Source organism: Metopolophium dirhodum, chromosome 1, assembly GCF_019925205.1.
Source record: "Metopolophium dirhodum isolate CAU chromosome 1, ASM1992520v1, whole genome shotgun sequence".
In the NCBI taxonomy this organism is placed as follows: domain Eukaryota; kingdom Metazoa; phylum Arthropoda; class Insecta; order Hemiptera; family Aphididae; genus Metopolophium; species Metopolophium dirhodum.
The window spans coordinates 47,439,148-47,511,236 of NC_083560.1; the positions used below are offsets into that span (position 1 = coordinate 47,439,148).

The 72,089-nt window shown below is 28.9% G+C and overlaps 2 protein-coding genes across 3 annotated transcripts; one reads left to right on the plus strand and one right to left on the minus strand.

The window, feature by feature from the left end:
* Nucleotides 1-770: 770 nt before the first annotated feature.
* LOC132935770 (uncharacterized) lies at nucleotides 771-23,799 on the plus strand. Of its 2 annotated transcripts, none has more exons than XM_061002384.1 (5): nucleotides 771-841; nucleotides 19,269-19,433; nucleotides 21,690-21,803; nucleotides 22,969-23,053; nucleotides 23,128-23,799. In XM_061002384.1, the coding sequence occupies exons 2-5, from the start codon at nucleotides 19,292-19,294 to the stop codon at nucleotides 23,207-23,209; spliced, it is 423 nt and encodes a 140-aa protein (XP_060858367.1). In that variant the 5' UTR covers nucleotides 771-841; nucleotides 19,269-19,291; the 3' UTR covers nucleotides 23,210-23,799. The 2 variants fall into 2 exon arrangements, with proteins under 2 accessions (XP_060858367.1, XP_060858366.1); XM_061002383.1 differs by lacking the exon at nucleotides 771-841 and adding an exon at nucleotides 1,688-1,897.
* A 6,396-nt stretch (nucleotides 23,800-30,195) lies between these two features.
* LOC132934912 (uncharacterized) lies at nucleotides 30,196-38,422 on the minus strand. Its single transcript, XM_061001331.1, has 2 exons — nucleotides 37,845-38,422; nucleotides 30,196-31,601 (listed from the first exon to the last, which is right to left on the minus strand). Exons 1-2 carry the CDS (start codon nucleotides 38,263-38,265, stop codon nucleotides 31,102-31,104), a joined length of 921 nt encoding a protein of 306 aa, XP_060857314.1. The 5' UTR covers nucleotides 38,266-38,422; the 3' UTR covers nucleotides 30,196-31,101.
* Nucleotides 38,423-72,089: the final 33,667 nt, after the last annotated feature.

Below are 72,089 nucleotides of genomic sequence, written 5' to 3' on the forward strand. Positions count from 1 at the left end.
AAAATTACTGTGATCAATTATTGATAATTTAACACAAAATATTTAAAAAAAAAACATGTTTATGCATTCATGTAGAATTTAAACAAAACACATTTGTCACATAACCTTTCTAAAAAAAAAAATAAAAAGTATTTGCTTTTGAATTCCAAAATCAAATCTAAATAATACATTATTATAATATAATATATTATTTGATAGTATTTTAGTCGTATTAAATTGACAACTTCAAACTTTTATTTTAGCAATCATAAACCCTAAATAAATAAAAATAAGCATGTGATTAAACATAATTTTAGCAATAATATCATTACAAAAATTATTTTCTAACAAACTAAGTCATCTATAGATTAAAATACCTACCGCAATAATCCAATAAACATGAATACCTATAATAGAAATTAAAATAGCTGTACATACGATGACTAGAAAGCAGAACTTGGGTTGTTTATTCACCATGTACAGAACACGATAGTCGATCATATATACACGCAATATATGGTATTTTATTTTCACCGTAATTGGTATTCGATTTATCGTTTTGGAAAGTAGAAATATAAAGAACAAAAATTAACTATAACACTATAATATTTTCCCAATGGATACCTGTGGAATAAAATTAAAAAAAACGCATATAGCCGTATAGGTACAATGTACAAGCAAAATAATCATAAGGTCTTATGAGGGGTGAGATGGGTGTGTCAGTGGGTGTGAGGGAGAGACCACGATTTTACAAAGTCGCGTCCATGGCGCAGGGGCCAGTGGTGCATATAAAACGCTTCACATAGTGCCGCTAGTGTCCTATTCTGTATTTGGCCATCACTACAAACCGTCCCTTCTGAATGTAAGTACACTGCATACGTATGTTAGTATTTTATTATTTTTATTATATTTATAAAGTATATTTTTATTTTGTTCTATGTTATATATTTTCTCTTTGTTAATATTATGTACACTTTGATATTAATATTTAATGTGGAAAAATAACAGAAATTATTATTGCGCGCATAATATACCATACATTTTTTACCTAATAGAAATAGAGATTTAAATATTTTTAATCTATGTATTTTAAACTTATAATGAATAAGTATTGGTGAGAAAACTTTATATATATAATATATATTATTATTATATTATTATAATATATATAATATAATATAATATGACTACAGTTTGCGTTAAAATAGTGGCATGCTGTGATGAGTTAATTGTGTGGGTAGACTGTAGAATATCCAATATTTTTATCCATAAAAAACTGTACGAGGTAAATAATACTATAAATTAGCATTTCAACAAATTTATTATGATGATATAGTTTAGCCATAAGTTATATTATAATGGTAAGAATAATCTAAATGCAATCTTTAAAATTGTCATGTTAAAATATTTTTTTTAAGAATAGTTCTAAACATTATTAAAAATTAGTTTAAAAAAAATATTTAGTACTTACTAGTACTTATTAGTCGTATAAGTAATTAATTATATTTTTATCTCTTGGCTGCTTAAAAATCGTTATATAGATAATGTTTTTGTAAAATTTGCATTGTAAATACGAAGTAGAAGAAGGGGGATTATCCGGTATTTGGTTCTAAAATAGGAATTTTATGATTTTGCTCATCGACGAGAAAGTAACTAGTAAGTTAGTGCTGAGTAGTTTATCAGAGTGATAATTAATATGGAGTATGAAAATTCGACTGAAAGTAAACGAAAAGGAAACAAGCATCTATCGTATTATTACAATATTATGTTGTAATTAATATTATCGACTGTTAACCATTTTTATTATAAGTTCGAGGATATTAGATGGATTAATATTGCTTACAAATCACACCTATTTTTGTTTTTTCTTTTCAAAAATTAAAATTGTTTTTTATTTCATCACTGCTTATAATATTAGGTAAGTACAAGCTAAGACAAACAATTAATATTTTTTTGTTTTAACAACTCATTTGATAAAATTAATTTAATATAATTTTCATCTTTATATCATAATGTTTGACTTATTCTGAAATATTAGAAAAAGTCAACTATAAATATTCAATTCTGCAACTTGGAAATGAAATATGGTGAGATTAAAATACGTTTAAACAGTTACAAACTGTGTTAGGTATTAGTTGGTTATTGTTTGTATGAAAAAAGTAGACTTTGTATAATAAATCTTACATTGAAATAACAAATTTGAAAAATGTACATTTTAATTTAATTTAGATTAGAATTAAAAATAATAAGTTTATGTTTTATAGTATTAATGTATTTTATTTAAAATTATAAAAATATTCATTATATATTACTCGTTAGAATGCTTCAATGGTTATTAGAATGCTTCAATAAACTGTATAATATATTATTCATTTATATACAATAAAATAAGCTTATTTAATTAACAATTTAATAATATTGCCATTGTTTAAATTACCTAACAGTTATAATACAATTGTTGTCAATTTATGCGAATTTGGTTGATTGAGAAGAAAATAATTAAACAACAATAATAATAATAAAAACAAATGTCAGTTCCCTCATATAGTCATAGTAGATTGTTAATAATTTAGATACAATGTGGTAAATATGAATTTCCATTTTGTCAATAAATATAGATTAACATCGATAGCACAGGGATTGGTTAGGGATTGTTGAAGTGTTAGACTGTAAAACAGATTACAGATATGGACACGTACGTAGGGTTGTTATGATAGAGCTTATTAGAAGGCCTGTAAAGCCATTTTAATCGCTATAATTTTATTAGTATTGTAATAACTATATTCAATAAATGATAATGATAAAGCTATCTACAACACTGTACACTGTATAATATAAAGCATAAATGTTGTATTTTTATAAAAACATTATTGCATAATCCTACAACAATGTGGAATATTATGAAAAACAATTTTTTACATTCAAGTAGAAAAAAAAATCAAAGAAATTATGAATTTATTGTTAGTACTAATAATTATTTAATCACTGTAACAGATTATAATCATTGTTTTTAATGAGAGTAAATTTATTTGAACAATATACCTACCTACATTCTACAGTATTTTTTTTTATTATTTGGTAACATCAATTTTGTCTGATGTTAAATTTATTCAAACTCTTCATTAGTCGTATACAAAGACAACAATTGTTTTGAAATAATCGATAACATAGGTACCTTGTAAATATAAAATGTGAATGATTCGCGTATCTCAGCTTTAAATGATGAATTTTCGCTCAATCATATAGGTGTTTAGGTGATTATAAAGAATACATTTCTTAAAAGACGTGTCACATATATAAATTATTGTTTAGGTAATATATTATGATAAAAAGTGTAGCTATAATGTTAGTATTTAGTAAATTTTTCAACGAGCTAATAATATTAATTGACATAAAATAATATTCAACGCGGTAATATTAATTATTAACACCTATAGGTATATAGGTATTGTTTCTAAAACACAAAGTCCATGTATTAAAGAACATAAAGAAAGATTAAATTTAAACCCTTTACTTATTAGGATAGTCTAAAAGAAAATGTAACCGGAAACTTGTTTACCTTATTAATAACATGATAGCTTGCGATTTGAATCATTTATTATCAAATGCCGAGCTTCGAAGATATGTTATTAGCGAGAATAGAAATTATTTACAAGGGTCTATGCATCTTTTGAGTGGGGCCAAAATTATGCTATAGCTAGTAAGCTAGTTGTATTCATATTAAATACTTACTTTCATACACCTTACTCATCTTTCGTAAGAGTCATATTAATTTACTCAAACGCTCTCTGAGAGAATTAATAATCGTATTCAAATGCCTACATCTTTTTATTATCGAATGCAGACAATAGTTAACACTTAACTGAAAGTATTTGGTACCTATAGGCCGGTAGGTAGGTATATCATAATTTATTTTACAAAGTCAATTATTAAGGACGATTTCTACGGGACTGATTTTTTCAAGTTATTTTAGATCAATTATATAATAATTGTCTTCACGTAGATACCTAATCTAAAAAAAAAAAATTTTTTAACATCGAATGACAAATAACAAATTAACATAAAGTTTCTAAACACATAAATAATTAAACTCGCAATATAAACTAACAAAAAAAACAGTCAAAACTTTAAAAAAAAATCTAATAACGCTATACAAGTGACAATACCCAGTCATAAAAATACATGTCGTCGGCCTAAGTCGCAAAGGGCGTAACTCCATTTTTTTTTTCGGATTTCGGGATTATTGGTGATTAAAATTAAGAAAAAAAACAGCATCGTATGATAAAGTCGTAACTGAAATTGATAATTATAGAATACATCGTTTAATGATTTTAATATCTTAGAAAAAGTCGTATCTCCATATTATCATTGTAATAAATTATGGACGTACGACCTTTGCGAATTATTGAATTAGGCCGACAAAATGTTTAAAACGTTTTTTTTTCTCCTGAAAAATTTGTAATTTTGGACATACACCCGACAATGTGTTTCATTAGAATAAAAAAAGTATAGTGGTTTTTACTATATTTTACCTCAATAAAATAAAACGCGGAGTTATCCAATTAATAAGATTATTATATAACCTCACTTTTAAAAATAGGTAACTACCTACTTAACATAATTATACATACAAATGTAGTTGAATTATTGTAGATATTAATTTTCCAGGAGGTAAAATTTGTTTTTAGAATCTGCTTTTATACCTGACAAAATATGAAAAACGAAAATTAATACGAGTAATAAATTGGTGATCAATTTACGAAAAACTACAAATGTGTACCTATAGGCTATAACTGTCACCGTAAAAAATATAATAGAATCTAATTTGGAAGTAGGTACTTAATTTTCAAAAATTCATAAAGATTAATATAGGAACCAAAATTAAAATTTTAAATTCATAAAATAATTCCGTCTGCCTGTCTAATAATATAAATTTATAATATAATATACATTTAAAAATTAGCAGTATTACCTAGTACACTAGTACCTACCTACCATGTAAGCCCATTGATTACCTATAGTCTTCATAGGTTATACATTGTAAGGGTCCTTATTACTACCAATTAAGCACATAATTAGTATACTAAAATAGATACCAACAATATTATAATACATAATTACATTTTAAAAATCTACAAATTCTATACTGTAAGACGTTTAGGTTAAAATATAATTATCTTAACATTATGTAAATAAGATAATTAGGAAGGTATATATTATTATATAGTTGCATGTAATACAAATATCAATTTAATAAAAATAAAAAATAATACCTTAAATGTCATAAAATAGTATTTTAATAAAATAATTCTTTTAGTTTGAAGAACTTCAAATTTACAATTGAATAAAAAATGTATCGTTTTATATTTCAATTACCTCCCTTCTTTTAACTCGGACAAATTATTCTAGAATCTAGAGTATATTTATTAGGAAAATATTTAAAGATTTTTGAATAAAAAGTATATTGTGCATTGGAATTCAATTATACGCATTACTTATGTATGGAATTTGTTTTTTTTTTATTTATAAACTATAACTCTCAAACTAAGGTATATACCTAATACCTATAATTAAATGATACCAAGAGAAACTTTTATCATATTCAAATTTACTATAACTATCCAGGCGTAATTATATGATCGTATTAGTAGAAATGTTTATTAAAAAAAAATTAGTTTTCAATTTTTGTATGGTTGTTATATTTGAGGTTTTAATATCAATATTACACAATTTAATTTTGTTTGGTTACGGTTTTTATATTTCATAATTTCATTAATAAATTAAAACAAAATTGAGCGTAAATCCACAGTTATTGTTCATGAGAGCCTGATGTTTAAATTTAAAATTTTGATTAAATTCAATATTCACGCATTAAATACAAATTTGTATCAAACAATTTTAGTTTTTTTATTGTAATATTTAAAAAATGTTAATTTAAACATTATCTAAACATAATTTTATTTTTAATATTAAATAATAAGTACATAATCCTTTATTTATTATTTAACTCTACATTTATTGAGTTTTGTAAAAAAATATTCGTGTCATTTAGCATACGGTTTTTGTATTGTTATTTAACTTGGCAACACCTGACTTAGTATTTTTTGTTGATTTTATTTTATTATTTGTTTTTTAAAGGTCAATCATACCATGAAAACCAAATTTAACTTTGAACAAATGTCGGTGCAAACATTTAGTGATATATTACTTAAACAATATTTATTTAATTTATTTTGTCTGCAATAATTATTGTCTATAGGCTAAATTTTAATTCAACATTATCAACGTTACAAATTAAAATAATTTTGACATTGAATGAATCCAGCAACAGCTGGTATAATAACACGTTAATTTTCCAAAATATACTTTTAATTTGCATCACGATTAGAATTTTTGAAGAAAACATTGTCTAATAAATCATGTTATTTTTGAACGTACGATGATCTTTTTCTCTTTCATAATATTTTCGTATTCAGTAATAATCCTTACAAAAATATATATTTGGAATGAAAAATACAGTAAATCCAATTTACCGTAGGTAATTCAGTTTTCTACAATGACACAAGTAATAAAAAAAAAACTTTTTTTCGTGTTGCACATTAGTTTAAACTTTAGTGGTTTAGCGGAAACACGGATTGACAATATCCGATGATTAAAGTGAAATTCCTCATAACTAATTATTGGGTTTTATTAATGCAAGAACTAATCTACAGGTGAGAAGGAAAAATATTAGTTCAAAAATCCTACACGCCATTATACTCCGGCTCACGGGAGTCCGTCCGTCCGATATATATAGTATTACGCGCGTCGTCTGTTTTCTCCCACCATGATGGCATTTCCACTGTTCGGCAGCGTGCCGTTGCGCAACGACGGACGCGTTTTTAGTTTTCACGGTCCGACTCTCGGGGGCCGGAGTATAGTACCAGTTTGTCGTTTGTACATACAGGAATTTGTACACGTCAAAAATGTTTCTATTTTTATCAATGATTGTCATGTATATTTTAAACGAAAATGTTGGTTTACAGAAATAATAATTAATTTTCTATTATTATGGAATACATATTTTTAGGCCTGTGAGAAATGACGGTATTCAATAAAATAAGAATAACTATTGTGGCTATTGGCGCGGCGCCTCGGCTGCTACCAGGTACTTTTGGGGGATTTCCACTTAACCGCCCGCTGGACGGGAAAATGTCGCTTTCCAACGGTTGAACCGTCATCGAAAACCAAACTTACGGTGCGGGCGTGACGAAAAAAAAATAAATATTTTTACCTTAAGAATGTACCTGTATGATAGATGTATTTTACTATTTCTTTATTTTTTAGGATTTATAAGGATTTCTACTGTTATCATAATAACATCTGGGGGGGGGGGGGGGGCATGATACCTTTGCCCATATGCGCTAAAATGTTGCCCCTCAAAGTTATACAACTTTTCTGTCGTTCAAGTTCGATTACAATTCATTACAGTTTAATATTATTGTTAACAGCAATAATTTTCAGTTAGAAAAGTACCTATAAGTTCAAATAGAACTGTTAAAAATACCCCTGTTGAGGGTGTTGGTACTTGCAGGTTTCATAGAGTATTTGTTCGTTTATTAAATTATTTTTAGTGGCTTGGCTTGGCGCGTTGGCTGCTTTCAGTTGCGCGACGCGACTGAGAGTAGGTAACGCCCGCTGTTCCTTTGCATACTATAGTTCCCGGATGGGTGACCACCCGGGTTCATAGTGGTAAGAACCTTACCGCGCATACACGTGATTGCTTACCTACCTTACCAACCACAGCATAGTCGCCGGGCTTAAGTTAAATAAAAATAAAAAAAATTTAAACTATTCTAATTCATGAAACAAAATATTACGAGTTTCCAGATTTCGTCATTGTCTTAGTACAATTCGTTTAAATTTAGGAAATGTTACTAGGAAAAACCGATTCCGCTACACAGCAGTTTTAATACACATTATAACATGTGATGATTCCTCCAGTTTAAAGCTTTAAATTTAAGTAACTCGAGGTGGAGCTACTGTTTTGATTTTGCATACCTACCAAAACAATTTTCAAATAAACGAACTACCTAGGAAAGTTCGGGGAAAATAAAACCTCCCAAACAAAAATTATATATTGTAATTTCATCAATCATTATTAAACTGACATATTAATATACCTTATTGATAATATAATATGAGTACAGTTTTATTATTTTATGGCTATTTTTTTTTTTTAATCGACGCAAAAGAAACTGAGCGATTATTCACTGAAAATTATAAATCAGAGAATATTCACATTGTAAATTAATATACTATTCCCTTCCAATTTTCACATTAGAAGAAATAATATTTTTAATTCTTAAAACTAAACACTATTCATAATTTAAAATAAATAGTTTATTTTAATTTGACTGGTATATTATTATCAGTATTTTGATTTTGGTTATAGTATGGTTTATAAAAACTTTTCGAATCAATCCATTCATCGCTCCACTCAGAATCTAGAATTGAACATGTAGGTTGTAGGTACATCTACTTAGCTATATTAATATTTTATAATATTATTATTCAATTTTGATTTTAGTAATTAGATAATCGGTACTCGACTTTTAGATTTTGAGCGGAGCGATGAATGAACTGATTTTACAATAATGTGTAATTTTTTTTATATAGGTACATCAATTAGTGTATGTGTGTGTGTGTTTTTTTTTTGTTTGTTTACATAGTAAAATACTTTGATTTTCAACTTCAATATCATTTATGGTCGATTTTGGGAGGTAAAAATTAAAAATTCATAGAACTTTTCATGGTTTAATATTCAAATTATTTTGACTCTTTTTGAGCTTTTTATGGACATTTTGTGTAAGTTTTTTTTCAACAGTTGTCGATAAAATAATTTAATATGAGGATAACTATAAGTAATTAGTAATATAAAAAAAAATTGAGTGTAAATCCACAATAATTTTTGTTAGTGTTTGAGGTTGAATATTGAAGAATTTTGTTAAAACCATGACAACGTGCAAATTATTGTTTACTTAATTAAAAATTCATACCCAAGGTTTGAAAATTAAATAGAAGGCTCCTCATCAGTTATTATTACAGAAATTAAAAATAAACATTTTTTATTTTGTATTAAAATAAATTATTTACTCATATAAATTATACATTCATTGAATCAGTCATCTTGCGAAGCCATTTCTGATTTGTACATAAATAATATATATTTTATTTTTTATTAAAACCGATGTGAAATTTATATTATTTTTCAATTGTTGAGATGAAATTATATTTTGGCCTCTAAACCGTTACATTGTTGTCATTTGAGAGTTTGTTGTAGCATAAACATGACATCCTTGTAATTATGACGACACCTTACACCTAATTACGGTAGGCCTTTTGTAAACAGTATATTTTAATAGAAAACAGGTCACAACCTAATAGATATAAGAAATCGAATTAGGTATTTGGTTCATTGTAACAGTTTCACGATATAATTTGTTGATGCATTCGTATCTTTAACGAGATCGCTAATAATTATAACTTATAATAAATCTATTATATTTGAGAACTAACATTTTTTTTCAAGTTCTAGGATCTGATCAACCACGTAAACTATGGCATTGCAGTTACTATACGTTTTTTAGTTTTACATAATCTGACCAATTACCCCCAATACATTTTGTTTCAGGTGTAGCAAGAATGCAAGATATAATTTTATCCACCCCTCCCCCTAAAATCTACATTTAATAACCTTTTGTTAGTCAATTTTGTTGCATTTTTTTTTTTATTTTTTTTTTTTATTTGAGATAAACAATCCGTACCTTAGGGGCACAATAAGCTTATATGGTAAGAGCTAATTATAACAGGGTACACTTGAGGTGAGAAGTCATCCACTAATGACACTCACTATTTTGTTGCATTAATACAAAAATTGAATCAAATAAATAAAATACGTCGATTGTATAAAATAAATTCAATCATGTATAAGTTAGGCATCTCTAAAATATATAATCAGTACCGGAGCAAGCGTCGGGGCGAGCGGGGCACGTGCCCCGGGCCCCGCGATTTTGGGGTCTCGTTATTTAGTGCTCCCACCTGAACGAAACCAAAAATCAAGTTCAGATTTGATCATGAGTCTTTGTACCTATTACTCGACAAAAACTAACAACATATTACCCAAAATACCCAAGTACAGTAAATTTAAGTTGATTGCTACCAGATTAAATTCGTTGGATGCGTTGAAAATATTATGTTTGTTAAAACTAAAGTGCTCATTTATCGGCTATTTAAAGTCATTATCGGCTTATCGCATTTGGTGTAGCCATTAGTACCTATGTATAATATGTAGGTATATATTAGTACTTATAATAGTCACCAACTGTCTATGAAAGATATAAATAAATTGAAAAAACGTAAAATATTCGATAAACAGTGATACGGCTAGGTTTCCTTTTATTTTAATTTCCAAATATCTAACTTTTAAGGCTATTGAAAGATATTTGAAAATTTGAAGTTTTTTTCAAAAATGTATAGAAATACTATTTATTTAATAATATTTATGTAGTATATTTAAGTATTTTAGCATATTTTTAATAAAATAAATGCATATTTTTCATCATTTTTTATTTCATATAAATCATAGCCCTAATCATAATACAGAACAACTAAAATATGAAGATATAATAAATGATTTTGCATCCAAAAAAGCTAGAAAAATTAAAGAATTATAACTGACAATATTTTACTTTAACAATGTATTATGTATTTAAAATATTATAAATTGTTGTACACACTCATTTTAGATTCTGAGCGGAGCGAGGAAACTATATTGGTTTTACAATGGTGTTTATTTATTTTTTATATCCTGTATACAAAATATCTACCAGAAGGAGTACTTCGATTTCAACATATTATAGTACCTTATCTTCTAGCAAATTGAATCAAGATGGTACTCTAAAAAGGTCATTTTTCGATTTTCTCAATAGCTATTTAATGCCACATGAAAAATCACCGACAAATTACGAAAAACCGTAAAAAATTGGGTTTTAATTTCAAACGCTTTGTTCATCACCATGGAAATGAATACAAAATAATAATACCTATTATAATATAAGTTCAACTTACAGGATATAATAAATAATAACAATATCTAGACTGGTAAACCGTCTCCGCTCAGAATCGTTTTTCTTATACAATGATATTATGTCATTGAATTCAAGTTTAATACAATCCTTTATACATTGACCCACTTGTAACCTACTGTACAGCAGAACGACATTGACTTACCCACTTTTTTTTAAATTTCCTTTATAAATTAATATTATTACTCACCTATTATGCAATTATACATTTAATTATAGTATTTATAGTATTTAATTATAGTATTATTTTTTTAAGTACCTAGCTAATTATTAATAATATTTGTATTCTGATATTTTATAATGGTGATAAAGATGATAAGTTTATTTTCTATGAAAATAATAAGATAATACATTTATCATTGATAGTTTTGATTTTATTTACATACCTACTTAATGTACAAAAATCGTTTGATTTAAAATCGATGGACAAAATTTCTTTTTGAATTAAATCTATAATTAATTTAGAATGGGGATGTAATGTATAAGATAGGAATGAGGGCCCCATATTTTTTACTTGCCCTGGGCCCCGCAAAACCTTGCACCGGCACTGTATATAATATACTATAATACAATGTTTTATTAGTTGAATTGAATTGTTAGTATTTAAATTAATAAATTCCTACCTGGCCACCTATATATTAATATTACTTACGTTAATTTTGTTAGTGAAACGTGTATTTATTGATAATAATTTGGTGAACCTTGTATATTTTTTATAAAATAAATTTCCATTAGAAAACTTACTTGAGTCTTTGAAAATCAGAAAACAACCCATCGTCCTCGTTTGCTATAAAAATACCGGAAAATCATACTACGATTTAAGTATAAAATATAAATAGACATGAGTTATATATCATATAACGCAGTTGAATCTGCAGACTTTAACATAATCAAATGGTCGAAACATTAACATATGATCTTAACCAGCTATAACATCATAATATGATCATCAAATGCGACATGCATAAATGTGATAGGTATAATATAAATTATATTGATTACACGCTATAGTAAAAATGTGAGATTTCGATTTCTCAAAGTAGAGTATGGTTTTTAGACACGTGTCGCATCGTGTGTAAAATATTGGCTTTGAAACCTACAAGGTGGGTTGTATACTTGTAAATGTAAATCCAATTATTCAAACGCAAAGATGATTACATAACCCTAATTTATGCTGATCACGAATTATTTTTCAGCTATATAATCAAAGTAGTTGGTATAAATATATACATATATATATCATTGTATCCTTTTGAACAAAGTCGAAACCTGAATTATAACAGGTACATAATAAATAATAATGTAATATGCACATAATGGTTTAATATAAATATTATATGCAAAATATGTTATATTATGTATATAGATACTTAGCATTCGAACTGGCACCGTAGTCTTTGAATATAGAACTTATCACACATTTCGAAACTGATCAATCGTAGGCCGTACCGTATGCTGGGTCGTCTTTAGAGTGGTCCTAGGGTGCCAGGGTGGGTTGCCTAACCATACCCCATCCGTACATTTTTATCAATATATTATGACCGGAAATTTTGTCATTTTTACGATTCATAATTTTATTTTTTAACTTGGCATCTAGGACAACATCTATATGATAATAACTATTGTAAATAAAATAAAAACTATGCTACCTTTAGGCTTTAGTTAACAATATTTGTTTTCTTTCTCAGACCCACGCGCAACATAGACAAAACGCTTTCACCTAAAATCGTTTTTTTTTTTTTTATAATCTTAGAGTATGTAACAAAAATTATAGAAGAAAATATTTTTGAAGGTTTGACTTATCGGTTTTATATTTTATTATTATTTGACTTTGAATTCGAGTTTCAAAATAAAAAAAAAAAATTGTAAGTTTGAATTATGTTTAAATTGTTTTGAGACAATTTTTAGACAAATCTATATATTATATCATCAAAAATAATATTACTATCGATTATTTAAGTAATGGGTGATTTTTACTCTAAGACAACTCAAAAACATAAAAAAAAATGATTCTGCGTAAATGCGTTTTGTCTATGTTGCGCACGAGAAAGAGACAACCAACAGTGAGCTGCATTCTCTAGTGAAAAAAAATATTCAGAGCTTTTATTTACTGCAAATAGTTATCATTCTTTACTATTGAAAAATAGCCATAATAGTTTATAGCCATATAGTTTTCAAAATTACATTTCAATTATGTGTTGTTTAATATTCTTTATAGCGTATTTCGATTTCGCAATAATATATTTTTAATATTTATAAAATAAAAATTTACAAATTATTTTTAAAAAAATATGAACAATTTTTTGATTAGGCATTTAACAAAGAAATATTCATTACCTTTTACACCATGAAATTTTTTTAAACTGATGAGTAAAGATAAAAAATCAGCAGTTTTATCTATTTAAAAAAAATTATTGGGCCATTTCTCCTTCAACTCCTTAGTTACCCCACCATTTTTATCTTCGAGATTGCCCTCAGCGTATAATATTTTGTTAAAACTACCGGCTTAATAAGCTAGTATACCTAATAATTAAAATAAATGATGTTTTATTAGGTCTTGCAGCATCCTCTGTTCTTAGCCAAAGTTATGCCTCATTAAAAAATTTTTTTAAGCTTATTAGGTACCTATACAATATTATTTATACAACTATTTGGAAGGCCAAACCCTCTACCCTAATTCTACAGCTAGTTTTACCAATAGGAATAATATTATTAATTAATTGATAGTCATCAAGTACCTATATGAAGTGATTTTACGTATACCGTATACCAACGAATACCATATTCATGAAATCCCCTCAAATTAAAATCAATATTTAATGCAATTATTCGACGGTGACAACTATACCTATCTTTACAGTATGTTAAATTATAATAGATTGGTTCTGTGATAAAATTAAATATCGTAAATATTTAAATACCTATAAGAACGTATTCTTAAAACTAAAAGCATTTAAATATTTAACCAATACTTGAAAATACTATTAATACATATTCACGAAACTTACGCAGGCAAATTAAAACACAATCAGAATTTCATATAAATAATAAACGAAATGTTATTATTTCTAATATTTCTATATAGTACCTAGGCAATAAATAAGTTGTATTACAAAATCCATATAGAAACTATACATACTTGTCACAGTGATTTTAATAAGTGTTGCCACTTTGACAGCTATCTAGTGCTTGCCTAATCATATAAAAATACACAATAGTAAATACTGCAAAAGTAAATACGATTTGCCATAACAATTTTAAGCTTTTAAAAATAAATAAAAAAAAACTGTGACAACTATTGGACATTCACACCACTATAATTTTTATTTGATAATATCTTCTGATTACCTGTCAAGATAATTGACAGGAGCACGGGGTCGTCATTATTAACTCATCAGTATTTATCGATATCATTATTACCTATGTGGATATTCTGTACAAACCACTGTCGAATCGACATTAACTTATTTACTGATCAAAATATACCACCCATAGCTATAATTGCCATCGGTTTACTATAAACTTTTCTAGAACTTACTGCATTTACAAAATATATAATATTTATGATGATTTCAATTTTATAATAAGACACGTACTTACATTGTAAAATACACCTACCTATAATGAGTTTTTCTTTTTAAAAATAAATAATTATATTTATTACAAACCAATTTATTTAATGAAAACTAATTAAACTTCAAACATCAAAGTGATTACTTAAGTTATAAACAAGAAAGACTATAATATATGTATAATGTGTAGGTATATAGTTGCGTACTAATTTAAGTTTTTAAAGATATTAAAGCACGTTTAATAACAAAATAATACTTTTATTACATTTTCTAAAACTGATGACTAATACTGTATAGTGTATACTATTATAAGGTACCTTGTTTACCTTTTAGGTCATTACTTATTTTAGAATAATATAATTTTACTATACTATACTATACTATACTATACTATACTATACTTTATCCCTAAGTAGTAAGTACCCCTTACCGTGTCCTTACATGTGGCTATTAGCTATACAGTGGTCGAAATGGCTCAAGATAAGTGGAGAGATGCCTTACACTTCAGATTTCCTGATATCATTATAACATTCTTTGCACCTTGTATAATATTTTTTTTTGAATTTTTTTTTACATAGTTCACATTTTGTTTATGCGTTTATACGATATATTTTTATCATAAATAATCTTCAAAATTAAACAAATAACCAAAAATATGATATGTAATTTAACAAAATCTATTAATATTCAAGTAAAACATTTTGTCTACTTAATTTAGCAAACACTTTTTCTTAATTAAGTAATATAAGTATATATAAAAAAAAAACTTAAGGAGTAACTTTTTATCATAAGCGTTCATTGAAAATAAACAAATATATATATTTATACAACGCATTATTAAATGTAAAACAATGAATATTTTTATACATAGGTTTAATACAATTTTCAATACATTTTCAAATTAAATAGATAGCAAGGTGTTGATTATACTTATATAGTATACAGTTTAAGTATAATACATGTGATATTACATTAATTGCTCCCAAAGACTCTTGTATTCTGTGTTATATCTAATTTCTTGCTTTGAAATGCACATACTAATCTTATCAGCACATACTAAACTGCCTATACTTAACACCACGATAAGGCCGGACCTCAATGTTATAAGACAATATTATTTTCACCGAAAAAATAAAAAACTTTCTTATATATAAATATAAAAATGATAGTAAGTATTTAATTTTACAACATAAGTCTTAGGAGGGATGCGTTATTCTAGAAAAAATAAGTAGAGGGATGAAAAATGTAAGTACATAAAAGTATAGGGATGCCATCCCCTGTACCCCCCCCCCCCACTTCGACCACTGTAGCTAAATTATATTATTTTAAATTGTGATAAATAGAGTTAGGATGTTGGTGACATAAAAAACACACAAAAATGCCCTAAAAAAATGCAAAAAAGCCCGAAAAAAAAGTGCAAAATTGCACTAAAAACTTCAAAAAATGACCTTAAAAATTATCTAAAATACTTATTTATAAATAATAATTTTTATTAGAGATATGGGTATAATAATGGGTGTAATAGTAATTAAAAATATGAATTATAAATATATTAACACACACTTTACAAAATAACACTTCACCATCACTAGAAAAAATATCGTTCCCGTATTCATTAACATAACTGTGTAAGCGGCTACTTACAGACGATTTTGCTTTCGGCATGTTTAAAATCGTTAAAATATAAAATTTGAAAAATATCGGTTAAATGGTGACGATGAATGCCGAAACACTACTGACAATAGTTCCTTTTACTGCAATTATAAGCACGTCAATCAATAGGTCTAATGTCTATGTCAATTTAATCTTGTTTATCGGATTTATTCCATACAATTTATAAATATAATATTTGATAAGCGTGTATGATCGGCGTATGTCTGAAAGAGCACTTGTTTCATCAATATATAACACTCAAAGAGTAAATCTTATCGGAACGCAATAAATGTAATCACAACAAAAACCCCACGATAATAATATTAAAATTATTTTTTACTAATAGTCCAAATCCAAAATTAGATTTTAAATAAATTAAATTTGTTTCCAAACTTGGGTGTAACATTTGCCCTAAAATCTATAATTTGTGAAAAATGCCCCACATTGTATAAAAAGTACAAAAAATGCCCTAAAAGATGAAAAAATGACTTAAAAATGTTGAAAAATTACGTTAAAAAACAAAAAAAATGCAAAATAAAATTAGAATATTCTGCATCAAGGGAGCATGAAAACAAATTTTTAGCTAGGATAGCACTGTACAGAATAAAAGGAAAAAAAATGCAAAAGTCATCAACATCCTAACTCTAGTGATAAACATTCGTTTCCACATGTCCACACATTTAAATACCTAATTAATATAATATTACATCTAGGTACCTACTTAATATCCATATACTAAATAAAGTTAGATAATATCATATAATAACAATCATAATAACATCATATCTATTCATCTTATGTTTATCCTTCGGATAGTTACATTTGTTTACTTATTTATTTACTTCATTGTAACCTGCACTTATAAATCACAAGTCATAACGTTCCAAGATATGGTTAGATTTTTACTAACAATATTATCATTTTTATCAACTATCGTGAATTCAATTTGAATATATGCCATATTATTATGTTATAACTCAAGGACCACCAACCATTATATGGCGATAATATTTTGAGGAATATTGGTCGATATTGTATTAAAAATTAATATTATTCATGTACCATGTGCGTAATCTTAAACACACTTTTACTCATTATATTGTTTAAAGTAAATTATTTATTAGCGATGAAAACCGTACAATTTTCCGATAGATAAATAATAAAAAAAGAATAATATTAGTAGATAGGTATGCCTACAATTTATTATTATGTAGCATGCAATAATATACATGATATACCTACATAAATACATAGTAGTGGTTGATCAGCAGATACTTTTAATGTAGTTCATTTGTTTTAAAGTTGGGTTTATAACTTATATATAAGGTAGGGTGGTAGGGACGTACATATATTAATCATTATATTATACTAAGCATCGTATGTTCAACTGACTATGAATATTTTTACAATAATTTATCTTAAATTATCATTAATTCCTATGTAGAGATTTATCATTCACTTTTAAAAAAAAATATTTATTATACATTTATACCGTACAGAATGTAAGTTGTATCCATTAATAACTTTGTTCTAATTTCCGTGTTTTTAAATAACAGGTTAAACGCCATATGTACCATTCTTGGTACATGGTTGGTTACCGATTCGAGCTAACCCAAAAAGTAGTGAATATGCCTTATTTGCTTCGGACCTATAACTTTATGAAAACGAAATTTTTATTTTAGTTTATTATGAGATTATAAAATGTGATTTTGTATCGGAATTGATGATTTTCAATCGTGTACCAAATATGGTACACGTAGCCCCCTGGGAATGTCAGATCTAAATATAATTCGATAATTAATTATAATTTCGTTGAATAGTAATTGTAAATAATACTATTTTTGACCACTCGTTGAGTGCGGTTTCATTACTGATAATGATTTTGTATTATTAATTGTAAAATATGGTTGTTGGGAAAAAGTATATTTTTATAGTCTTGTAAACAAATAATATTGCATCGTTATCTTTCGCTCGATGGTTATTAGTTGTCATATACGCACGTTTATAATATTATTAGAAATAAATACATTATTTGAAATTATTATTATTTTTTTTACCTAAAAAATTGAATTTATAATATATCAATGGGCTAGTCGAAAATTTGTTTGTCTGGTGGGCTACGAAATATTTTCCTGTGTTAAAACCGTATTTATGTGTACCATTTTTCGTACACTTGTTGGTTTAGGCAAAGACTCCCGTGTATCTATAATGGTACACAAAAACTTATTCCTAAACCAACAAATGTACGAAAAATGGTACACGTAGCGCTTTTGGCAATGCACCGAAAAATGACGTGGCGCTTAACCTTTCTTCTGGTACTTACTCTGTTATTTTCATAAATTTACCGCATGAATCTTTTTAAGTATTTTACCATCTGTGAGAAAAACGTAAGACTATTAAAAGGAATGAGGACGTGCGCACTTAATTATTGAATCAATAGCTCCTCAATACTTAGCTCTGGATTAAAAATATACCGTATGTGGTACACAATTGTAAATATAACATAATATATACCTGTTGATAATGTACGTTAATAATTTTAATCGAGTTTGAAATTACTTGGATTAATAACATTGTTTTGTTTTCTTTGTAAATATATTTTTAAGTGTTTTCGTCTTGAAATATTTGTATCAACACATATTATACTCTAAAAGGGCGTGTAGCCTGTCACGGCTTGCATGTGAGACTACATTGCGAATTTTATATTCATGGAGTTCGAATTTGTCACGTGTTGCTCAATTGTGTATGTACCTATAGATTAAATGAGTTGTTCTAAAATGTTCATTAATTATTATATTAAAAAAAAAAACCCTATTTTATTCGATGTTTATTTAATTATTTGAAATAATTCAGGAATCATTAATTATTTATATGTACCTATATTATATGTGCTTAAATGTTATCTAAAAATAATACTATATGTGTTATTATTTTCCAGAAAAATCAAGTGACGTTGATAACATGACGATGAGCGTAACGATAACGGTACTATGCATTCTTGGTTCAACATTTTTGTTAATAATGCCGGATAACACGACAGCATCAGATAAGTTCTTTCAAACCGGCGGCCGCTTTGGTAAAAGACACGATGACCATATACCAGGTACAAACAGTTGATTCATATAATATACATGTGATATACAGTAGTAATTGGTAGTAGATAAGTGTAAGTATGAGGTAGGTTCATAAGTACCTACCCTTATGGCGAATGTTAAAGTATAGACATAAGTTCATTGTGATGACTTTAATAGTTAGTATTTTTAATGGGTGTTCAATCGAAAATGATTAAAATTAGGGAATATAGATATTGTACTCATTGAAAACTCTATCAAAATATTTTTTACTGTTGGGTACTTATTGAATATCTATCCTTTTATAATCGATTTGATACAATATATTCGATATCGTATTACCTATTTAGGATTTTAAATTATTCAGACAATTATAAATAACATTATTTTATAATTTAAATATTATTCGTTAAGAATATATCTAGCAAAATAAAAAAATAGCTCAAAATGATAAACAATAACCATTTGTTGACTGCAGAATGCACAGGAATTAATATGACTTTACTATTGGAATTGGCTAAACTATATCTGATCTGATCTTTAATTCGAAACATGATCTGATTTGGAAACGGAGATTCTCCATTTCCGGTCAAGGATATTGAAAGTGGGCTGGCATGGAAACAGATTACACTTCTATTATATTGATGAGGGTTGGCTTGGATATTTTGAGGCTTAAAGAAAGAGGAGGAGAGGTGTTCGTGAGCAAATACACTGTATTTTTCCTTGTCATCTATATAATTTTAGAATTGTCCGGTCGGAGAAGTACAGGGTAGAGGTCTAGGTTCCACATGGTTAAATAATTTCTTGGTGGCTTTCCAGAGATAGCCATTTGTTGGATTTAAATTGGATATATAGTTGTAATAAGATTTGTTTTTAAAGTTTTGTAGTTTTCTTTTTAGTTTAATGGCAAGATAGTTCAAAATACGTTTGTCATTGTGGCTGGGTTTTCATTTTTAGAATACATTTAACAATAAAAAAAAATCCAAAAATTACTTAAAAATTTTACAGTTTAAAAAGTTATGTAGGCGATGAAAAAATGTTCTAAAAACTTGAAAAGCGCTCTAAAACACCAAAGTATTCCTTCAAAAGTTGCAAATAATAAAAAAATCAAATCAAATCAGTAGTATATCTAAAGGCTAATATACATATGTTGTAACACAGTGTTTTAGTTTTGGCTAATTGGGCAAACGTAGGTTTCTACCATGCCCGGTCGGGGGATGGCGGTCTCTCTTTCTAGACACCGTGACTGTCCGAAGAGAAGTGCCGCCCGAGGCCTGGCCAGAGAGAGGAGCTGCCCGTGGTCGATATTCGAACCGGCGACGGTACGTGTCGGAACCGCCCCTGTAGTCCACTCGGCCACTCCGTCCCCCGTCACCCCCAAAGATTACATTTATATATTAGGTAGTAGATATTTGTTAATTATTAACAAATTCATATTAGCACAATAATACCGCCTTTTTTTTTTTTTTTTCATTTATTACTAAGCCCGGCAACTATAGCCATTAGCTGTTTGTTCTGTTTTTTTGATTGTTTGTAGGGGAAGATACTGTAGGTTGGTAAACACGTGTGTTTTTAGTTTGGCCGAATTTTCAAGTGGGCGCCCGTAGGTATTTGCCATGTGCCATGCCCGGGAGGGGGATGGCGGCCTCTCTCTCCAGACACCGTGACTGTCCGAAGATAAGTGCCACCCGAGGCCGAGATTCGAACCGACGCACTAGTCAGCTCGGCCACTCCGTCCCCCAATATTTATTAGTTTATTATCACTGGCTCAAGTTTTCCAATTTGTAATAACGTATAATTAGATAAAATAAAAATACGAATATAAATACGACTCCTGTCGATATTTATATTAAAATAGAAGTTAAAATAGTAGAATTAAGCTATTACCTTCCTCCAGGTGTTCGGAGTAATAAGAAGTCCAGTTGTCGCTCGTTGAAATCGGTTTCTTTGGTACTTGAGAGGTTGTTACTTTGGTGGTTGGTGCTCATGCACTGGTTTAAGGGACGATACGGATATGCCGACCAGAGAGAGGTAGGCGGTTTTATCAAACGTTTTTGTATTTCCCCGAACTAGATTTCTCTTCGGCGGCAGATCGTCGGTGACAATAGTTTTATTGGGGATGACCGATTTCTACGAACGACAGTCTGGCCGTTATTTATTATTCTGTAAGATTTTAGTTTATTTAATATAATGATGTGTGAGCATATCATTACAAATTAGATAAACAATAATTGTGTTTATTAAATAACTTGCAGCAGGTTAATTAAATTAATTTGTGATATTTTAAGATATTCGTTATGCTGCCATGGTAAAAACACGATCGGTGGACAATGTACCACCTAGGATAGAAAGAGGTTTTTACATATCAAGGTACGGTAAACGAAGTACTAACTCAATTACAGGTAAAATATTTGTATACATTTTTACGCATTTATTAATTTATTTAAACAATAAATAACTATTCATGTATATATAATAATTTTTACTGATGTTTGGTATGTACGTAATACTGTGTAATACTATTTGATTAAATTTTAATCCAAATAGTATCATTATATAATTTTAAACAAAAGCAAATAAAACAAAATTTAAAAAAAAAAATTGTAAAGATTAACTTAAAAAAACAATCGTCGTTTTACATGAAAATATTTATATATAACTTAATTTAGATTAAAAAAATATTGAATAATTACATTTTTAAGATAATACCTATACTATTAAAAAATAAATATATATTTATTATTTTATTGTGATATCATATTTTGCATCAGTAAAAATGCTTTGATCTTCAATTTGTCTGGTAGAAAATTGGACCTAATTAGTAAAAGTAAAAATGCACTGTAATTTTTAAAATATTCTGTAAAGATGGTATGTTACATAAATTGATTTTAAAAAACCTGCATGTTTAAAATTCAATTTTGTTCTTTCGTTGTAATTCAAAAGTAAATAGATAACTAACTATACCTTGAAATTTTCACCGGATATTTGAAATAATATTTTATTCTTTATAAGCATGTTATCATTTAATTTTTTTTAAAATCTATTGTACAAAGATTTGAAATGTTTAACTTTTTAAATTTTTTTTGATTGGTATTGATATTGTAATTTTTAAATCAAAAAACTTGAAAATTCAATATAAAGCCCCGTACAACGAGATCTTAAAAAAAATAAATTTTCAAACTTATTTTAAGTGTCTTTAGTTCAAAAATTTCGAAGGCTTTCATAAAAATCAAAAAATGTTGTAGTTAAATACCTATTCCTTATTTTTTTATATTTAATACTTGAGTCTTATAAATTTAATACAAATGTTAAAATTGTACTATCCATTTTAAATTAAAAACTATAATGTTCTCAGAAATGTTTAATAGTTTATAAAACAATTCTTTTGAATTTAACACTTTATCGTTAAAAACTAAAATACTCAAGTTTTTTTTGTTAGAGAAACTAATGTAAAAGTGTTTTGGTAAATATCTTGAATAACTATCTTAAAAACACTTGCATTTACATTACAAGAAAAAAAGTCTAAAATGTTTAAAACTAAAGTTTGGTTTATATAATTGTTTACAGATCCTTACTATTTTACACTTTGTTTGCCGTCCTATGGTATATATTGTGATTTCACAGGATTACCTAATTTACTTCGTTGCAAAAGGTAAATATAAATAATTTATTTTGGTAAAATGTGTTTCATAAATATAGATAAGTAAATTTGTTTTATTAAAACAGGATCCAACCTGGAGCATGCTCGAATCTAAATTATGTCAACGAAAAAACTCAGATGAAGCCCGACAATGACATAATCATTTAAATTGTTAGTAATATTTCTCAATAGCCTAGTTTAAATATACATTTAATAAATTATCTAAATACTATTATATGACTAGAATTTTAAGCGATTGTAATAAAATTTTGTGAATTAATAACATTTCATTTTACTAGAATATTTTATGTTGTATTCATTTTTTTAGCGAGTCCTATTGATTTTATAAGTATTATAACTTATAAAGAAAAAACGTATCTCCTATAGTATAATTAAAAATATTGATAATTTTGAATTATAATGTATTCAAACATTTAGTAGACATTGACGATTTGCAGTTTAATTTAGAAATGTGGAGTACTAGAGTGGAAAATTCTAATTATTTCTTTCTAATAATACATCAATTTTCATAAAAAGTAATTGTTGAAGTAAAGGTATTCCAAAATAGTTTTTATTTTGTAAATATGTTCCAAATAATTAAAATGTAATTTTTTTGAACTCAAACAATATCAATAATAAATATGGTCTTAGGATCAGAATACGCTGGCAATTTATCTTAAATATACAATACCTAATATGTAATCTGTAATTTTTATTTATTATTAAAAGTAATTAAAATACCTAAATTATTTAAATAAGTACCTACTTAATTATATTGTTATTTATTTTGTTATTTATAAGACGTTGCTATACTTTAATATTGATTACACACAATCAAATCTGATTTAAATTATTGAAGAATAATAAGAAAATATGTTTTAAGCTTGTTGGGGCTTGTATTTATAAGTTAAGTGTGTATAATTGGCTCTTAGAAATTATCGTATTCAACGCAAATCTAGTAAGTTCTTTCTTTTTACACTATATATTCGAGCCAATAAAACAAATAATTTAAGGCGCTATATATAGTGAATAACACGTAGGACATGCTCAAGAAATTACCTACTTAATTCCTTCTTCGTAGCTCTTATTGGATTTAATACATTTTTCCTTTTTTTTTTTTTTTTGTTCAAATAATTAAAAATAATACAGATAACTACTATACTGCATATTTCAAGATTTTTTAAATATACTATGTTACTCTTAAAAATATTAAATTATAATAGGATTTGTATTTTTCGAAAACTCATTATTTTATTGAATATAGTATTCAACCTATAACGATAACTGTAAAGTAAAAAAAAAACATTGTAATAAAATAGGTACCATGGTATTATTATTTATTACGTTATAGTACCTCTGTGACTGATCACTTTATTAAAAGATTTCTTAAAAATAACGTAAAATAATATGAAAATTAATCATAAGTTATAAACTGAACACGAATATAGGAAACGAATCATGAGCTGGAAGCCAGCCAGAGTGCGCTACGCGTACCGTTCTCTTTTTCACCACTAATATTTGCTTGCGAGTGAGTGTGTAAGCAACTCACGGCCAAGTATATTACCTTTATGGTTCTGAAATTTGATACGTTTGGTAATCCTAACCTTTAACACCTATACTTGCAAAGGATGAGCACCTCAAAGTCAATTATTTAAATTTTAAATTTTGAAGAGGGGCTCCTGAAAAACTAATAATTTTAGTTTGAACAATATACTATAGATACCAAGAGTTGCGGTAAGAAATTCACAGGCAAATGTCTTTTTATAGCTAAAATTTGAAGATGTATATTTCGATTTCTCATAAGTATTTCTACCTTGAACAAAACAGACAAACTCACTGAAAAGTTAAATTAATTTTTTATGACCAATCGAAAATATTTACGATATTGGATATATATTGAACCACTAAATTTACGATTTCACAACGAACGACTTTCTTATTTCGTTGTAATTTAAAAACGAATACTAGAAATTTTCGACAAATGTTTATTTTATAGTAATGTATAGATAATTATTTAAAAATTGTTAATATCACAAAAATTCGCAAATTATTTTGTAGTTGAAAATGTATAAAATGTTCTATAAATATAGCCGAGTTGTTAAGGATTGAAAATTTAAGACAAGGTTTCTCCTAAGTAGAAACAGTAACTGATAAAAACTATATAATCACAGTTGTTTATAGTTATTTTAAGTTGGAGGAAATTAGATATTTAAAAGAAGAACATTACGATTTTACTTATTTTGTTGTAATTTAAAAATATTATTCGTTAACTTGAAAAATTTGAAGTATATTCATGTTTATATTTTATACACACAATTACTTTTCAAATGCAAATTTTTCTATTAACATTTATTCATCCTACTGTATTATCAATTATTACTAATGTCTAGTAGAAACTAGTAAGTAAAATAAAAATGCGTAAAATTTTCTATTTTTATAGATTCAAATTTAAAACAAGATTTATACCAAGTAATTAATATTGTAAGTTTTTAAACAAAAGAATCTAAAAAATCTAATACAAACACTAAACGCAGTTTATTTTAACAAAGTTAAATTCAAATTTGAACGAAATTAGATATTTAAATTTTAAACTAAGAATAACTTGTTAATAATTTCGTTGTAATTCGAAAACATTATTCGTGACTTAAAACATTTACGTTGGTATATTTTAAATTGTACTATACGCAATGACGTTTTCAACATAATATTGAGATTCATTTTGAGATTTTGCTATTCATAGACACTTACTTACTTTGAACCTATTCACACTGTTCTACGGTAAAGTGGTAGGTATATTGACTCAAAAGTCAATAACAATTATTAACAGTAAATATACACTATTATAATAATTAAATATTTATAATTAATGCAATGTTTTTGGCAAAAATTAAATCAACCTATCGTAGTACTAATATTAAATTAAGTTACTTCAATATAACATCATGAAATATACTTGATAAAGGCAATAGCTGCTAATAATGGACCGTTCCGCTAAAAATCGTTTTCAATGAATCGTTTTAAGGCGAACGGGCACCTAACCACAATTAAAGAGTTTAAGACTTCAAACTGCGACATTTTAAATTTTTTAATTAAATTTATCTATTATCAATCTGTACAAATATGCAGTGCGTCAAATAAATAATAAATATAAAATGTAATAATATGTATCTATTGTAAACACATTCGGTGACGTCACTCGTAACCGTAATTTTAATAATTGTTACTTATTAGTAGTTATTCCTATCAAACGACCGGAAAACAGAGACAAGTACACCTGAAAATTAATATAAATAATTTATTTTAAAATAATCGTTGTTGTTCCTATACCGGAGACGGTCACTGCAATTTTAACACAATATTAAGTAATTACATTTCATGTGTCTATACGATTTAAATAATTATAAACGTATTATAAACAGTTTTAATTATTTTTCCCCGTTCAAAGAAAAGTGCATATTATATTTCCGAAGAGTAATATTACGGAGTTTGAATTATGTGAGACAAGTTCTTGAAAAATGATTGCACAAAAATGTATGTTCAACATAAATATGAATGACGTAGGACAGTTTAGCACTACCTATGCAAGTATAATTAAGGAGGAAACCTATCACATGTTCCACATATTGATCTAATAAGCTGTACATATGTAGCATATATGTCTTGTTCTTAATCGAATCTACAATATACAATTTTAACTAAGATTGTTCAAAATCAAAAAACAGACTGAAGCTAAGGATACTTTTGTGAATATTTTTCGTTTTGATGATTAATCATTGCATCCGTAGAGGTAAAACAATATTCTAAATCCTGCATTTTCACATAATAATTTTACCAAAACTAGTACCTAAACATTTCGAAAAATTACCTTTTAAAAACGAAAATTTGTGTTTAATTTCATTTAAATTTTGTAAGAGGTGAATGTTTAATTTTTTTATATTCATCATATTCTTTATTAATACATAACCTAGACGTGTCCAATAACCTACTGTCCGGAAATCAAATCTGCCCTGGTCAGATTATAACGTTTAAAATTTGAATGCCGGCAAATTTTACCATATTTTTTCATTAGTATTTAGAAGTAATAGAATGTAATAAGACACATTAGAACAGATGAACTGGATGATGATATATTATTTTTATTATTACTGCAGTAGATACCTATATTCACAATCAGAGCCCTACTTAAGGCTGCAGCCGACAAAACATGGGCCCCCTGTATATTACTGTAATACACTCATATACGATTTATTTGTAGCCATAAATATTAAATAATAAAATAACTTACAGACTATTATGGTATGATTAATTTATAATCCTGAAATATAAATTGAATATAAAAAACGAAATAGTAAAAAAAAAACTAAATCTACATTTTAAGTTAAGAGGCCCAACAATTTCCAAGTATGGCTCGCTTGTTCACTTTTCTAGATTATAAATTGGTTTTCACTATCCAAAAAGAAGATAGTAATCAAATGTGATTTTTTACATTTAAAAACATTTTTGTATTATACCATTCAGTTCATGCTCACAAAGAGATTTATTCCTATGTTAAATTTCATTACGTATTCACTATCCGTATTAGGTATATCACATTGACGAAAATCCATGAATGTGCATTATGCACTGCAATTTATAAGTAGCCGTAGTAATGAGGGCTTGGCTATTTTATTTTCATTGAAATTTTCTGAAAATATTCAACTTTCTTTGAAAATTTGATTTTTTATGTACTTATCAATTGTTTAGGTTGTACGGTTGGTATGTTGGTTAAATGTTTATTATTTATTTAGGAATTAAAATTAAAATATCTAGATATACCTACGTCATGTTAAATAAAATATATTTATCAATCATAAACATTTCTGACTTATGGACTTTTGTTAACTAGGTACAATGTAATATGTAATAACTAATAACTAATAACTACATATAAAAAGTAATGAGTGTAAAATTGTGGAAATAACTCAAACAATAAATAAAATGAAAAATTCAATGAATCAATAAATGTAGGAAAATGTCAACATTTATAATAAAGTATTTGATTACAAATTTTTGAAAAACATTTTCATGAAAAATATAAATATAGTTAGCAGTATTGTTGATTGCATTTTGCACGTGACGCGAGGAGACAACTTTTTAATAATATTGCTACAGCAGTACTCGAAAACCTGACCGAAAATGGACGGATATCATTATATCAATGCTATAGCAGTGATATTTCTAAGGGTACCTATCTACCTGTAAGTAAGCTGCTACATGTGAAAGATCAATATTCTTAGGCTGTCTTCGCGGCATACAGCACAAAGTGACATTGGGCACTACGAAATTAAGCAGTCGATATAATTTACTTAAATGTATGGGTATGGGGGTCATACCCCCCCCCTCATAGACCAAATGTTGTGCACAGTACAACATGTATATTGTATATAATAATATGAATATAATGTGTGTATCTGAATGTCTATAAAAAAATTAATATCCCTCCCCTATATATAATAAATCCTAGATACGCTGTTTAAGATTGTTTAATTTAGGCATGCTTTCTATGATTGTAATGTTTATATTAATATTGTCTGTTTGTGATCAACAATGTAACTATAGTTTATACATTATTTACCTAAAATACTTTTCTTAATTGTCGAAATTATAACAGTCATTAATCTGTGAATTGATTTACCCATGTTTACAACGAGACTTGGACCTAATCAGATACGTGTCATAGTAGTTTGATCGTAGTAGACTATTTTGAGTGAAAATTTTGAAAAATGTTGGTTCCACTAAAAATTAATTTTGACTTTGAAGGTCCGATTGTTTTGTGTGCAGTCGATGTGTTATCTGTAAAGTGTATTGTTAATGTATCTATACGCGATACAAAAGAAAAATAGACAGAATTTCTGTGATAAAGATTTTAGAATTATTTACTTTATGTTACATTCAATTAATTTGTTGGTTTTATTATAGACCCAATCCATAAATTAAACTTTTGTATAAATTGAATTTTACACTTTACCTCAATATAACATCATACAAATACCTACCTAACTTATTTCGTAAGCATATTATACATACTTACAACTATGATTGTATACTCTATGACTAAAATGAGAGATAATATAATTTAAAAAAATCTAACTACATTAATAAATTGTATCGATTCTCTGTCATTGCGTATGCACCTAGTTGTTAATAATACATTTTGTGGTGGGTCAAATTATGAAAATATAAACGATTTTAACATCGCTATAATTTTGTAATTTTTTTAAAACACTCCAATTTTAACAAATTCACTTATCGCTTTTTCGCTCCACGCCTAAGTTTAATTTGTTTTAGTTCTTTCAGTACCTCTCTGTGTGAATATTTGTCCAACGGTCACACAACATACCAGTACCTCAATAGGTCAGATTAGGTATTCAGAATTGATATAGATAGATAGTATCTATATTTGTAAACCCTTAATTAGCATTCCTAACTGTTATTGAATACAATATAATGTATAAAATGCAAGGCTGGGCATGAACGAGTTAAAAAGTTAAAGTTAAGTTAAAAAGTAAATTTTATTTTAACTTTTTAACTTAATTAGTTACTTTTGGCTTTTCATTAACTTCACTGTTAACTTACTAAATTTCTTTCTTATAATTAACGTGAAATTAACGAGTTAATTTTTCATTTTAAGAAGTAAGTTAAGTTAATTTATTTTTTTTTAATTTTATAATATTTCACTATTTCAGTCTATTTCGTTTTCATGTCAAAAAATATGTATCGTAAATTGTTTAAAGTTAAAAATTTATATCATTCGAATCTAACTTATATGGAAATACTGTATGGAGTATTAACACTATATCCTATAATTTAGTTTTGGGTTGGAAAAAAATTAAGTACGCTAGCGTTGTATAAACAAATTAACTTTTTTTTAACTTAAAAAAAAGTTAACAAAAAGTGTGTATTAACTTTTAACTTATAACTGAGTTAACCTGGAGTTAAATTAACTTTTAACTTTTAACTTTTTGTTATTGGTGCATATTAACTTAACTTAACTGAGTTAAAAAAAATCATTAACTTGCCCAGCCTTGATAAAATGCGTATATTATAATATACCAATGTACCTCGTAAATCGTAATATATATTTGAAGTAAATAGGTAGTAGTAAAACCAAACTATTCGGATGAAAACTTTTATTTTACAATGTAAAAAAAAAATATAATAAATTAATATAAATAAATAAATAAATAAATAAATAAATAAATAATTATACAATAAGTATATAATATGAATGCGTAATATCTATTCTGGATAATAATTTTCATTTTAGTATCATCCTCATGATATATAAATCAAATTAATACATCGATTGACATTTAACTATTGTTATTGAATCCAAAAATATTGAGCAATTTCGTAGGCCAGGTTTTATCACGTAAATGTCACGTTTGTAAAAAATGTGCGTATAGGTATGTGGCATGTATGATTTTCATACAAACGACAAACTAACTTTTTTAACATTAATATTTAAGTGCAATAATATTATATCAGTTTAAATTAAGTAAACAAACAAAAGTCTTTTACACTAATACTATAAGTTTCAAATTAATCATTAAATATAATCTAACTGACCAGACTAATGAGTTGTCAAACTATATATAATTCTAATTTTATTTTGTTAAGGACGATTACGATCCTAATTAAATAAAAGTATATATTATAATAAATAAGGAGTGCATACAAGTTAATGATAATATTATGGCCTAGTTTAGGAATTACAGGAAAATTACTTTCCATAGAATAAGAATGTTTTCTCATAACGTCTTTTGATTTATATAATAATAATATCGTCAGACGATAGATAGTTTGTCTATGAGACGGCCGATTCCCGCGACCGGCACATCCCTCTGAATAATTAGCCTCCGACGAATGCATTTTCAACTGTGCACCGTACTGCGCCCGTCGCTCTTTATAGTATACAGATAATATTATAACAGTGGGAAATATATAAAAAAAAAAAAGTCCTAATATTTTCTAGTTTTGGTTAGGGTATGAAATATAGAAATATTGGAAAGTGCGGCTGTTTATTGACTCGGGATTTGACCTCCATAGGCCATGGCCTGTGCTCCAGCCTGGGGCTGTGCGGTCCTGGACACGCGTCTGACATAGCGGCTGATGCCATCTTGAGAACTGGGTGCACCGCCGCTGGGCGGTTCCATTACAGAAGCTTCGGTGGCCACAATACTCCTGCCCCAGACGCTGCTTCCCCAACCATGATGGTCGTGATGGTCGTCGAACTCGCCGTGCTCTGGGGGCTCATAATGGTGTTGGTGGTGGGCATTCTCGTAGTACACGACTTTGTCGTGGTGACCGTGCTTGCTCCACTTGATATCGTACCAGATCTTGAATGTGTTGGAAATGGCGTAGACCATTGCGACAATCAAGAACTTGCTCATCAGTATCGATTGGATCGTCATAATGATCATCTTGATCTTTTGCTTGAACAGATAGATACCGAACAGAACCTTCAACACGAATTTCTTGATTTCCTTTTGGATCTTCTTTTTCTTATGATGTCCCCTTCCTACGAAAGCAAAAAGGTTTAAATTGAGCATATAATATTCTTATCAACACTAAAATTAAATCAATAAATTGTAATGCATTCATTTAATCGCTCCGGGTTCGGTTTATTTAATGTATGTATGCACCTATGACATTATAGAATAAGAAAACTGGAATGGTTGGAATGCTCAGAAAACGGAAACATTCGAGACAAACAAGACAGCCTTGGTGGAGGGCTCGGGTCGTTGATCGAAAAAAACGGCTGCTTTCATACGGCGCGGCGGATACGTGACCTAGTTTAATTAATTTATTGTCGGCCGATTTCAATCTATCTTTATTTACAACCGGTTCCTAAGTCGAAGACATGTTGATTTAAACCTAGTTGGCCTACATATAATCAAGTATAATAAAAACGCTCGTATAAATAATCGCTTGCTTATGGAAATTATACCCTTGACAGTGGCATTAACCTTGCACATCACTATAACTTTCATGTCCATGTGTCCAATTATCTACATATGCGTACAAAACCGGACTAGTGTCCAATGGGGTGAGTGAAAACGTATAGGTACGAAAACGGCAAAATCACACGGCAATTATCCAATTGCCAATGGATAAGTAAACCAAAGTGTTAGATTTTTATTTTAACAACATTTGAATATTTAAATAAGAAAATATGATTTAAATTTGTTATTTTTTGAAAACGATTTAATAATGGCTGTCATAAGAACTAACGAATGTAAATTATCGATTATCTTCATTAGTTAGTGATTATAGACAATTTAAATAGATACGCGTAAGTGAAATTATTAATTATTAAATTACTAATTTAAATACTTTCAGTCGTTTTAAAAATGGTTGATTAAATGAATAACTTGTTATAAATTAAAATAAATTGTGTACATTTTACCAATACGTATTTCGTTAAATGATTATATGGATTTCAGATGTAATAATAAAATGGATAAGAATAGATTTTAAAAGTTAAACATCGTAGACATAAAATTCACATTTTTCGAGTGAAAAAACTGATATGTACCTGTAAAGATTTTGAAGTTGATCTTTTATGTATACAAATTTTATATATATGTATGACTTATATGTATTATATACATATAATGGTTTTTCAATTTAAATTCCTTAGCTTTCACTATACGTCTCGTTTTTAGAGTTTATCGAAAAGAAAAGGTGAATTACATAAAAAATATAGATATCTAGTGCTTAACAAAAATAAATCCGACAATCTTATTTAGTGTATATTATGTTTTCGTATAAAACTTGTTTATCTCAGAGACACTTGAGATTTACAGTGGAAAATTAAAACTGGATGCTATAATAATTGGTTACCGGTGTGGTAAAATCCGGTTGAAACAATTTAACATTAAATGGTACCGATATAGTCCGACAGCAAACTTTTACTTGAGAGATTATGCAAAGGAGACAGTCCACATTCTATGCTTTATTAAAAAAAAAAAAAAAAATTTCCAAGTACATTCCAGGGCCTGTTTTATTGTTCACGATTTCTCTTGTAATTTATTATTTTATACCTACTAAAATGTACTCAAATGTATTTACCCATGTAAAGCTCGATGCACTTCGAAAAAATAACAAAGTAACGTCCCCTTATAATTTTTGTGCACTCACTGTTTTGTTGTTATCATTTTTTTTAACCCTTAGATTATTTATTATCATGTAGGATTTGTTAGTGATTGTGTATCGCGTGTTGGCATTTGTTTCAATCGCATAGCGTTATTGTTTCCTTGTGATAGAAGTAGGGTACTAATATAAGTTTATAAATTCTCGGCACTCGGTAGGTATCAGGTAAAAAGTACAATTTACACGATAATTTCCAGTGTTAAAATATGTGTATAGGTTGTACTAGTTAAATAACTCATATCAGAATATTTTTAAGAACGCACCTATTGTAACTATTCGGATTTTCAACTGGTCGTTAATATTACAATATTAGATTATTAGATTTGCTTTCGTTATTTTCACACGGTAGTGACCGTACGAGTGCTATGAAAGTAGGTGTATGGAAAATATTAAACAAAAAGTTGAAATCAAATTAATATGATCAATTCACTTTTATATTTTACGCTCTAAATGATTTTCTGTAATTAACAAGCGTTAAACGCATTTTAAAATAACATTTTTTGTAACACGTCGCGATGAAATCAAGTTTCGCGTACCTACAATAGTAATGTTTAATAATTATTCTAAGCGTGTCACATAGGTTTCATTGAGCAAAATTATTCAACATCAAACACTCGTAAAACACATAAAAAGACAAAAAAAAAAAAAAAACGAGTAACAATAGGTATTACGGGTAAAAATAATATTTTACTGCGCGTAATAATTTTATACTCAACGTACCAATTACCTACACGAGATGTGATAATACGTCTTACAATACGTTATTATACATGTTTTCATTTCGCGCACTGCTATATGCGTGCTCTATACGTGTGAAACGTTATTTAAATAATAATCATCCTATTACTCGTTGATGCACTAACTGTTAATCCACATAACTAATTTTACGGCGGTATTAAATCGCTGATAATTCCCGTTAAGACCATTAACGGTTTTTCAAATATTGTGCTTGGGAGTGCATAATATAGGTAGGTACGACCGGTTGTCTTGTAAACGAGTTTTATGCAGATCTATTTAATATTATTATTATTATTATTATTAATCGAATATAATATTATTACTGCGTGTTGTCGAAGCTTTGAACGGTAAACTAAGAACTCGCGGTCATCACATGCATATACCAGTATAGACACCTCATCCGTTATAATTCAATAAAATGGGCAGATACTGCCCGTAATATTATTATACTTTCTCCCGGGCCATTTTCGATTTTTTGAGTTTTTTGTATAATATACAATTAGGCGGGCGCGTTATAGCATACAAACATCCGGTTCGTGTACCGTGGTCGGTAGATCAGAAACATATTATTAATAACATTGATGGAATTTTCACGACACACGGATTCTCTGGTCGTGTAATTAAATACAAATACGGCAACTGTTTAACACGCACCGGACTCCGCTAGTTTCCGATTTTAAGTGTACAGCCGCGACGGTGAAACATATACATAAATTATCGTAGGTATTATTTTTCGGATCGGACAAACTGGTTTGACACCTCGGCTCAAATATTTCTCCGAACATTCGCGTGTTATATTTGATCCTCGTCCGTAACACTTTTAGAAACTGGTTTAGTGGTAAATTCCGAAAAAATGACCACCCACGAAATGAAAAAAAAAAATTATAAGACGACGACGTTGCTGCGACAGTGATGCGGGCCAGCGGCCAAATAAACGGCCGATGCGAACGCAGTTTGTAACTCGCTCAAAATCCGAAACGCACCGTAGGGACCGGACTCAAAAAGAGCGCCACGAAATAATGCACACCTGTTTATGCACCCACATTATGCAACCGTTACTCGATTGTTAATGTCATTATTCGTCGGAAAAACGGGCGTTTGAATATCAACCCGGGCTGGGCACGTCTTGTTCCCGAGAAATCAGCTGTGCGGCGGGACAGGCGGTTAAAAAGTAATAATGGCCATTATTAGCCTTTTTAATCGCAGTAAACAACTCAGGTGTTTCGATGGGATCTCCACGTGAAATCGTATACGAACACGAGACTACCAAGAGGTGTTAACAACAACCGCGGTGAAAGTACATAGTAGGTAGGTAGGCATCGTCATCGCGACGGCGGCCGCGGTAGGTACATAACACAATATTATAATATTATTATTGTCGTCGTGTGCATTTTATGTGTGCTCGGGTGCCCCGTCCGTGTTCCGGCGGCCTTGTGGACCATTATCGCTCGTGTGATTATTCAAACACGAGGCACCACCATACATTTCCCCCCCCCCCCCCCCCCCGGCGAGTGTACAAAACCCGAATGTTTTCACTTTACAGAGATAAAACCAATACATCTCAATAAAACCCATCGGGCGAACATCGAACAAACAGAAATTGGAAAACTCAATCGTCCATCGGTAATTGCGTTCAGACGGGTTTCGCGAGTGACGAGCTAATTTGAAAATATTATCTTACCGTGTATTGTTCGGTCGTGTGTGTCCGATCAATGTCACTCCCACGTGTATCAATATAATACCCATTTCGACGACTATGCACTGTCGTCGAAACGATATTATATTGTGACATGTGCGATTCACAGCAACTGATACGTTCTGTGCCTTGTGTGTATTTTGTTCGTTTGTATTATTCGGTTCTAAGTAGTTTGTTGCGATATGAATGGAAGAAGACCAATACAAAGTAGGTGATGCCCGATGAGTCGAAAAATGTATATTATAAGTTTTCTATATCATTCTTTGCGGAGAAACAATGATCATGATTAAAAATTGTTACTCTCGATTTCTAGCCGTACAATTGTTTTTGATTGGCGTTCGTACATTGTTCGTACTCCTATATCAAAACTTTATTATGATAGGTGTTTGGATAACTGCACCAAATGTGACATCAATTTCAAATTTTAATTTATTAATGGCTAACCGCGATTTGCTAATGTTGTGTCCGGAAATCGTATCAATTGGCTTTTGATAAAAATGTTTTCTACGATGAACAAACTTGGTATTTACAAGGTTAGGTATACCCACTTACATTTAATGCACCACAATTATGATATGTTTTTGAATAGTTAATATTTTCTATTCTGACAGCTGCATGTCATGCAATTAATGACATTGTAAGATTGTCATGCACTCATGTATAACTATGCATCATAATTGCATTTACGATAACTGGATCGTGAATGTCCAATTTCGCCTAATGTCATTAATTTGGTTCGAAAAAAAAAATAAATAAAATATTTCCCGCTACAATCAGTTTTGTCTACGTGCAAGCGATAGTTTGTAAATACGATATCTAATAATGAAATACTATTTCACGTGGCGCCACAGTCGGAATGAACAATTGTATTTGCCATACACACACACACACATAATGAAAGGTACGTAAATAATATAATATTTACTATTATCGTTTAGTCAACAGTAACTTTTAATAGCTGTTGTATATAATGCAGTGTAATGGAAAAAAATAGCGCAGATATTGTTAAAGTCGTAAATCATGTACCTTCCCGTGGTACAGTAGTATTGTAGGTAGTAAAAAAGAGTTGTTCGTTTATACACGTTGTTATATTGTTAGACGATCGATGTCGTCGATGTTTAAAAGACATATTATGCGTATAGTACAACACAATACGCCGACCGTCCGAATAAGACAATATCATTGCAATAGTAAATGGGCAATAATTATTATGTTCACTGAAATTAAACTCTAAACTTATATGCATATATATATATATATATATATATAGTTCTTATAGTGTTTTGAGTGTTTTAGAAAAAGATATAATGTATGCACGAAGAAAGTATTTTGTATTACCGTCGTCGATAACTAAATATTTCGTAATGAAAATATGTACCACAGATTATCCGCGAGTAGAATATAGTTTCGAATCGATAAAAACCCACTTGTTAATCCAAAACCGATGAAACAGACGTCTGTGCCATTTGCATATTTGAGCGAACGAACGAGAGAGAGAGGGGGGGGGGTATTAATGAAAAGGGTACAGGTGTTAATCGACGTCGGCGTGATGTCTGATCATAATGTAGTAATGTATAAATGTTCTGTTTGGTCGGTAAACTCACGACGTTACGATTCATGTCCAGTTTGTGCCTAAAACAATCCTTTTACAAACTGGCCACCAAATTGAGTGCGGGTTGGATAACAACAAAATCATTGTAATAATATAATGTAATGTAATCATATAATGTCTATAGGTTCGGTGTAAGTATGCGGTCGTCGGTGATGTGTTGAACGCCGGTCGGAAAGTTATATAACTCAAACCGCGCAGTTCAACGCCAATAGTTATTATCATGAAAATATTACGAGATCGTTGCAAACGATATATTATCCGATACCTGTGCAAAGCTCAATATCCTACTGCCTATATATTATGGAAACGACTGATACGCGATAATATAGTGTTACATCGCATGTGATCGGCACCTGTTGCGGGACGAGCGAACAAAACTCGGAAAAATTACTGTCGGGCAAAACGGTTCGACGGAACATTATTACGGAGTTCGGCTCACGAGTGTCGTGATGGCAAAACGACATTATTCGGCAAACGGTGCGCGCGCAGTGACGAGTAGATGTGTACGATAATGATGATAATAATAATAATAAACAATAATCATACGGGAGAGAGTAACTCACCTTCGTCGAGGTCTTTCGGCGCGTTGACGGGCGACCCGCCGGCGGACTGTGCCGCGGTTTCGTCTTCGTCGCTGCTGCCGCCGCGGAAGTAACTGGACATGCCGTACGTGATGAACTCGCCGATCTGTTGGACCAGATCGCCGACGCCGGCCACGTCCTCGGCCGCGGCGTCCGGGTCGCTGTGGGCCAGTCCGACGGCCGTGTCGCGCATCGACACCATGGCGCGGCTCATGCGCGACTCCAGGCACCCGATGGCCGCTTGCGGCTTCCTGTAGCACGCGATCACTTCGGTCCAGGACACGTCGCCGTTCTGCTGCGGTGGCTGCTGTTCAGCGGACGGCGCTGCCGTCTGTTCGGCTGCGACAGCCGCGGCGACGGTAACCGCCAGCACCAGCGCTGCTGCTGCTGCGTACTTGACCATCGTGGCGGACAGGCAAACGGCGGTGAAGTGTGAGCAATGCAATATGTGTACACACGTGTGTGCGCGCGGTGTTCGTTCTGCGTGGAACGGTGTAGTGTGTGTTTGTGCCCGGCCGCGGTCCCCGACGATGAGCAGTGCAATGAATGGTCGTGAATGGATGTCCGGTGACTTTATAGAAGCACCGTCGCCGCCGCCGCCACCGCCGCCGACGGGCAACCCGGTCCGGACGTGACCAGTTTCTCGGAAGTAGCTCACGCGGGAGAGAAGCGCGCGCGCACGACACGGTGTTAGATTATCAGAAAATGCGCAATAGCCACTGCTGCCGCACGCGGTAAACCTACCCAACACGTTTCGGGCGGCTTCGTTTTCCGTGTACCGATTTTATTTTTTTTATACTTATAATATTATCATCATAGTGACTCTCTGCGACGGTCAAGGACGCCAAATAGTATATTATATTATAATATAATATTATTATTGTCATGAGCAAAACTTCAATTTTATAACATAACATAATAATATATATGAGTATACCACTCCATATCAATATCTACCTACCCGTGTACGGCGATATCATACATTGCGTATATATATAGTTTTGCGCTGATAAATCGTGGAAGGTGTGAGCTTAACTGCAGTCCGATGCACAGGCCAAAAGTGAATAATATAGCTGATATTATAAAAACTTAAGTGCGCTGGACCATTTTTTTAGAAAAGAAAAATTATATCCATCGCGTATTATACGGCCCGCAAATATAATATAATATGTAATGTGTGTCAATATATTTGTATACATGACCTAACCTGTACTTGCCCAGCGGAGTGTTCAGACCCGGACCCTCCCCGACAGGCATAGTGTGTTTCCGAGGACAGAGTCAGTGCAGTCCACGTCTATAGTGCAGTGCAGTTTGAATTTCTAAAATGTGCTGTAACATAATAACACTCAATGTTGGAAGTATTAAACAAACCACCGAGTTTTACTGACCGACAACTATAGGTACCTATTATCTTTGAAATTTTCATTTATTATCGACCAAGTTTAAGTAAAGGCATAGATAAAAAGTGGGTGTCGCTCTGTTGTACAGTAGGTTACAAGTGGGTCACTAAAATGGATGGTGTTAAATTTGAATTAAATGATATAAGTATAAAACCTATTGACGTGAAACCTTGTTTTAAATTTTCAATCTTTAGATATAAAAGTTGAACATTTTATAAATTTTTAACTACTAAATGATTATTAAATTTAAAAATCTTAGATTTAAAAAGAAAAATTTTTATGAATTATCAACTCAAAATTATTTGCTGATTTTCGTGTTTTTTCCGTATTTTGTCAAGATTTGAACTTTAAATGCTTATAAAAAAACCTGTGACTAGGGATTTTTAATATTTTTCAAATATCATTGTAACAATATAGTAGGAGCCTTGTATTAAATTTTCAAGCTTTTTTACCCAACAAATAAAGTTTTATTGAGATTCATGGAAAAAAAGACTAATAATTTGGTAACTGAAAATGTTCCTAAGCAGTTCAAAACAAATCAAAATTTTTTAAAATTTTTCGTGTATAGAAAATGCAAATATAAATAACCAGTGAAAGTTTCATGTATACATTATGTTAATTTGTTTTAAAGTTACATCGAAAACCAAAATTGACTTTGTCAAAAACCAATTTTGGGTAAAAATTCTCGTTTTTTCCTTAATTGTTATGTTGTTTTTCCCGGCGCTTTTGAACACTATTCAAAATTTGAAAATTTGATCTCCCGAATGCACGAACTTAGACAGTTTTACTACCCCAAACCGTGACGACAGTAAAAAAAAGAAAAAAACACACATTATTGAAAAATCAATGTGTTCATCGCTCCGCTCAAAATCTAAAAATTATACACTGAAATCGAAAAACTAAAAAAAATTAATGTGAAATAATCTTGCATTAGTTTAGCGGTAGTAGTAATATGTAATTGAATATTTCCACTTATAGTGTTAATGTATAACTGTTCTTAAAAATGCAATTGCACGCATAAATAATAATAATTGTAATTAATCTCTTATTAATTATTATATAATATTCTTAAAACATCTGGGTGGTCATCACTTTTCTCTGACGCTATAAAAAAATTGATCGAGAGTATGATTGTCTATACGGGAAATTAACATGTCACCATTGGCAAAATATAATCCATTCAGTTCAGTTATATCACGGATTAATGCAAAATACAGCAATTCTAGGAAACATGATAAAATTATCGACCAAGAATGGTTTCATGGTGTATTTGCTGAAAAAAACCTCATGATAACGTATAATTAAAGGTGCATTTATTTTAAAATATTAACCATCCCCCACGACCTTGGATGTATCAAATATTAAGTGTGTAGTATTTTTGATATTTCAGGTCCAGGTACATCAAAGTTAAGAGGCCATATAGGTAGTACATAAAAAAAAAACCACCAACTAGAAATTATTTTTATCAGTCAAACGAAAAGTTTATTATTTTTAATAAGCTATTAAAATAATATTATGTTCTTTGCCTTAAATGAATTTTTTTTTTTTTTATTGATCTTGAAATTTACACAATTAAATTTCCGCTTCAACGACAGTGGCCATTAGCGTTTTAAATGAATTTATAAGCAGTAAAGCAATTATTATTATGATAATTTTTTTATTTTAATTAGCTTGTATACCATCAGACTCTTTCTAGCATCACCATTTGATAATTTAATGTCTGTGTTTAAATGGGCATCCACCTCATATAGGCCCTAGGGCCACCGAGTTTCACAACACGCCACTGCGCGTGCCCCTGTTTAAATAAAATTTTATTTACATATTATTAAAGTATTATCAAGTTATTTGAACAATTATACACCAACACTAACACACCATGCACGGGAGGAGGAGGGCACCAACCAAAAACTAATATGCATTGAAAAATTACTCATATAAATACAACCAATATTGGGGGAGAGGGCACTTAAATACACCCCTAAAGTTCAGGCGTTATTATCATTACATTAAATCATAGACAGTACCTATACTTGCATTATATAATAGACGATAGTATCTCATATAGTCATATACTATAATACAGCTAATATAGGTACCTTCATTGGCTTCATACTACATATTAATTGTATATCGGTGTGTTTCTCAACCATAATATTATGGTCGCGAATAATTTTGAATAACCTAACCAAAAAATAAAACGTTGATATGTAATAAAACAATATAATGCAATTAATAATGACTTGTTATTATTTTAAGTAATAATATATTAAATGTCAATATGAATAAAATAAATAGATGAAGAGTAATGGTTTTTTTTTTTTAGTCGTGGTAATTGAAAACAATTACGGAGCAAGGAAGAGTGGGTAGCCTCACATTGAACATTATTTTCAAAAAGGTCGCATGAAAAATTGGGTAAATATTTTCGGTCACCAACACACAAAGGTTGAGAACCGATGTGCTACAATACCATTACTACTACAATAATATTTTTCTGAAAAACCGATATTGGTCATTCGGAATGACGGTTATAGGTAATGGGTATGTACATTTAATAACACTGTTGATGTTTTTACTATCATGTTGTCATAATATTAGTTAGCTTTTACTGTAACGACTAATGAATTTGAGTGGAGTTGAATCGCTTTAAGTTTGGCATTCAGTTCAAGAATAAGATGGTTTTAATACATTATAAAATCAAAGAAAAACTAGAATACAATATACTTAAATGTGATCCTAAGACAGTTGATCAAAAACCATTCATCAATAACAATTTTTGCAAAAGTACCTACTTTTCATTAATTATAAAAATATTTTATGTAGGTACTTTAATTTTGAATATATTTTTATATATTACAATAAAATAAAATAAATTAAGCCATATAAAATTAAAATATTTTATTGATCAACTTATCTTGTTTTAGTCACTTTTGACGAACTGTCCAGACTCGCACTACTTATATGGGCGTTTTTTTGTGAAGTGAAAAAAAATTATTATAGACAATAGACATTCAGGAAAGTACATTCATTTTAAAAATAATTAGTTGATACTAAGTACTATTAATTGTTAAAGTTTCTAAAAAACATACCAAAAAGTAAAAATAAAAGGAAATTGCATGTAAATTTCTAATTTTCTAGTTTGAGTTATATTACCAATTTTTTTTCTCGTAAGATCCAAGTTCTATTGTAGTAATAGAGTTCTATTGTGATAATAGGTATACTGTAAAGTAGTAATTATAGAATTAATTTGTATTTCTCCAGAGTGACGGTTATAGTGATTACTGATTAATGGTGTTCTATTATTTGAATATGCTTACCTACAGGTAGTTATTGAACATTAATTGATAGTTGTAACAATAAAAATTAATCTACTATTAGGTAGGTAATATTGTATACTAGGTGTAGGCACATACTTATATTATGAATCGATTTTCGTGAATTGTTATTGTTTATTCTTTTTGCCTTAAAAACACTGTGAAATAATTCACATACGTCATACACATAATATTACACTATACAAGTATCAAAATACTTGTAGATCTACATGAATAGACAAATAATAGGTAGGTAATATACATGTATAAATGCATGTAAACATAATAAATAAGTAGTAGGTACTCTAAAAAGGTATTATTTTCAAAATTATAATTTATATTGCATCAGGTTTATGTATAACGATTGTGTGTAATTTTAATCGTTCTATAAAATATATGGTCTCGAGCTCAATGATTTATTAAAAGGTACATGCCTAATCATAACATGGCATCGTCAATAACATTGACAGTAATTGGCTTATTGCCGAGCATTACTATACTATCACTGCTTTTGCGTTCGCGTTATTATGGCGGTTTGAATATAAATCGTATTACAAGCAGTGACTGCTGCTACAGTAATCAGCTGTAATACTAATAGCTAGGTGTTACGATTAAGGTAGTAAATCCACTATTATTATCTGATTACATTTCGGCAGGGATTGGACATATTATTTAGTGTGGCATGTGCCAGTTTGGAAAATAGGTAGCATGTATCGAATTGTACAATAATGTTGTAGCATCTTGAAATGGTTAATTATGGGAGAGATCATTTTACAATAATTTAAAAATGTGAATATAAATGTGTACCTACCCGATTTTACCATGATTTTTTTCACGTTATAATTACCTATCTAGTAAAAGAGATTTGATTTATTCAAATTGTATTCGTGATAAAAGGGAAAGTTTACTATATTACTGTAATTATTGAACATCGAAACACTAGCCATAATCAATTGACTACCTAATCTCAAGTTGTAACACACAATATCATGTAGGTACTATAGTGCGAATAAAGGTACCTATAGTACACCTACCTAATTAATACTTCCACATTATAATTAATTTAAATATTTATTTTTTACCTCGTACCTAATCAATCTATTATTATTTTATAAGCCTGTGTATAATGACTGAATTCCGTTACTGAACGAGGAAAAAAATATATGCTAATTGAGTCCGTACTTTAGAAAAGTAAAATATGTCAATTGAGTCCATGGATTTTTTTTTATTTTGTATGGTACTATACTTGCATATGTATTTCTAGAGGTCTGGTTGAAACAGAAATACCAAAATCGTCGAACACTGATTTAGTAGATACATTTATTTATATAACCAGAAGAAATATACCATAATATCTAAAGAAAAGAAAATTAAATTAGTGAAAAAATACAGCTGTTACAAACAAAACACATAGGTAGGAGGTACCTAGAATTAAATACATAAAATGTTTTTCTGAATTTCTTATGTGGGTTAAACATAACATATTTGGGCGCTCACAAATTGCCTCCCATCATCTAACCCTCAATTGCCTCCCGATTTCAAAAATATTGTTCACTCGAATTGCCTCCTAAGAGGGTCACCACCTACTCTTGTACTGGAATCGCCTGCGATAGCTATAATTAATCGATTTATAAAAAAATATATCAAACATATAATTTAGATGAAATATCATTCTGTTATACAGTCAAAAACTTAAGTTTGTTTAAAATAAATGTTTTAATAAATAGACTGACACAGCAGGTAATAATTAATAATATTAAAAATAATAATGACGAAATATCATTTGCTATACAGTCATCAGTAATCATTAACTGATAATCACTAATCGCGGATAAGATTATTGCATTCGAAAAATTAATCGGTCTGGACCTAAAAAATTACTGTACCTATGTCTTAAACATTTTATTTTTGAACATTACGGAATAATATAATAATTTATGGAACACGTACAACTATTGATATATTAATTAATAATCCAGGCAATTCGAGTAAAAAAAGGTCACCCACCTAAATTTGGGAGGCAATTCGAGTGTCAACATGCATTTATTATTTTAAGCAAGTTAATAATACAACGTAATATTAGGTAGATACATAAAATTTTCTAAATATTTAAAAAAAAAATGTTCAACCATGCCCATCTAATAGTTTTCTTACAGACAGTCTTGAGTTTGTAAAAATGGGGAAGAAAATGTTTTTTTCCTGGTTTGACGGGACTCGGTCAGTTAAAATACATGGCCTCGATAAATGAGTATTTTATTTTAAACTTTACAAAGACTCGATCAGTATACCTATATGCCTAAAAAAAAAAAAAAACACCCGTATTCAATTCGTCCTCAAAGGTTTTTACTGGGTCTCAGTTCGTATGCGGTCTTATAAACACAGGCGCACATTTACATCACTTATGCAGTTACATATATTACAACTCATCGCTTACCTAAGCCATGCAGTTTGCCAGGTAACAAAAAACATCCCACGCATCAATTAGCACGTTATAAATCATATATTGGTGTTTGCATTGGCTTGCCGCCAAGGAGATAGGAAATATAATTTAGATGTTAGTAGACAATAGTATAGTTTCCTTATCATTAAAATTAGCATGTAATAATTACCGTGTTCAACATTTAAACAACTATGATTATTAGTTTATTACATACTGTTCAAAAACATCTCACGTGATAGTATAATAATATGTATACAACATAATAGTTTCTTCCTAAGTAAAGGTTCAATGCTTTAACAAGTTCACGACCGATGTCAAATAGGGTATCGTTCTAGAAAACTATAGTTAACATGCTGTCGTGAACGTGTTGACGATGGTTTTCGGGATTATCTGGCCTCTAACTAAAGTCAATTTTATTAGAATACAGTTTTAAAATTTTAAATTGTTTTAATTTTAAAGTAAACAATATATTAAATTTAACTATTAGTTTTTTAATAATTATTTTGTATTCGTATACTACTAATTATGATTAAACCAAAAATAAGAAATTATTTATTATTTTAAACGGAATGTTTTGATTATTGGTTATATGACTGTATATGAGTACAAAATATAAATTATTAATAATATTTAGTTTGAATATTTGTCTCACATAGCTATATACTTATATCGTAGCTAAAATCAAAGTATTAATATCTCATATAATTCATGTGTTTAAAATGATGTACCAATAGTCATATTTTAATAATTTATGGTATAGGTGTACCCAAACACGACTTGTTTCTCGACGTGTCTGATGGAAATCTATACAATAATACAATTAATATTACAAAATATACGTAAGATAAATCTAACTTCAAATCTTGATAATATTTGAGTGGATGATGAATAAAATCATTCGACTTAGACGTTGCTTCGTAAAAACCTTCTTCGTAATTTTGTAACACCATGGGGGCATAATATTATTTTACTTTGAATCCGGATATTATAATAGATCAAGCTATATTATTAATATTTATTCTTTCATCGAAATTGTATTCGGATCTATTTTACCGTCGGTTGTATATAAATATCTCTGTTTGGTTACATACATTATTTTAGCGCACATTTAATTTGCTTCGTTCAATTTCTTAAACGAAACTTTCAATCCTCTTGAAACCCATTGTCATATAAAAATATAGGGAAAACAAAGCTATTAAGACACTATAGTTTGATTTCAATCCAAACACATTATGGGCCGTTCAAAACTTTTAAAATTCCACGTAGGTATAATATACAATCAGTCCATGTATCTTCATCTGTAGCCACTTCAGAATCTTGGAACAAATCCGACTTCACGTGACACCATGATTTAAAAACTAAAACTATAAACCACCTGCCGACGGCAAACACTTTAAATATTTCTAAAAAAAAATAATACATAAATCGATTGATACCAATTTAGTATGCCCGTTGCGTTTAATGATTTAATGGTATTGAGATTTTACTAAAAAAATAATATTCACCTCAAAAACAAAAAGGGGGAAAGTACCTAAGTACCTGACCACTCTGATGTACAGTAGGTGTCGAGTGTACCATGTCATCGTTTAAGTCATTGTAATGAATGTGATATATTTGAATTAAATGATTAATCATTGCAAAAGGAGAAAAGATTCTGATCGAAGACGGTCTGTCAGCTTATACTACTAAGTATATTTTGATATTTTATGATATATATTTATATTGATATTAATGTTATTTATTTTATTATTGGTAATACTCTTGTAATACGGTAGGTTTAATTCATTTTTGCCAAAAACATTGCATATGAAAATGTAATTGTGTGTACAATATAATAACATAATAATATTGGTATCTACGTTAAAAGTTTCAAATCTCCACGAAAAATATTTTTGAATTAAACTAAAATCCTTATTCGTCGTTTAAATACCTATTTTTGTCTAAATTTGAATTTAAAATATCTATAAAAAACATGTTGGTACCATTCATTATGCATGCGTGAAAAAAAATTTTAAATAAAATTACATTTATAGAGCTTTTTTTGTAACATTTTTACACTACAGTATTCTTAAAAAAAATTAGTTTTAAATTTGTAATAAGTTTTCAAAAATGAAATCGTATATTTGGGGCATGAAAATAATGTACTAAAAAATACTTATGCTGATAAAAACGTTTATATGTTTGTTACATTACTATATACTATATGGTATATTATATAGTTCTGTTATTATCTATTGATTATTAGTTGTTCAATTTTTATATTTTAATTTTAAAATAACTTTAGGATTTTTGTATTAAAAACTGAAATTCCTTGAAACAACTTATCTTAGAAAACTGCGACTTCTGTGTTAGTGAATAGTGATCGGTTGGCCGATGGAAGAATGTGCCTAACGTTAAGACATCCCATGATGTACCTACTTACATTACTACATTAATATATTGATAACTTTCTCAAACCGTTATTTAGATGATATCATATACAATATTATTCCATTACTTACGTATTAGATAGGTATGTAGTAAGCCATATTTTAATATAGGTGAATAATAATCGACGAGCATAATATATCAATGCCCATGACAATATGTCCATATTAAGACATTTGTTTTTGGTGAATTTTTTTTTTTAATTAGAAATTTTATATTATTTTATTATTTTTAATTTTTCTAAAAAATAATAAATACGATATTACATTATAAACTTTTGTACATTTTACAGATTTATAGTTATGACTGAACTTCGTTTTTAGTTAGAGGTTCAACGAAATTAAAAATCAATGTACTTTTAAGATGATTTTATGGCTAATTATTTGTTGAGTTTGAAAAATAATTTTTAATTAAAATGATAAAAAAGTGGATCATTATATGGATATAAGGTAAATAATTCAATAAATAAAATATCAAACAATACATTGACACATTGGATTTTAGTTTTTAAGCGTGACTAACCCAGCTGAAATGTACACAATATTGCAAAACATAAAAATATTATAAACTAAATGCTAACAAATACTTTTGAATATATTATAAGTACCTATGCAACAAATATGAAAAAAAAATAATAATAATAATAATAATAATATTTTAAACTTTTGGAGGTCATCGAGTTCTGTGAATACTTGTACCAACTTGGTCTCAATTTATTATCATATGGATATGATATATTAAACAAACGAATTTTGTTTCAAAAAAAGTTATAATAATATTCAGAGATGTCTCAAAACCGTCAATTTAATAGACATTGTATAGGTAAGTATTTAAATAATTTAAAGAAATATATACAATCATTCATCTCTGGAATTCAAAGTATACATAACCGTCCAAACGTTAATTAATATTTTGAAATTATAAATCATTGACAATTAAAACCAACTCACAATGGTGTAATTTACGTTTGACGTTCAATAAATAAGATAGGTACATGCGTATTTATCATCGTTTACAGTTTACTTGTCATAATGTCTATATGTCATAATTTAACTGTCAAAACTACATTTAACTCATCATTTACCTACCAACTATTGATAAAAACAATATTTGTTTATTTTTAAACCGACGACACATTTAAATATTAAAATATTAAATGTTATTAATAACAGCTAATTATAATTTTTTATATGTATAGCAAAGTCGATCTTTGTTTAGTTCATTATGTTGGATTCTAAAATATAACTTCTAATAGAAACCTTTATAAATACCGGATGACGTTGACTTATATTTGCAGTTGGCCTCCTACAACCTTGACCTTTTAAGGAAATAAGAATTCTGAGTTACTTATATGTATATATTTACCTCTATTTATGACACTTTGTGGCCGATATATGTCACTATGTCACGCACATAATACTTACACACCATCATAGACGTCTAGTTATAATGTTATGATATTATGAACATACAACTAAACATATAAATGATTTTATAAATGTATTGATTCATAATCGATTATCTAATTAATAATTTTTAATTGATTATATATAAATTATCTATAGGTACACATATGTATAAAAGATATATACATACTATATATCAGTATTTAAATTGATTTTTTTATGGTCTTATTTTATAGTTTTATTTAGTTCTGAACTATACGAACAAATTCATTCATTTCTATTGTAAAAAAATTACTTCCAACCCAATAACTAGTGATACAATAGATACACTATATTAATTGTAATCAATAAAATTATATATACAGATAAAAAATTATTTGATTTATATAGTTAAGCGTCTCGCTTCTAGCTTACCAAGGATTATCCATAATAATTTCAAACATTATATTGCTCCGGTAAATTTAGTATAAACACGCTACATCCTTATGCGCGTGCGTCACACTCGTAAACTAGTTATGATTTCAATAGTTTGATATAACGGTTAAGAAAAATATTACGTTTTTAAATAATCGTTAGCTTGGAATGCCAAAAGCTTACCCTGGTGTTAGGGGGATATTAAAAATAATATACCTACCGCGCTACTCTTGCAGAGGTGAGAGATCCAACACCATACCAACTCCCCCTCGGATGCCGCACCACCAGATTGCGCAGTAAATTGACCGAAATTAATATCGGTAAAATTGCGAACGTATTTAATTTTTGCACACAATAGCGAACACGATTAACGCTTGTGTCGGTATTAATTTCTCATTCGGATAGTTGCCATTGCTTATATGGGATTTCTAATGTATTTGCTACTGAACACCGAAAAAAATTATAATCTACCGATTTCGTATGTGAAAATCATTCTATAAAATTTAATAATATGTATAACCAACCTATATAATATTATAATGCGTACAACCAATAATTAAAATTCTTCTAGCTGGGTATAACATTTTAAATACATACACGGTATCTTCGATTCACATGTAGTAGGTACCTATGGTATACATTTCTGAAACATATTACCTTATAATATTCCCTCGAAGCTTTCTAATTTAATTTCCAATTTTATAACAACTTGTTTTTGTGTCACGACCTACGTAGATGAGTAGAGTATATTGTACAATAATAATAATAATAATAATATGATCCCGCATAATATCTTCTGTATCCACTATCCAGCGTAAACTATAAAAGTGAAATCGATCTCGATGTATAGCAATGTGGGGTTTACGAATCATAGTTTGCAGCACAAATATTTCCGTACGAAAACAATGACTAGTGAATAGAACATGTATAAGATGTATAAACCGGATCTTAGCCCGGACGAATAGATCTGATGACCAATATACGCTGTCACACTGAGAGAGGATAAATATTATATCGACGAATATTATGAACGGTCTTAATATGACTCAACTATTTTCAATGTTCAATACGCAGTTGTTTTAAAACCAAAAATAAATACCTACTACACACTTCAGATGCTATATTGTACGGATACCATCAATAAAAAAATAATAAATTGCCAGAACTAAATGATAATTAGTAGTTAGATAATCGTTGCAATGATCAGGTAAACGTATGCAAATTAATACTAGGTAGCAAATAAATGTATAAATTAATTAATATTTTTAATAGTTATCTGTTTCACTAAAAATAATGATGGTGACATCATAATAATTATAATAAAGGCAATAAAAACTAATACAAATATTAAATTGGACTTCAAGTTTATAACAACATATTATTATTATGTTCAGAATAAAATCAACAATTTGGTAGAAATAAAAATAATATAGGGGGACGCAGCCGACCTGAGTTCGATACCTCGGTCGCGGGCGGCATTTTTCTTCGGGCAAGTCACGGTGTCCGGAGAACAAGTGCCGCCAACCCCCACCCGGGCATGACAGATACCTACGGGTGCCCAATCAAAAATTCTGCCAAAACAAACACACACGTGTAAACAAATCAACAGTACCACAGGCTAATGACCTAGTAGTCGAAGCCTTAACCATAATAAAAAAAAAAAAATATATGTAATATAAATGGTGTAACAGAAAGACCTTACGAATGAAATAATGTTTGTTCTAATCAATATATAAACATTTTTTGTTGTATGAATAACTTATAAAGGTTTTCGTCACAAGTATAGTATAATATTATATATATTTTTTTAATACTAAAAATAAAAAAATTCCAAATAGCCAGTTTGTAAATCCTATTTTTAGACAAATTTTGACGGTAAAATATTTTTTAAATCAAATAATTTAGCAATATAAAAATGTTCTTGGAGTAAATCAATGTTTCAAACGCAATAACTTTTTTAAAAATATTTTTTTGGGGAATTTCCTGGCAAAAGTAGGTATATTTCTTAAATCATTTATTATCCATATAATTTTCATAGTTTTTGTTATACGTTTAACTAATATAAATTTTTATTTTTATTTGTCAGGTCTTTCGCTTACACTATGTATATATTGAACATTAATTAAAAAACAAAATTAAATCATGTAAACAAATTACAACCGCAATGACCCAAACCATCCATCCTAGAAATTGACAGTATCCTTTGGGATCCTGCTTCCGCGCGTGTCTCCGCTATGTTGGAAAGAGTCCAAAAGAAATTTCTCCGAGCTGCGGGTGATAGGCTAAAGTTTAGCCTACAAAAAAGTGAGTGGTGTTTAGCCACTAATCACCCCTTACTTTCCTCATGACTACGTGCCAGTTCTAGCCGTTCTAGGCTGATCGCAGTCATTTCAAATCTATTTTTCTACTCAATCTCCTTTCAGTCAACATTGCATTCCCTCCTTTTACTCTTATCTCTGGTTAGTTTCAAAGTCCGTCATACCATATACCAGTTCCTTCCTTGTTCAATCGTCCACGACTTCTGCCTAATTATATTAATGACGCACTTAATTACTCTCCTTAAATTATGCGGGCAGCAAACGTGAACTCAACACTCTACAGTTAGCTATAGTTTTTGTGGGAAACCTTTTATTTTATTTTTCTCACTGAAATATTATTATGTTTTTTGTATCTGTTATATCATATTTATGTTTTGTATTTGTTGGACTTGTCCCGTTATAATAATAAATGAATAAATCATTGAGAACAACTTAGTGTGTTGGCTATATTTATACGTATAAGTTAACATATAAGTAACATTCTTATTTCCTGGTTGTACTGAACTCAACTTGTAGATTATTTATATAAAATATGGAATTTCGAATAGTATCTATTTCCTTATACTTGTCGACTATACTTGAATCCACTATATGATTTTAAACACACATACGCACTAGCTTCACTATTTATTCATTAAGATGTTAAATATATTTGTAGCTATGTTTGTGGTAACAATATTATGAATTAAATAATTGAAAATCATAAAAAAATGGACACACTTCACATGTTAAAGGTATTTCACATGTTTAGTGGGCCATTTGAATGTCTGTGTGAAGAACGTTATTAATTATTATTAAAAACAAACAATAGTGTTATTATCCCAGTTATCATTAATTTAGTAAATATAGTAAATAGGAAGTAAGTTCCTACTACGAGCAATTTTCTCATGGCACATTTGTCATAGTCGGAAAACTAAAATCTTCACTGATGGTTATTAATATTTTGATTAATTAAATGTTGGTAGGTTAGATTTTAGGTATGTAATATATGACAACCATTAAAAATATTAATAAAATATTAAGTTTAAAATATGTAGACAGTGAAAGTATATTAATAATCTAATTCAAATAGGTAGGTAGGTCCGGTATGTTATAGTAAACATCTGTTCGTACCTAATTATAATTAAGTACCTCAAATTATTTCATAAAATATAAAAACTTTTTATACCATGTAATAGTTTTTTTTAAAAGATTGTGATATACGATAGTGATAACCTTACGTATTTACCCTAACTGTTTCTATTTTGAAAATATAAACTTTAATTAAATAATACATTTTAAATATGTTACAGATTTAAGATAATATTAAAATTTACATAATATAATATTTTATGCCTGAGAGCTATCAAATATATAGGTACGACTGTACGAGCAGACCTCAGGAATTTCATGCTTAAGTTTTTTGTTACCTAGTTTTCTGGTTTTTAATTATTCGTACAAATTACAAATATACAAATACACTAAACCAGTAACTAGGTTATCCATTGAGTGTTTTGCATTCATTTTTACTGAGCATTTCGGATATACTCGTATATTTAACTGGATATTTGATATTTTAACTTATCTAAGAGTAGGAAATGCATAGTTCTCCCGTCTCCGATTTGGGCATTTGGCCACACCTTTCTTCCATATTGGTCCTTGAAACTTTCATCGAATGCCCCTCTGCACATTTCACCACAACCCCAAGCTTTGTCACATTACTATCGGTGCAATTAGCGTTTGATATTTATTTATTTTTTGTGGGGGAGGGGGGGCTACTAAATGAATATGATAAAAATTTAAAAATGTTTGGGGGCTACCTATAGCCACTTTTTAAATCTTCCAACATCCCCTTTTATATCTAAAATATACTCTCATCTCATCAAAAAAATATATTCATTCTTTAACTGTATAATTTAAATTTTCCAAATTAATTTTAATCTTTTAAACAAATATTTTTAACTGTTCAAAATAATTGTATGGGTTACATAGTTGATAAAAAAAAAAAAACTTCCTTGAGCTCATAACAGTTTCATCCCTAATGCCACGTTTTTGTAAAAATATAAATAGGTAAGTAAAACAACTAAACAGAGCTGATAGGTGAGCAGTGGCCACGTTAAATAGATACATCGCGTATTATATATTTAAATACAATTTTATAACAATTGTCTTATCATAACCTATATTGGTAACTGACTGCAATATTCATGGCTAGGTATACTGCTGTGTATACTGTATGGTTATCTCGTTTATAAACTCACCAGTATCACTATGTATCCATGTCCCAAATAATGTGGCAACTTCTCGTTGAAAGCGATTCGTTAGGTCATCGGTTTGAAAATTGAAACGGCAACTACCTATATATATGTATGTATATAATATACGATTACCGAGCACATTGTCATTGCATGTCATATTATAGTTTTCGCTGCAAACATAATATTTTAATGCAAATGAGCATTCATAACTTCCACATCCCCCGATAAGTACATACCAATAGGCACTCGGAAATCGTAATATGCCGTAATAATAGGATGCCTGGCAACGGAAAGACTGGTAATATATTATAATACTTACCTACCTACTTAATGTGACAACGGACAGGTTTATGTTTAAAAGTATTCCGATTCCGATGAGCGTTATTTTTCGATTAATACGCATTATTACATTCGTATAGGTAGGTACATATACTTACATTTGGTGTATGTATAATTATTTTAAGTGATTTAATTTAAATACCTAATAATATCTATGATGCTATCTATAATATTAGGTAGGTAGGTACCTATAGGCAAAATGTATCTGGATAAATAGTTACAAGGTATCTAAACGTTCATCTTGGATAATTTTTTTACTCATCTAAATTAATTCATCTAGATACATTTTTTATTGGTAAAAATCGCGAAATTGTACAAACGCATTTAAATATTTATACAGATTCTCAAACCAAGTTTATGGTTTATAAATAATGTAATTATTTTTATTTATATCATTATTATTATTATTATGTTCCTAGTGCCCAACTAAAATATACCTAAATTTAAAATCCATTTAAAAAACAATTGTATCTTTTTTTATCTAGATAAAAAAGTATTTATCTTTATCTTTATCTAGATAAATATGAGTTCTTTTATCTCTATATAGATACATTAGACTATTAGAGTAGCATTATCTTTATCTTTATCTAGATAAAAAACTACTTATCTAATCCGAACACTGGAGCCTATAGGTACCTATAGGTACCTTAAAATATAATTTAAAAACGTTTACCTATATAATTTCCGACACGTATAATTTGAAAATCGTTTACGATACTTGTATTTTACTAGCTGTCTTATTTGAGCTTGGAATATTGACAAAACTATTTTTACTTGGCTAGTTAATTTTTAATGATATGGGTTAGTTGATTTTGCTTAAGCGTAATGTATGACGTAAAGTATAATTTGAGCCTTGGGATTATGCTTCTATTATTATATGATTATACTACTATATTGTCTATTTTGCTAAAATTGTCAAAATATTAAGGCTATTTTCAAGCTATTTCCAAGCATTTGACATCTTTAAAAAATATATATATAATTATTGTTAATACCATTGTTTAAGAACTGTAAAAAAGTTTGAAAATATAATAAAAGACTTATGACTTAAGACTTTATGTTGTTCTCAGAGTAATTTAAAAATATCTGAAATACATACGCACAATTTTTGTTTTATTAACATCCGAAGTTAAAATGTACGTACGATCAATTTAAAATTATTTAGAAGTTAAAAATGTATAAAACGTACAGTAAAACTAAGACATAAGTAGGTGAAATTTTTTTACAAATATAAATTTAACAATATAGATATATACCTACTCATATTCTAAAAATTTCGTATACGCTCTATAATATAGTATATACGATATACCCAACTAATACAAATTACCCGCAAACATGGACATTCAAAACTAATTTAATAAACCAAAAAATCGAATTAAAATTAATTTATTTCTGCACATCCAAACCCAAAATGTAATTAAAACCATTATTTGAATTCGATAATTTATATTATTGCTTTAAAAGTACAAAAATGAATACATCCTTATCGCTCGACCATTATGTGCTCAAGAGTCATCAACGAAAAGTTTTCTACGTTTATTTCACTTTTTCTATTTTTATTGTACTTGTTTATTATTATTATGCTCGTTTTTACCTATACCTACGTGACCCAATACGCTCAACTTATGGTTATGTCTGAGGAAAGAAGGAAGCGACCATGTTTTGTAAAATACCCGATTTGTCATCAATTACCGGGTATAACATTACATTTGACGCGGCTTGCCAACGACGCTAAAAACGCTAATCGTTGATTCAACTGAAATGATGATTTCCACATTTTGATTTTATGGACTGGGCACTGCGAGTGTGATGGATATTGATTGTTGTGCATGTGCAAAATAATAATAGAAGCATTTTATGTAATAGCAATAAGAATATACATAATAAGAATATTGTAATAAGAATATTGCATCTATTGCATATAGGTATATACTCGTAAAACGTCTACGGGTTATGGTATCGTAAAATATTATGGTTTAATATTTATTTTTATTATGCCACATTATATCATGTAGGTAATAGGTGGGTAATACAGGTATAATACATATTATTATTAATATGTTTTTACAGTTCATAGTATAACGATACAAAGTCAACACGATACTTAAATACGTAATTTCCATGTACAGTTATTATATTTTATCTGTATTAAATTTATTTTTTTGTATTTATGTACCTATCTATATCAAGTTTTATAATTAAAATTAAATTTAAATCGATACTTCAAACAGTGTTTCAAACCATACGACGTAACCCAAGCAAATTGCATTCCTTAATTTTAAATTACAGTATCGTTCAACAATAATCTATTAATTTTTCACCTATTAAACTCTAAGCAGAGTGAGCATAGTTTTTGATTGACCAATACTGTGTTTTTAATTTTTTTGCTATTTTTAAAAAACTAATAATATACCTACCTCTATGACTGTAATGACGATTCTGACCGGAAAATGCCTTTCAACGAATAGTCATTAATTTTTCTACTATAGTATTACGGTTGGTTGAACTTATTTTCGACAAAAACACAAACCGCATATTATATTATAGTATGCCATTATACTACATTACTACCTATAAAGTATCTGATTATTATAATTTATAATATTACTAGCTGTTGTTAACTTATAAGTCAATGCCGACATACCGCAGAATTGTGTAAATAAGTTCGTGGTATAAATAGCTTAACATTTTTATATAACTATATTAAAAAAAAATAGTATTTGTGTTGGCAAAAAGTCAAGTCCTTACGAATAATATTTTTTAAATTACAGCAAATATTATAATAATTAAGTTATCATAGAAAGTGTCATCAACGGGTGACTCCTTTCATTAAAATAACGTTACCTGTCTTATTTGTTACTTTTAGCCTATATTCTTATAGTATATAATGATACGAATTGTATATTGCTTGTAAAAAGAAACAAAAAAGAAATTACTGTAAAATAACTAAAATCGTTAACTTTCGTTTAAATATTAAATTTGAACTATTTGACCACAAAAAAATGTGCATGTGTGTGTATTTTTTAGATTTATAGGTTTTTGTAAGGAAAACGTATTAGGAATACTGTGTTAAACTGTCAAGCTTTCTGCCCTAACCTATGTAAACATTAAATGTAAAATTTAATACCAGATCCCCATAAGCTGGTATTAGTGGAAAATTAAAAAAATTAAGCTGAGAGTAATTCCACATTTTTTTAATGGGCGTCTGAAGTTTAAATTTTTATGAAATTGGATATATTCACGCTTAAAATATAGATTTCTTATCAAACAATTACTAGCTGTAAATACATTTTCAAAAAATATTTATTATAGTATTTTCTACACATCGTATTATTTTCAAAATACTTTTCTCTTTTTGAGCTATTTGGAAACATTTTTGTTCAACACAAAATTCCTCATCAGTTTTTATTGTAGCCATTTATAAATATTAAAGCTAGACACAATACTTTTTTTTATAAATATTTTAAGTTCAAATTTTAACAAATTTTTGAATCATTTTGTTTTTAAAAATTTATAAAATATTGAATTTTTACATCTTAAACTTGAAAATTTAGTACAAGCAGGTTGTTCACAAGCATTCATACTGAAACCTGTAGGTGATTGATTGATCGGGCAATGAGGTAAAAGCATGCATCAAATCGTCACGTTTGTGGTTTCGAATAATGAAAAATTATTTCTTACCAAATATAAGGGTTGGATGTATATTTGTAGCTTATATAGGTACTCAAAAACTACTAACCTAACCGATTTTGTGAACATTTAAATTTGTTTTTATTTACAAATATATTTGCCTATTAGAAATAAAAATCTTCGGCCGGCCAACGTCGGGCGGGACACTTAGTAATTAGTGTGCCTATATATTATTATATGTTATATAATATATAATTTTTTTTATCAGTTTCTAGCATAGACTATTGTAGATCAACATAATAATATATAATTATATACCTACGTATTAGTAAATGAATAATATTTATTTAATAGTAATAAATTATCCCATGTGTTTAACAGCTTTAAATGCATATTTATTTTTTTTTGTGATATGGTATTGGACGTTGTTTTTTATTGGTATATTATTTGAAAAACTAATCACTAGGTTAACTAAACAATTTCATTTATTATAGTTAAACTTTTTAAATTTAGGTATGCGTCGCTAGAATTATATTTTAGATAAAATACTATAGATTGCTTTATAGCAACCATTCTAAATCATTTTGACACATTTCCTATCTCATTTATAATTCAATGCGCAAGTCTCTGATTTTATATACCTAGTTTTAAAGTTGGGTTGACTGCAGTTGAAAACGAATAGTCAAGCAATAAAATAGTAAGAGAAAGTTGAAATATTCTACCTAAAATTCGATTATCATCTTAAACTACTTGCTTTCCATAAAATTCAAAACAATTTACCAAGGTACCAACATATAACGTAAAAAAATCTGAATCTGCAAAATAATACACATTATTAAAAATATTTTTTTTAAACAAATTAGACACTTTTTACTGTGACGAATATGAGATTAACCACCAACAGCCGTATAATAGGCATATGTCAACGTGTCTTTCATTTTACATAAACAATTATAAACGTTATTCCATTATTTGCGCCCAAATGGGTTCTCAATGTACATGAGCATTTTTTTTATGGTTTTCCGGTCACGACGGTGTAGTCAGGTAGTCTTAACTGTTATTATAGAGTTTAGACTATAGACATTAGACACCACTGAATAATAATTCTTGTCAGAGTCACACGATCTCTGTACACTCCGTCTACGATCACGACAACACTATAATATACCTTGTACCTATATCAATACTTTTATCAAAGTGAAAGTTTTAGGGTACCTATAGGTACCTGCTGAAAATGAAGTTTTAAAATTGTTTCTGTTATCTTCGGTCGCCTTTTCAAGGAAAGTCTGCAGCAATGCAGTCTTAAGGTTTTCGATTTGAAAAAAAAATATGACAAACGCGTTGGAGCCATTCAAACGATTTCGAGTAAATCCCTGCAGTTTTCCCCAAAAATATAAAAGATTTCTTTAAAACTTTTAACAATTTATAAAATGAGATTGTATACGCCGGTCAGGGATATAATATTTGACTGGTGTTAAACGGTTGAACTAAACCTATACCGGCTATACCTATATCCTGTACCAGTATTTAAATTATTAGACCAGCAAAGAGTGTTGCATGTGAACAATCTTGATACCACTTAATAATCTAAAAAACCGTATACGTTTCGACGACCGCCGATTGATTCTTTTACCGTCGATAATTTCATATTATTTAAAAAAGAAACAACAATAATAACAATAATTATGCCATCGCGCCGATATCTATGGTCTACCTGGTAACCGAACCCAGGTCACCGACAAAGGCGTTCGTAGTGCATAAAAATAACTAAATTTATTATTCGTGTTTTGTATAGGTAGGTAGGTACTTCTTAATTATTTTTCCACCAAAAATGTTTTCCACCCGTCCAATTTTAAACGAATTCAAGTTCACGCCACATGTTTTATTCGGTGTTTCCGAATTGCGGACAAAGTGACAAAAACCATGTGAGTTGCGGACGAAATCTAAAAAGGTAACATACGAATTGCGGACACAAATATAAGATAAGAAATTTCCTATTATTATTTTTGATATAGCGATCGTGGACGTTGGGAAATTACTGTTTGATATTAACGATTAAGATTGTGCCGGTGCTTTTGAAACCGCTGCCTATGTTTAATCAGTTTATCATTTTTACCACAAGATCTATAAAAACTATGACGATAATCTATAAATATTTTATAAACAATTTTTTCCACAAAATTAAAACAATAAATAATTCAACAACATTTAAAAAATAACGATTGCTCTTTTGCAAGACACAAATATTTTTAACCCCACCTCTTTTTTTGGTAGCTCGTCCTAAGTCCTGAAAAAGTGGTGAAGGGAAATATTTGTGTCCACAACTAACGTGGTTTTTATTAAAAAAAAGCTCTGTACGCAATTAGTATTATGACAACGAAACTCGTGTCCGCCATTGTTATGTTATAATTCCTGACCTAAATAAGTCGTACGCAACTATAGTATGTGTCCGTTTTATTTTATATGGCTATATTACAATATTATTATATCAACGTGGGTCTATTTTATTTTGAATAACCACTAATCAATTTTGAACATGGCAGTGACTGACTTGCGCGTAGATGTTTTGAACGGGTTGTATAAATATTAATTTATTATATTCGCATACTGTGAACATCGGTTATAAAAACACTGGTTACAAGAACACCGGTTATATTGGTCAGTACTGTTATTTTTTTGCGACTAAAACACGCCGGTCCCAAAAATCCGGCCCTGAAAAATCGCCTATGGTCTAAACGATAAGAAATAGTTACTGTTATTGCATCTGCTTCGGAGCAACGGAACTGGTGTTACGACCTATTTCCCGTGTCTCATGGACACATATTTTTTATTACACGCATTATTACTATAAGTTTGTGTGTATAACATTTATTACGTTTGCTATATCGTGCATCGCATAACATAATATATGCGTTTAAATATTGTTATATATTTTTGCATAATTTTTTTTTTTTTAAAGCGTACCTATTTACTTTGTACGCTCGTGGCATCACACGTGTAATATTGCTTTATGGCGAACAAATCAATAATGATATACAATCATATTGTGCAGTATGCCATTAAAACGATTAACTGCTGCAGTTGTTAGTACCTATGTGGCTATACAGTAAACGGTAATGTCGATGATGGGACGATTTTTGTCGTGACTAGTAAACGTCTAATTTTGTTTATTTTTTTTCATATTTCTCCTGATGATGTATTAACGTGAACCCGCAGTAATATTGCGTGGCCATGCATTATTCATTTTCATAATGTAATCTCTAATAAGATTCGGTTTTTTTCATTCATATAATAATTTGTCTAAAAAAAAATTTCCATAAACAAATATTGTAGTTATGTACTTAAACGCGAATAAAATATTATTTTATGTTCATTTAAAATATCGTTCTTGTACAGTGTACTAGCTGACCGCAGCACTTCGTTGCCAACTCTATATGTATACGATTGAAACTTTGTTCAATTCGTTGTTTAATATTCGGTGTAAATGCGTGTAATGGTGTTCAAAACTTAAAAATTGTCTACTATTTCTATTATAATCTCTAACCAATAATTACAATTATTTATAAATAAAAAAATTATTTTGATTTCCGTCAACCATCGTGAATCTCTAAATACTTGTGCAAGCCATTGGCGCAACTAAGGGTGTACAAAAGAGTCTTTAGCACCCCCAAGTACATAGATAAAAATCGTTAGTTGTTTGAGCTCAATAAGTGTTGATTTTACTACTGTTAAACATATTTAAAATGACTAAAAATATATTGTTAGGACAAATTTATTATAATGCTATACTAAGATTTCATAACGTAGTTAGATTAAATTTCATAATGTTGTAAATTGAGTTTTTAAATTCGTTTCAAATTGAAACTACGTTGTAGTTGAAATAACCCCAAGATACGGAACAAGAGTAATTATTAGTTATAAAAATAAAAATAATTCACTCTTATAAGGGACTCGAACCCGTCACGGAGTCTAAGAACAATCTCTGAAATGTTCGTCAAAATCGGTAGTGTGGTTTTTGAGTCTATAGACAACAAACATATAGATTAATCATTTTATAAATAAACTCATACTAGGTAATTGTTTTAAGATATAATTAATTTATAATCGCAACAAATTGATGCATGGTTTTACCTCATCTGCCCGATTTATTGATTTATATAAAAAAAAACTAATTTCTACTATTAAAATTTACAATTATAATCTGTAAGTGTAACCATAGACAACTATATCTGAAAACAAAAAAAAAATTCCAATTTCCTGTTCGAATCACAAAATCCTAGTTTGTGCACCTTTTAAAAATGAAAATTTCGGAAAATTCTTTCTTGTTGCATACATTTATCTACAGATCATTAGAGAAACCACATTTCCACAATTTCAAGTTCGTAAGTTGTGTAGTTTTTGAGATGTACCTAGGCGATGAGTGAGGTGTGGGTGAGTGGTATTAATTGACTTTTATATGATAACATAACTATAAATTATTGTTATTATAATAATCGTAAAAAAAAAGCGGGTAAGTGGATGTCGCTCTGCTGTACAGTAGGTTGGTTACAAGTGGGTCACTGTTTAATGGATTGTATTAAACTCTAATTCAATGATATAATATAATTGTATAAGAAAAACGGTTATGAGCGGAGACGGTTTGTCAGTCTGGATTTTTTATGTTGTTATTATTTATTATAGCCTGTAAGTTGAATTAATATTATAATATTATTATTTTTTATTCGTTGCTACCTATGGTGATAAACAAAGCGTTAGAAATTAAAAACCCATTTTTAGCGGTTTTTCGTAATTTATCGGTAGTTTTTCGCGTGGCATTAAATAACTATTGAGAAAATCGAAAAATTACTTCTTTAAAGTACCATCTTGATCCAATTTTCTAAAAGATAAGGTACTATATGTTGAAATCGAATCATTCCTTCTGGTAGAAATTTTGTATACAGGATAAAAAAAAAATAATAATAAACACCATTGTAAAACCACTAGCTTCCACGCTCCGCTCAGAATCTAAAAAAAATGAAAATACGTCAACGTAATATTATACATCGAATAATCAGATGGTTCAAAAAGATCCAATAAATCTTGAAAGGTTCATTACATTAAAAATACATTATTAACTTAAAACGTTTATGAGATGCTATCCAATAATGTTGTCAAATATAAGTACCTACACAAGTCAAACAAAATAAACAAGTATAGTCCTCGTGAAACTGTTGCACCTAATTATAATACCGTTAAGAGTTTGATGTCTCGTCAACTGAACTCAAATATCTCGTGATTAAACCAGTTATATATTCAGAGACAAACGGTGGTTGTGAAGTCGGTCTTATTGATATGCACAATGCACCTAACCGCAAGCGGAATACCAACGAATTGCGAATTAATTTCGTTTAGCGTGGGACACTCCATGGGACCCTTTAGATTACCTACCAATTATTATTATTACCCATTCGATTTCAGATTTGTTCTACTGTATGTTATATAATATTAACCAGTGTAGCGCCGAAAACTGTTGAAGAAATTTGCAATCGATGTCTTCTTAGAGTGTATTAATTCGTCTTTGGGGCACCCATTGAAAAAAAATCAGTGCAGCGGATTCCAGTATACTCGTACCGGTTTTGATAGAATTATCAAGCCTGAACACGACGAGATATACCCATACCTGAGGATAACGGGAACTTAAAACTTCTCCGGTCGCTTTAGCGTGAAAAATCGTAAAATATTATTTTTCAAGTGTCTAATAGCCGTCGCTTTTAATTGTCATATTGGAGGGGTACGGTAACGGCCAATAATGTTATTTCAAAACTCGTTTCAACGAAAATTTCTTTCGTACGAAAATCAAATTAATAATCTCTTAGCGGTTCGACTCAAATGCGTAAGTACCTATGGGTAATACACATAAAAAAAAAAAAAAAGTTATTTAATTTAATTTCATAATAAAATATTTACATGCGAGTATTTTGTTAATTAAAACATCAGTGCCAACGGCAACATTCGTGAATAGATAACCAATTACATTTTGGAAATAACTTTATGTGTTAGTTCATATTATGTGAATGACGATTGTGTTAAACATATAGCTTACGTATATTACAGGCAGGTATACCAATAAAAAAAACTTTTTCACGTACAAATGGAATGAGACCATTCGTCATAAGCCATTATGATATTATGGTGTACACGTTTTACGGTTTCAACAATTAACGTAAACAAGTGTTAATGCATTTTGGGTAGTCGTGACACGTGGGCATGCATATTAATATGCATTCCATAATTAAATTTCCGCAATAAAATAAAATTATTCGTTATAATGGAAAATCGTAAGAGTACCGAATTTAAAATGAACCTAATCATTTTCAATAAGTATTTATTTAATTCCACAGCATCTGGTACACTAATTTGAATGTGGGTTAAATTTGATTATATACGTATGCAGTACGCACACAATATTTAAATTATTTAAAATTAATATTTACACAAACACTACTGATGGTATAAGATATTGAAGTTTTAAAAACTTTAGTAGCCGTCCTGTACGTATAATATCTTGTCATTCGTAAAAGGGTTATATTAGGTTTAGATACCACATAGGTATAGGTGGCTCGTCCACAAACGGTTAATTAAGGATATAATTAAAATATATAATTATTTACAATTTATGTGACTCGAAGTCACATAATATGTTTTTTTAAACTCTGTTACCGCCTAAAATATCTTGTGAGATTTAAGATTTTGGTCATGATTAATAAGATTTTATCGATCGTTATACCATTCATGAATCAGTTTTTATATCATTTATATTTATTAACTAATAACTTATCTTACAACATCATTAAATGCATTAAATTTCATACATAAGGTCTTAAAAAAAATCACTTATTTTTTAGTTCCTATAAGATTTTAATCGTATACTAATTAATAACATTACTAATTAATCCATTTTGACTAAAAATATAGTCAACAATGGTCTACAACATGCGTGCCTACTAATTATTTATTATTATATGTTATATATTATAAATAATTATTGTCGATTAATTATTATGTCAAACAATTATGTCCATTACAATTAAATTTAACTTTGGAATAGATTTTCGTTTCCGTTGTATTGTTGTATGAGTCAAATAAATTGTCTACAACTATATTATACCTATAATAAAATGTATATAGAAAATAATACACACAACATTTTTATTCGCGGCTCATCAAAGCTCCCGTGCACTCGGAACCTACCCGCACGGTACATACCTGCTACCATGGTGTATACCTATAACATATAACCATTACGTGAATATTGCAGTATCTATACTCTGTTCAAGTTAAGAAACGTAGTATGCGGCTTAATTATGCGCAGGGGCGTGGAAATACAACACGGCCGGTATACAGATAATTTACTGCGTGGGGACAAACGGGTGTTGCCTGACTCCGGCCCGACGAAAACTGGTCGCCGTCGACTACGTTTCTTAACTTGAACAGAGTATAATATGTAATGTAATTCTTGTAAGTCTTCATATCGGTTCGATCACGATAAAAAAATTCGAGACAAAATGCACAAAAAATTAATTTCACTCACACACTGGGCCGCTCAAAATCAAGACCCTCGGGTAGGGAAATTATCAGTTTAAATGCACGCCTTCGTGACCATCATTGCCTACTATAAATTACCGAAGTATGCAGTATGTGTTGTACATCCAACTGCCAAACATCAAATTTCTATAAATTAAAATATTTGATTAGCTGGGAATTCTGTAGGTATATGTAATCTTAATACCTATAACCAGTATAACCTATCGCGTTCAATATAATTTATATAGTATTATACGCTTAAGACGCAATACTGGTGAAATCAAACTCAAACTAAAAACTTAAGTAACAGCATAATATAGTAATACATACCTAGTCGATTATAATTTATAACACGGATGTACATCTTTAAAGATACTCAATTAATTAAAATATAACCGTTGTTAAGACATGCAAAATAAATAAATTTTAATTATTTGTATATTGTATAGGTATAGGTAGTTTTAATATTATAATCTTGAATAACATGCCGGTTTTTGAACACACAATAATGTATATAGGTAATCAATATTATCTTCAAGAACTATTCATACATCGCTATCCTAATAAATGTGAAGTATTTTCAACGTAAGTTTTCTAAATTATATTGTTAGCAAAAAAAATCATTTAAACACTGCACATGTATTTATTAGGTAATTATATTGATCACTGCTTTTTTAATATCTCAAAACACAATTAGATACGTAACTTTCTTAGGAAATAACTTTCTATTCGACCATTAAATATATATGACTTGTGCATAAACAACGTAATTCAAAACAAAAATAAATTGATGTCTACAAATGTTTAAAGATGTATCATTATATTTTATAACAAAATGCAGTTGCAAGTACCTACAATATGCAGAAATTCCCAAGTAACATACATATTATGTAGGTACGTAGCATATAATCAATAATATTATGGTATGTACCCACCTAATATGTAAATATTTTCTTCACGATTTTAGCCAACGCTAGATGGTGAAAACCGAGAGAAAATACGTTAATAACAAATATCCGTTTGATTCTTGTATTTTTATTAAACGCTTATTTACGCATCCAAATGTATTTGTCTTGGGACGTAAAAAAAAAGAAAGAAAAAATAGTTCGTTAAAACTGCCCACACTCGACTTTGACATTGACTTTGGATGAACTGGACGGGCACGTTATTGGTAAGGTCGTGATCGCCGCATAATAATATTCATGACCGCGATGACCTTTCATAAAAACCGATTACGTACGTATACCTACCAGCTACCACAAAATTGTGATGCGTATCAGCCATATTATAGGTAGTATATTGTATACTAACTAATTAGCTGTAGGTACACCTCCCTTTCATAAGATAATTTATTAATTTACAATTGTTCATAATTATGGCGTCATAACACCGACACACTTTTCAGATCAACATCAATGACCAATATGAGACAATATGGCAGTCACAAATCACAATTCTGATTTCTGAGCTAATGAGTATTCAGAAAAATTCTCAAATACCTACTAAAAAAAAAAAAAATTTAACAATTCACCATTACATTTTAAGAGAAACTTGATGAAAATCTATTAGAAAAACATCGATATTAGTAAATTTGTTGTTTTTTTTGTCAGTAAGGTTTCTTATTTTTTTACTGTCAAAAAAAAGCAACCCGCGAAAAAATATTATTTAAAAAGATGACTTAGGCATAATAGATTTATTTTCAAACTTTTTCGTTAGGTTATTAACTACAGGTTCCGATTTAGAATTATTATTCAGTATCTTAACACACATTTTAGATACCAAGCGGAGCGAGGAAGATATAGTGGTTCCACAATAGTGTTTATTTTGTTATTGTTTATATTTTATTTTATTTTATTTTTTATCCTGTATACAACATTTCTACCAGAAGGAGTGCTTCGATTTTAACGTATTACAGTATCTTATCTTTTAGCAAATTGGATCAAGATGGCACTTTAGAGAGGTCGATCATCTCAATAATTATTTAATGCCACGGGAAAAACAACCGACAAATTACAAAAAACCGCGAATAGTAGGATTTTAATTTCTATCGCTTTATTTATCACCATAGAAACGAATAAAAATTTATAATATTATAATTTCATTTCAACTTGCATGCTATAATAAATAATAACAATATAAAATATCCAGACTGACAAACAACCATCTCCGCTTAGATCGTTTTTCTTATACAATGATATATCATTGGATTCAAGTTTAATACAATCCATTATACAGTGACCCACTTGAAACCTACTGTACAGCAGAGGGACATCCACTTATCCGCTTTATTTACAATTGTTTATTACAATTTATATTACCAATAATTAAATGAACAAAATATAAAATCACACATTTAAATTGTGTTTTAAGTACCCAAAAAGTACTTAATTACTTTTATTCAAATAACTATATTAACTGTATTTAAAGACTGGCGTTTCTGAGAACTGGATTAGTTTTTTTAAAGTAACTGGGTAATGGATTTCTCGTTTTTATTTAAAACAAGTGTGTCAAATTTTAACATTTTCCTTCCTTTTTTCAACTGACTATTAGAACTGGAAATCAATTCACAAACTATACGTTACAATGTTGGTAAAATCTCTACAATTGTCACAAATTGCTGAAACACAAATACAGGAAACTTGTCATTCAAAATAAATTATATGAATAGTGGTTTGAATGTGAATATCCCTAACATATCCATTTGTTTTAAAAAATGTTTTTAATGCTGGCGCGTCGGAAATATATTAATAATCTTTCTAACCATATAAAAAAAATAATAATAATATTAACTGAAATTAACAGTTAGTTTTAACATAATTTCATGTGATAAATGTTACATATAAGTATATAACTCTAAATAAAATAAGACGTGTTTATTATTTTAAATATAAAATATATAATGTAAATGTATATAAATGTAGGTATATTCTTAAATATTTTACCAATATTAGTACCTTCATATTATTTCATATTTTAGATTCTGAGTGCAGCAATGAATGAATTGATTTTACAATGATGTATGCTATTTTTCTATCTGTAAACATTTTTTTTAGTAGAAATAGACCTACGATTTATAACTTTAGCATCATTTTTTATGTTAAAGTGAATCTAGTTGGTATTTTGTGAGGCAAAACAAACAAACAAACAAACAAACAAAAAGTTAGGGAAAAGAGGACATTTTTACGATGAACCAGTTTTCAACAAAATCTATTTAGTTTTTTTGGTTCAACTAAAAAACTATAGCCGAAAATACCTACTCTACATTTTTACCAAATGTTTATTTCATCATATCGACTCGATTTGAGCTACTTACTTGTAGACATTTTCATTTTTAAATTTTTTTTATCGCTACCTTTTTTAATTTCAAATTTGGATGAATTAGATATTTAAACGAAGAATATAACGATTTTAGTTATTTTTTTTGTAATTTAAATATATTATTATAAGCTGACCGTCTCTGCTAATCTCAAAACAAAACATAATGATTAACAAAATATATTATATGTATACATAATTAAACAAAACGTAATTTATAGAATATCATTAAACGAAAAATATCACAAAACGTAATTTATAGAATTTCATTGAACGAAAAAAATGCAAAACGAAATAGTTAAAAATCCATTTATTTAATAGTATATTGCAGTGGTGTGCCGCGGTTTTTAACTATGGAAGAAACTGAATTCAACTTTCTTGGGGATGAAGAGTGGTGGACAATGTTATCTTTCTTAACTGATTTGTTTGAGCATCTCAATAAACTAAATTCAAATACGCAAGGTCGTGATGAAAATATACTAACATCGTCGGACAAAATTATGGCTTTCATCGAAAAATTGAATATATGGAAAACTAAAATTAATCAAGGTAATTTAATCATGTTTCCACGTACTGCTTTACTAGTTGCGGATGACAACATTTTGTTATTAATAGTCGAGTCTATCACATCGTTATCAATCACATTAGGCAAAACGTGCAAATCCATTTGAAGGATTGATGTTGAAATATATGGATGTGTTTTTAATTTTACCCAGTGTTGATGGCAACAAATACAACCGTGTGGACTGAAAAATAGGTACTCAACGGTCGTAATATTTGCACAGGAAATAAAAATATTCTCCAATTTCTCAAGTCAGTAATAGATAGGTACTTTCACTCAAAATAAAATCATAAACGTATTTATCTCATGGCAAATATTGGTATATTTGTTTTTATCAATAGATAACTAAATTTTTTTCAACATTTCATAGTTTGATATATTTTATTATAGATGCAACGAATCAAATAAATCAGTCAAATAAAGTTTCAACAATTTAGTAAGAGTGTAAGACTAACTTTTAACGTGGACAATATGTTAGTATAGTATGTTGAAGTAAATACCCGAAATCGTTTTAAACCATAATTTACTAGTAAAAACTGGTTACACCTATGAATGTTCGTAAGAATGCGATTTTACGCAAGGTACACCTAGTTTTTGTTATCTAATAGCTACAATAAAAATTCAAACATTTTTATGTACATCTAGTTTTTATAACATTTTCAGTATAAACTAGTTTTGCACATGACCTTACAGTAAATACTAGTTTTATTCTTGTTTTTGGATAGACAGACAGCTTTTTAACATTTATATCAAGTGTACGAACAATTATATATTATAGTATTCGTTATTTTTTTAATTTAGTTGAAAAAAAAATGATGCATTGTATATAGAAAAAAAAATGTTTCGGTTAAATATGACATTCAAATATATTTTAAATTGTCACAATTAGTTGGTATTTGATGAACTCGTATAAAATATTATAATAAACACTAATTATAAATAAATCAAAAATTCTGTTACACTAACCTACCTATATATTATGCATGTGACATACCAATATTGCCAAATCATGATCTTAAAGGCCACTATAGAGTACCATAGGCGTGCGCACAGGGTATGCAGGGTATGCCGCTGCATAGTCTGCTACTTCATGTGAGGGAGGGGCCCATGTTTATCATAATATCAATAAATCATAATATGTATCTTCAATAGTATTAAAAAAATACATATAAAAATTTTTTTTTTAGTTTAGTCACGACCCCCGTGTTAATACTGATAATCTAAAATTTAGACGTTCTGTGATTTTAACTTATTATCACAGTTTACAATGTTTGCCAAGACCGTGTCACCGAGTAACATGTTACATGTCGATAATAGATTGTTGATAATAGATAATAGATAATAGTGGTTGAAACATGAAAACTATTTATAGAATAATAATTATTGACATAACTGTTATATGGCACGACTGGTTAGATAAATAAGATTAAAGTGTTGTTATATGGGTATTTTACCGCCAACCGTCACTGATAGACAATAGAATTTTTACCTCGAAAAGTTGAAAACTATTCTGACGAACCGATGTTTCTTAAAAGGTTAATTGTTTATTCCTTGTTAACATTAGTTAAATTCATTAGTTCTTATAAAATTTAAAATGTCTCAGAAGACCAATAATTACCCTAGTGATGCCACAAAAAGAAAAAAAAGCACAGAAAAAAATTATGAAATAAATAAGATCCGCGGGTCTATGAACAGGTTTTGTACAAAAACCTTACAAATAAATGGTAAGAAAATTATTTTGCTTTCCTTACAAATGAACATTCAAATAACATTAATTTAATAACTAACATTTTTTTTTTATTGAATCTACTTTGTTATAACTTATAACATTACTATTTCATTTTAGAACTTTAGATGTTTAATATTCTCAATAAATTAACAGCATTATGTCATTATAAATATGTGGAAATTCTTCAAAAAAAAAAATATATATTCAATATAGTATGTATTTAAACTTTAAGAAATTATACATTTTCTTTTAATAAATATAATTCAAACTTCAAACTTCTTATCACTACAGTGCATTGTTTAATATTCTACTATAAAACTATGTATGATTTTAGATTCTGAGGGAAGCAAAGAAGCTATAAGTAGTATATTTGCAAAAATGTAGATTGTAGATTAAGTCCATATGCATGGTAGAAAAAAATGTTTAACGACTCAAAATCTTTGTTAGAAATTTAGAATAAATTTAAATTCAACAAAATTACATTGAATATCCTATCTTAGGTTGCAAGATATGTTGGGACTTTGGATGATTTTTTTTTCTTGTGAGGGACCCTATTTTTCTTATTGCATAACCTGCAAATAAAGTCTGCGCCCGCCAAGGTCTATAGTACTATACTACTATATCTGCTATTACTTGAATAAAATATTAATGAATTGCGCATATCAATTTTATTATCAACTGTATGTTTTGTTATCGCTGTCCATCTAAACTAACTTTTAACTGATATAATACAATTTATTGTTCTACTTGTCAATAAATCGTCAGTAGGATGTAGGTACATCTATAAATAAGAATACAACTTTTATTTACCGTGAAGTCATGTGTAAAAACAAGGTAAGTAATAAAATAGTAAAACATAGTAAAATCGCGTTCTTACCAACACCCTTAGATTTAATTAGTTTATATTAGTAAACTCCTGTTTAAACTGATTTCGGGTACCTACAAAATATTTAAAAAAATATTATTTGAATTTTTCTATTTGCACTATTTTCCTACTTTAATTAAAATTAAATATCGAAAAATATTATACCTACCTAATATGACCTATATTTAATTTGTGATCATTTCATATTCATTTGTTATTTGGTGATAGAAAACATCATGTACCTAACTTTAGTTTCATATAGCACTAT

Bases quoted from the DNA above. Each gene is read 5' to 3' on its own strand.
- LOC132935770 (XM_061002384.1), top strand. From the start codon at position 19,292: ATGACGATGAGCGTAACGATAACGGTACTATGCATTCTTGGTTCAACA. The intron at 21,804-22,968 runs GTAAAATATTTG...AATTGTTTACAG, and splicing joins AAGTACTAACTCAATTACAG to ATCCTTACTATTTTACACTT. The intron at 23,054-23,127 runs GTAAATATAAAT...TTATTAAAACAG, and splicing joins AATTTACTTCGTTGCAAAAG to GATCCAACCTGGAGCATGCT.
- LOC132934912 (XM_061001331.1), bottom strand. From the start codon at position 38,265: ATGGTCAAGTACGCAGCAGCAGCAGCGCTGGTGCTGGCGGTTACCGTC. The intron at 31,602-37,844 runs GTGAGTTACTCT...TTGCTTTCGTAG, and splicing joins GCCGAAAGACCTCGACGAAG to GAAGGGGACATCATAAGAAA.